This window comes from Haematobia irritans, chromosome 5 (assembly GCF_050003625.1).
Source record: "Haematobia irritans isolate KBUSLIRL chromosome 5, ASM5000362v1, whole genome shotgun sequence".
Lineage (NCBI taxonomy): Eukaryota > Metazoa > Arthropoda > Insecta > Diptera > Muscidae > Haematobia > Haematobia irritans.
Genome location: NC_134401.1, coordinates 92,468,929 through 92,541,017, shown reverse-complemented (window position 1 = coordinate 92,541,017; position 72,089 = coordinate 92,468,929). Strand labels below are relative to the sequence as shown.

At 33.8% G+C, this 72,089-nt stretch overlaps 4 protein-coding genes and 2 long non-coding RNA genes across 6 annotated transcripts in view; 4 read left to right on the top strand and 2 right to left on the bottom strand.

Annotated features, from left to right (window-relative positions):
* The first annotated feature begins 14,024 nt into the window (after nt 1-14,024).
* On the top strand, nt 14,025-25,820 carry LOC142240311 (putative gustatory receptor 59f). The gene is made up of 4 exons (XM_075312017.1): nt 14,025-15,067; nt 15,133-15,195; nt 25,196-25,285; nt 25,357-25,820. Exons 1-4 carry the CDS (start codon nt 14,027-14,029, stop codon nt 25,468-25,470), a joined length of 1,308 nt encoding a protein of 435 aa, XP_075168132.1. The 5' UTR covers nt 14,025-14,026; the 3' UTR covers nt 25,471-25,820.
* A 12,425-nt stretch (nt 25,821-38,245) lies between these two features.
* LOC142241260 (uncharacterized) lies at nt 38,246-39,487 on the bottom strand. Its single transcript, XR_012723548.1, has 3 exons — nt 39,215-39,487; nt 38,723-39,149; nt 38,246-38,658 (listed from the first exon to the last, which is right to left on the bottom strand). It is a non-coding gene; the product is annotated as an uncharacterized LOC142241260 (long non-coding RNA).
* Nucleotides 39,488-39,494: 7 nt separating this feature from the next.
* LOC142241261 (uncharacterized) lies at nt 39,495-40,818 on the top strand. The gene is made up of 3 exons (XR_012723549.1): nt 39,495-39,827; nt 39,893-40,256; nt 40,321-40,818. It is a non-coding gene; the product is annotated as an uncharacterized LOC142241261 (long non-coding RNA).
* Nucleotides 40,819-45,443: 4,625 nt separating this feature from the next.
* On the top strand, nt 45,444-47,371 carry AIMP3 (aaRS-interacting multifunctional protein 3). The gene is made up of 3 exons (XM_075312173.1): nt 45,444-45,604; nt 45,673-45,975; nt 47,101-47,371. The coding sequence occupies exons 1-3, from the start codon at nt 45,524-45,526 to the stop codon at nt 47,251-47,253; spliced, it is 537 nt and encodes a 178-aa protein (XP_075168288.1). The 5' UTR covers nt 45,444-45,523; the 3' UTR covers nt 47,254-47,371.
* A 4,625-nt stretch (nt 47,372-51,996) lies between these two features.
* On the bottom strand, nt 51,997-67,535 carry wmd (serine-threonine kinase receptor-associated protein wmd). The gene is made up of 3 exons (XM_075310705.1): nt 67,059-67,535; nt 52,498-53,163; nt 51,997-52,436 (listed from the first exon to the last, which is right to left on the bottom strand). Exons 1-3 carry the CDS (start codon nt 67,174-67,176, stop codon nt 52,237-52,239), a joined length of 984 nt encoding a protein of 327 aa, XP_075166820.1. The 5' UTR covers nt 67,177-67,535; the 3' UTR covers nt 51,997-52,236.
* Nucleotides 67,536-68,849: 1,314 nt separating this feature from the next.
* Nucleotides 68,850-72,089, top strand: part of Ice1 (Interacts with the C terminus of ELL 1) — an 8,632-nt gene continuing 5,392 nt past the window's right edge. The window contains exons 1-2 of the mRNA XM_075309761.1: nt 68,850-70,489; nt 70,550-70,759. Coding sequence (XP_075165876.1) covers nt 69,010-70,489; nt 70,550-70,759 — 1,690 coding nt within the window. The 5' untranslated portion in view covers nt 68,850-69,009. The remainder of the gene's footprint in view (nt 70,490-70,549; nt 70,760-72,089) is intronic.

Here is a 72,089-nt window from a genome sequence, read left to right as displayed (position 1 = left end):
GAATCATTTTTATAACTTTTAGACTAAGCAGTGGAGATTTTACAAGGAAAATGTTGGTATTTTGACCATTTTTGTCGAAATCAGAAAAACATATATATGGGAGCTATATCTAAATCTGAACCGATTTCAACCAAATTTGGCTAATTCTACTCCCTGTGCAAAATTTCAACTAAATCGGAGTTAAAAATTGGTCTCTGTGGTCATATGAGTGTAAATCGGGCGAAAGCTATATATGGTAGCTATATCTAAATCTGAACCGATTTCAACCAATTTTGGCACGCATAGCTACAGTGCTAATTCTACTCCCTGTGCAAAATTTCAATTAAATCAGAGTAAAAGATTGGCCACTGTGGTCACATGAGTGTAAATCGGGCGAACGATATATATGGGAGCTATATCTAAATCTGAACCGCTTTCAATAAAATTTGGCACGCATAGCTACAGTGCTAATTCTACTCCCTGTGCAAAATTTCAACCAAATTGGGGTAAAACTCTGGCTTCTGGGACCATATTAGTCCATATCGGGCGAAAGATATATATGGGAGCTATATCTAAATCTGAACCGATTTGAATAAAATTTGGCACACTTGACTATAGTACTAATTGTTCTTCTTGTGCAAAATTTAAAGCAAATTAGGGTAAAACTCTGGCTTCTGGGGCCATATAAATATATATCGGGCGAAATATATATGGGAGCTATATCTAATTCTGAACCGTTTTCTTCCAAAATCAATAGGGTTCTATTCTGAGCCAAAACACATACTTGTGCCAAATTTGAAGTCGATTGGACTAAACCCGCGATCTAGACTTTGATTACAAAAATGTGTTCACGGACTGACGGATAGACGGACATAGCTATATCGACTCAGGAGCCCACCCTGAGCATTTTTGCCAAAGACACCATGTGTCTATCTCGTCTCCTTCTGGGTGTTGCAAACATATGCACTAACTTATAATACCCTAAATAAATAAATAAAATAAATAAAAATAAAAAGAAATAAAAAAAAAATACTGTTAATCCCTTACACCCTCAAAAAAAAGCTTCTCTAACATATGTTCCAAACATATTTTGCAGGAACCACATATATTATTGGATATTGCCGAAACATTATAATGTTTGTTTTATTTTTTTTATTTATTTATTCATTATTAAGTTACAATTGAAATTGATAACTTAAATGGCTTAATGGCTATGACAACTAAGGTCTTAAGCTCTGATGTTTGTTTTATGTGAACATATTATATGTTTTGAAGCATTTTGAGCCCAAAAAATTATATGCTTGGGAGAATTTTCTCCCAAAGAAGATTTTGCCAAAAAAAAATATTTCTGTGTAATTGCATATTCCCTCACATCTTTCTCAGTTTCACGAGATTTATTAGTTCTTAGGACCTTTTTCTGTAATACAAACAATGCTGAAGAAATTTTTCAATTTTATAAATTTGTTAAATTTTATCTTTCGCCTGGACGGAGAATCGAACCGAGGACCATATGGTTTGTAAGCCAACACACTATCCACTGGGCTACGTATCTTTTATAGTCACCAATTATCGTTATAAGCTACATTTATATAGCATAGTTTGCAGCACCCACGAGCCGATGCAAACAAAACATTATTCAACAGAAACATACATTTAGTTGGGCACAGTGGAGCAATGGTAGCTACGTCCGCCTTGCATGCCAAGGGTCGTGAGTTCGATTACTGCATCGACCGAACACCAAAAAGTTTTTTTTATACCCTCCACCATAGGATGGGGGGTATATTAACTTTGTCATTCCGTTTCTAACACATCGAAATATTGCTCTAAGACCACATAAAGTATATATATTCCGGGTCGTGGTGAAATTCTGAGTCGATCTAAGCTTGTCCATCCGTCTGTTGAAATCACGCTAACTGACGAACGAAACAAGCTTAAAACTTCGCACAAGTAGTTGTTATTGATGTAGGTCGGATAGTTATGCAAATGGGCAATATCAGACCACTTTTACGTATAGCCCCCATATAAACCGACCCCCAGATTTGGCGTGCGGAGCCTCTTAAAGAAGCAAATTTCATCCGATTCGGTTGAAATTCGGTACAGTGTGTTAGTTTATGACCCCTAACACTCATGCAAAAATTGGTCCATATCGGCCCATAATTATATATAGCCCCCATATAAACCGACCCCCAGATTTGGCGTGCGGAGCCTCTTAAAGAAGCAAATTTCATCCGATGCGGTTTAAATTCGGTACCTGGTGTTAGTTTACGACCTCTAACACCCATGCGAAAATTGGTCCATGTCGGTCCATAATTATATATAGCCCCCATATAAACCGATCCCCAGATTTGACCTCCGGAGTCTATTGGAGGGGTAAAGTTCGTCCGATCCGGTTGAAATTTGGTACGTGATGTAATTATATGGTCTGCAACATTCAAGCACAAGTTGGTCTATATCGGTCCATAATTATATATAGCCCCCATATAAAGCGATTCCCAGATTTGACCTCCGGAGCCTATTGGAGGGACAAAATTCATCCGATCCGGTTGAAATTTGGTACGTAGTGTTAGTTTATGACCTTTAACGCCCATGCAAAAATTGGACCATATCGGTCCATAATTATATATAGCCCCTATATAAACCGATCATCAGATTTGATCTCCGGAGGCTATTGGAGGAGCAAAATGCATCCGATCTGGTTGAAATTTGGTACGTGGTGTTGGTATCTGGTCTGCATCAATCATGCAAAAATTGGTCTATAATTATATAAAGTCCCCATATAAACCGATCGCCAGATTTGTCCTCCGGAGCCCCCTGGAGAAGCAAACTTCATCCGATCCGGTTGAAATTTGGTACGTGGATTTAGTATATGGCCCCTAACAGCCACGCAAAATTATCCATATCGGTCCATAATTATATAGTCCCCATATCAACCGATCCCCAGATTTGAGCTCCGGAGCCTCTTGGAGGAGTGAATTTCATCTGATCCGATTAATTATTTAGTTTTTAAAAACGACTTATTTTTACACTTCCCTATATTCCATATAGCGGGTAAAGAACTGAACATCTGAAGAAAAAACTAGATACCTTACAGATGAAATAATAAATTTATACAATCAACATGTTCCACTAGTAACACAGACTATAACACCCAAATTAAGACCTTGGTTCAAGGAAGACACTAAACTGCTAATTGAGAAAAGAGACAAAGCTTATAGGCGTTGGAAACGATATAAGATCCCATCTCTCTACAAGACTTATCAAATTGCTAGGAACAAAGTTGTGGCATAAGTAAAAAAGACAAAATTTTGTACTATGACAACAAATTCAATGGAGCCATTGGTGGTAAGCAGACATGGAAAGGAATTCAAGAAATATGTGGCATAAAAAAACGAACAATTGTTAGTTCTGATGTCAATGTTGAAGAACTGAATGAGAAATTTGTTAACCTGCCAATTCCGGAAATCGAAGATAATATAACCGTGCAGCAGCCTCTAAATATCGATGCAGAGCAGAGTTTAACCTTTTATAATGTGGAAGAAGAAGATGTACTGTGTGCCTTAATATCGATAAAGTCAAACGCTGCAGGATACGATGACATAAATCCTAAATTTGTTAAACTTGTAGCACCACTAATTCTAAGACCATTAACCCATGTCATCAACTTTATCATAACAACTAACACTTTTCCAAATATTTGGAAATGCTCCAAAGTCATCCCAATAGAAAAGGCCCCTAACGAGTTTAGACCTATATCCATCCTGCCCTTTTTATCCAAAGTCTTCGAAAAACTAAAACATGAACAAATTTATACTAAAGGTGTGCACGTGACACGAAATTGTCGTGACTCACGAAAATTTTCGTGATTCGTGCGTAAGCCGTGAGTAACGCTCATGACAACAGCGTGAGTGTGCGTGAGCGTGATTAACAAACCAAAATGTCGTGCGTGAGCGTGAGTCACGAAAATAATATCTTCGTGAGTGTGCGTGAGTAACGAATTACACTCACGAAAATATTCCTGCTCACCAACATAAAACGCTTAAGAGTTAAATTCAATTACAATTTTAGTGACACCTGGGATGTTAAGAGTTTAATAACACTCTCGATTTTAATAATGCTCATGTTTTCAGACACTTCGGTAAAGTAAATTAATCATAAAATTATTCGTGAGTCACGATATTTTTCGTGAGTCACTGTATTTTTCGTGAGTCACGACGTTTTCGTGCATGAGTGTGAGTGAGTACAATTTTTTTTCGTAAGCGTGCGTGAGTCCTACCAAAAAATATATTGAGGTGTACCTCAAGGCTCTATATTGGGACCACTGTTATACACAATGTACTCTAACGATTTGCCGAATGTGATCCGACACTGTAGCGTCAGAATGTACGCGGATGATGTACAACTATTTATTTCATCCAAAATTTCAATGCTTGAGGATTGCATTTCTATGGTAAACCACGATCTCTCAAATATATTGCAATGGGCAAGTTAAAAACGGACTTTTATTGAACCCTAGAAAGTCAAAAGCAATGATTGTTCGCAGAAAGAATGTTGAGATTAGAGATGTCAATATACACCTAGGGGGCACCTGCATTGAAATTGTACCCAAGGCAAAAAATTTGGGAGTTGTATTTAATGAACATCTCAGCTGGACTGACCATATAAACATGGCGTGCGCAAGTGTGTATGCCAAACTGCGAAACCTGTGGTTACCCACCCGACCAAAGTGCCGAGAAATGGCGAAGGTTCGCTAAAGCGAACATTTTTCGAAATAAATTAACGCGCACATTATTCGAGAAAAGTTCGATAATAGAAAAATTTCGAACGTTCGTTGTTTCGAAGTAATAACGAATATTTTTCGGCTTATTTGTTGGTGTTCCGCCATGTTTGTTTTTGACAAAGACAGAGATTAAAAAGTCATTTCAGTTTAAGAAATTGTTAAGTGCGGGTGAAGTGTCTTAGCGAATATAAAAGAGGTAAGTAATTTATTTATATATCTTTTAAAAAACTACAAATTTTCTTTCTTGTTTAATTTGCAGATGTATCCAGGAAAATGTTACTCATTGGTTAATATCCTTTTCAATGGCATAGCCACGACCGGCTTAATAAGAAATTCCGCGCAAAGAAGTCAATGCAGTGCCTTAAATCACTTTAAATATATATTCCTAAATGTAAATATTTTAAGTATTTTGTTCGCAACACTAATATCTATATTATTTTGTATTATAATTATGTATATTGTGTTGTAATAAAATAAAAACAAACTTGAAAATGTTCTTTTACTACACAACTTATAATGGGAACAAAATGGGAATAAAACAGTACAGAAAACCTTCGAAAGCGGAATGATACCGAATACGAAAACGAATTCGAAATAGATTCGTTAATGATCAATTATAGATATCGCGAAACCTTCTTTAACGAATCGCTAGCAAGCCTTCGAAAACGAAGAATTTGCTGGCAGTAACAGCACGACAGGTGAACGTTTTTCGAAATTTTTTCGAACCATTCTCGATATCGTTTTCGATAGTTTTCTTCGAGAAAAAACCGAGAATATTTCTATATCGAATACGATAACGAACGTTGTGGTCAGGTGGGTAACCCAATATTTTACTCCATTCAAAATCAGAATGCTATTGGCAAAAAACATATTTAACTCCTACACCTCCTACCTACATACTGCTGCGAAATTTTTGCTGGTTGTAATGTTAGAGACGCTGACAAACTCACTAAAACTTTCAACAATATAGCCAGATATGTTTATGGAATCAGAAGATTCGATAGAATTTCCGTGTATGCGAATCAAATATTTAACATGCCGTTCCAATGCTATATAACATATAAAATTCTCTCCTTTTTCCATAAAATAATATACACAAAAGAACCGATCTACCTTTATGAAAGGATAACCTTCTCTAGATCAAGGAGAGGCAGAAATGTCACCCAACAATTTCACAGGAGTCAAATATCGGAAAGACAATTCTATGTTAGAGCTATCCGTCTCTGGAATCAATTACCAAACGATATTCAAACTATCGCCAACACAGCTAAATTTAAAACTTGTTTAAAAGTTTCCTACAAAACTCTTCGTAGATTTAAATACTTATTATTGAAATTATACTATTGTTAAAAACTATAAAATATATATACATATATATATATATTTTTTTCTTTTTGTTTAAATTAAAATTAGTATTGAATAAGTTAAAGGTACTAACTATTAATGTACATAACGCACATTATCCTAGTACTACGTAATAAGATATTAGTCTTGCTGTATTAGGAATGAACAAAATAAATAAATATATGAATTATATTGTGGATGACAGTCTTAAGTAGAAGTTTCTACTCAATCCATGGTGGAGGGTACATTAGATTCGGCCTGGCCGAACTTACGGCCATATATACTTGTTGTTTTTTCTTTTCTTCTTTAATTTATATACATATTTATATATTACTACTCGTATATTAAATTTTTACTATGAAACTTCGAAATGTGTGTTATTATAAAAATTTACAGTCAGAAAAGAACAGTGCTTGATATAAACGAAATGGACTGAGCTTTTGGGTAAAATATTATTTTTTATTGGAAAACTAACAATTTTATAACAAAAAATGTTTTTGATAAAAAAGTTTGAATTTTTCCAAGAAATTCAAAAACTCTAATAAAAGAAGGAAGTCGAGTATAACAGGTTGGCTGATAAGTCCCCGGTCTAACAAAGAAAAACACATTTTTTTGTCAAAATTCGTTTTTATACCCTCCACCATAGGATGGGGGTATATTAACTTTGTCATTCCGTTTGTAACACATCGAAATATTGCTCTAAGACCCCATAAAGTATATATATTCTGGGTCGTGGTGAAATTCTGAGTCGATCTAAGCATGTCCGTCCGTCCGTCTGTCCGTCCGTCCGTCTGTCCGGCTGTCCGTCCGTCTGTGGAAATCACGCTAACTTCCGAACGAAACAAGCTATCGACTTGATACTTGGCACAAGTAGTTGTTATTGATGTAGGTCGGATGGTATTGAAAATGGGCCATATCGGACCACGTTTACGTATAGCCCCCATATAAACCGATCCCCAAATTTGGCTTGGGGAGCCTCCCGGAGCAGCAAAATTCGTCCGATCCGGTTGAAATTTGGTACGTGGTCTTAGTATACGGTTTCTAACAACCATACAAAAATTGGTCCATATCGGTCCATAATTATATATAGCCCCCATATAAACCGATCCCCAGATTTGACCTCCGGAGCCTCTTGGAGGGGCAAAATTCATCCGATCCGATTGAAATTTGGTACCTGATGTTAGTATATGGTCTCTAACAACCATGCAAAAATTGGTCCATATCGGTCCATAATTATATATAGCCCCCATATAAACCGATCCCCAGATTTGACCTCCGGAGACTTTTGGAGGGGCAAAATTCATCCGATCCGGTTGAAATTTGGTACCTGATGTTAGTATACGGCCTCTAACAACCATGCAAAAATTGGTCCATATCGGTCCATAATTATATATAGCTCCCATATAAACCGATCCCCAGATTTGACCACCGGAGCCTCTTGGAGGAGCAAAATTCATCCGATCCGGTTGAAATTTAGTACGTGGTCTTAGTATACGGTTTTTAACACCCATGCAAAAATTGGTCCATATCGGTCCATAATTATATATAGCCCCCATATAAACCGATCCCCAGATTTGACCTCCGGAGCCTCTTGGAGGGGCAAAATTCATCCGATCCGGTTAAAATTTGGTACCTGATGTTAGTTTACGGCCTCTAATAACCATGCAAAAATTGGTCCATATCGGTCCATAATTATATATAGCCCTCATATAAACCGATCCCCAGATTTGACCTCCGGAGCCTCTTGGAAGAGCAAAATTCATCCGATCCAGTTGAAATTTGGTACATGGTGTTAGTATATGGTCTCTAACAACCATGCAAAAATTGGTCCATATCGGTCCATAATTATATATAGTTCCCATATAAACCGTCCCCAGATTTGACGTCCAGATTTGGAGGAGCAAAAGTCATCCGATACGGTTGAAATTTGGTACATTTTCTCAATATATGGCCTCTAACAGCCATGTAAAAATTGGTCCATATCGGTCTTTAGTTATATATAGCCGATGACTTATTACACAAAAATTGGTCCATATCGCCAAAAATAATCTACCAAAACTTTATTTCCATAGAAAATTTTGTCAAATTTTATTACTATAGAAAGTTTTGTCAAAATATCATTTCTATAGAAAGTTTTGTCAAAAGTTTATTTCTATACAAATGTTTGTCAAAATTTTATTTCCATAGAAAATTTTGTCAAAATTTTATTTCTATAGAAAATTTTGTAATCTACCAAAACTTTATTTCCATAGAAAATTTTGTCAAATTTTATTATTATATAGAAAGTTTTGTTAAAATTTCATTTCTATAGAAAGTTTTGTCAAAAGTTTATTTCTATAGAAATGTTTGTCAAAATTTTATTTCTATAGAAAATTTTGTAAAAAATTTATTTCTGTAGAAAATTTTGTCAACATTTTATTTCTATACAAAATTTAGTCAAAATTTCATTTCTATACAAAATTTTGTCAACATTTTATTTCTATAGAAATTTTTGTCAAAATTGTATTGCTATAGAAAATTTTGTCAACATTTTACTTCCATAGAAAATTTTGTCAACATTTTATTTCTATATAAAATTTTGTCAAGTTTTTATTTCTATTGAAAATTTTGTCTAATTTTTATTTCTATTGATAATTTTGTCAAAATTTTTTTTCTATAGAAAATTTTGTCAAGGTTTCATTTCTATAGAAAATTTTGTCAAAATTTTATTTCTATAGAAAATTTTGTCAAACTAGATTATATACGTATTTAATCGGCCTTTTTTTGTTTAATATATACCCCGTATGGGCTAACTTACAATTTAGAAGACAGTGTTAAAAAGTTTTACGATACGATAGTGTTATCGCAACCCAAGTAATTCGATTGTGGATGACAGCCTTTAGTAGAAGTTCCTACGCAATCCATGGTGGAGGGTACATAAGATTCGGCCTGGCCGAACTTACGGCCGTATTTACTTGTTATTATTCAACATAGTTCCCTTCGAGAGCGATACAACGGTTATAACGACTTTCCAATTTTTTGATACCATTTTGGTAGTACTCCTTCGGTTTTGCCTCAAAATAGGCCTCAGTTTCGGCGATCACCTCTTCATTGCAGCCAAATTTTTTCCTGCGAGCATCCTTTTGAGGTCTGAGAACAAGAAAAAGTCGCTGGGGGCCAGATCTGGAGAATACGGTGGGTGGGCAAGCAATTCGAAGCCCAATTCATGAATTTTTGCCATCGTTCTCAATGACTTGTAGCACGGTGCGTTGTCTTGGTGGAACAACACTTTTTTCTTCTTCATATGGGACCGTTTTGCCGCGATTTCGACCTTCAAACGCTCCAATAACGCCATATAATAGTCACTGATGATGGGTTTTCCCTTCTCAAGATAATCGATAAAAATTATTCCATGCGCATCCCAAAAAACAGAGGTCATTACTTTGCCAGCGGACTTTTCAGTCTTTCCACGCTTCGGAGACGGTTCACCGGTCGCTGTCCACTCAGCCGACTGTCGATTGGACTCAGGAGTGTAGTGATGGAGCCATGTTTCATCCATTAGGAATATTACATTTTTGTACTTAAATATATTGTGTTTAAAAAATTGTGCCCGAAACACATTTTGTTTATATCGAAACATATGAAAATATATTTTTCTAACAGTGTACCGTTGTCCACTACAGAGGACATTCGAAAACGGCACCAAACTCTAAATCCTCACTTAGTTTCGCTTTATTTATCGTTGTTATTTTAAAGTAGAGGCTGTAATCTAAATACGCAATAAATATTTTCCTTAGGATGCGCAATTTACAAATTATGTTACTCAGCACAAATTTCTTTAAATAATGAAATTTTAATTAAGATAAAGTTTATAATCTTCGCTTCAAAATTTTTTTATTAAATTTAGGACACACATTTCGGAAATTTGTGTCCCTCGGTTAAAGTCAATTTTCCTTAAAGTAAAGAAACACATTTTTTTTAAAGAAATCGTCCTTAAATTAACTGAAATATTGAATCTTTAAATTTAAGTTAAAGCCCTTCAAATATAGGCTAAGACTTATTTTGAGGATTTAGCATCTTTGGTTTAAAGTTTTTTTTTTTTTTTGAAATTATGAAAACATTTTGTACATTGATATATCCGTTAAAATTTGGATTAAAGTGCCATTTGTTTGTACGTGAATAGCTTTATGAATATACCGCGAAAAGAGAATGAAAATTTGATAAATGAAATCTTTATCTTAAGACACAATTCTCTTTTAAATTTGAGTTTTGTGTACTTGCTTCTAGGAAGCAAATTTTAATTTTTCGCTTTTTCAACTTTTTTTCTTCATATGCTATCAAAGTCCTTTAAAAACGAGTTAACGACAACTTTATTTTCCAAATTAAGACTCGACTTCCAGTAGAAATTATGCTATGTTTCAAGTAAAAAACGTCTTTAAAATAAAGTGTTGAAAAACATGTCCTATATTTGAACGATTTTTTGCTTCGTAGTCAAGATGCAAAAAGACAACAAATTTAAAGACAATTTCATTATATCTAAAGAATTTTTCTGAATTATTAAAGTCAAGTTGACCTTAGCCCAAACATTTGTTCTTTCATGTTATGATACCTATTTTTAAGTGAAATCACTTAATTATAAGGACAATACGACTTCATTGAAAAGTTTATCGACTTTTGGACAAGGAAAAAAACTTTGTATTAGAGAAATGTGTCTTCTATGCTAAGCAAAATTTAAATTCATATTTTAAAGACATGAAATCTTTGACCTCACGACAATATTTTTTTCAGTGTGGACTAACTTACAATTTAGAAGAGTTTTAAGATACGTTGCCATCGGCAAGTAGTACCACAGCCCAAGTAATTCGATTGTGGATGACCGTTTTAGTAGAAGTTTCTACGCAATCCATGGTGGAGGGTACACGCAGAGAAGAAACATGATTGTCACAATCATATTTGAAGAGCAAAATAATATGATAGGAGCTATTTTTGCGGCGACCATGTAACATTTTCACCTGCAACCAGGTTGGCTCAGTGAACACGGTTCTAAGAAAAATATAATTTTCCTCATCTAAAATATTATTATATTGATAAAAAGAATTTTGTTTGAATGAAAAGATAATGGTCACGATTTAAAATGTTATGGTATTCATTCGAAATGTTTTTCTTCTAGTTAAAAGAACATGGTCACAACCTAAAATGTTTGGATCTTTATGAAAAACTTTTTTCATCGTCGAAAAAAGGACGCCACTTGAGAAAAGAAAACACAAAATTAACTTTATTTGTTTTTATTTATTTATAAACTAATTCATTGTTTATTTGTATTTATAATGTCGTTCAAGCAAACATCATATATTTTTACACACACTATTTTATTTCAATTTCAACAATCAGTAATTATTCCATATTTACATCGTGCCCATCAAATGTACAAACGCAGACATCATGTAACTGCAAATAAAAATAAATGATACCATATAGCAAAATGCAGAACAAAAAACAGGTACATTTTTTCAATTACACATTCCATTTTTGTCTTCTCATAAAACCATGTGCCACTTCTGAATAAATAAATTAACACAAAACAGTAAATCCGTATTCTCCGTCCATTCCAAGAAACAATCAACACACGAATGGCGCGCAAAATGAAAATCGTGTGTACCGGCTCAATGTTTTTATAAAATTCTTTTCGCTGCAAAAAGGTAAAAAAATTAAATGGTCACGAAAAAAATGTAAATGGTCTTTATGGCCATGTAATGGTTCTAGACATGTCTATACTTAACCTATAAAAATACTTTTTTCCCTGTATAAAAGTAAAAAAAATGAATGGTCAGGTGCATGATTTTCCCGACCATTTAATGGTCTCAAATTCTATCATTTAAATGATAGAAAATGTTTGCGGTATTTGAGAACCATTCAAATGCTTATTGCCACCATATATTTTTCTCCGCTCGAAAACTATTTTTGCAACGACAAAATACATGGTTTTCGCTGCAACTACATGCTCTAGATAAGCATTAAATGAATGCGGCAACCATGTCCAAACATGTACACGCACAGTACATAAGATTCGGCCTGGCCGAACTTACGGCCGTATATACTTGTTTTTTATACCCTCCACCATAGGATGGGGGGTGTATTAACTCTGTCATTCCGATTGTAACACATCGAAATATTGCTCCAAGACCCCATAAAGTATATATATTCTGGGTCGTGGTGAAATTTTGAGTCGATCTGAGCATGTCCGTCCGTCCGTCTGTTGAAATCACGAACGAAATAAGCTATCGACTTGAAACTTGGCACAAGTAGTTGTTATTGATGTAGGTCGGATGGTATTGCAAATGGGCCATATCGGTCCACTTTTACGTATAGCCCCCATATAAACGGACCCCCAAATTTGGCTTGCGAGTCCTCTAAGAGAAGCAAATTTCATCCGATCCGGCTGAAATTTGGTACATGGTGTTAGTATATGGTCTCTAACAACCATGCAAAAATTGGTCCACATCGGTCCATAATTATATATAGCCCCCATATAAACCGATCCCCCGATTTGGCTTGCGAGGCCTCTAAGAGAAGCAAATGTCATCCGATCCGGCTGAAATTTGGTTCATGGTGTTAGTATATGGTCTCTAAAAATCATGCAAAAATTGGTCCACATCGGTCCATAATTATATATAGCCCCCATATAAACCGATTGCCAGATTTGACCTCTGGACCCTCTTGGAAGACCAAAATTCATCTGATTCAGTTCATATTTGGTACGTGGTGTTAATATATGGCATCAAACACCCATGCCAAAATTGGTCAAAATCGGTCCATAATTATGTATAGCCCCCATATAAACCGATCCCCAGATTTGACCTCCGGAGCCCCTTGGAAGAGCAAACTTCATCTGATTCGGTTGAAATTTGGTACGTGATGTTGTATATGGTATCCAACAACCACGCAGGAATTGGTTCATATCAGTCCATAATTATATATAGCCCCCATATAAACCGATCCCCAGATTTCACCTCCGGTGCCTTGTGGAGAAGCAAAATTCATCCGATCTGGTTGAAATTTGGTTCGTGGTGGTAGTATATATATTTAACAACCATGCCAAAAGTGGTCCATATCAGTCCATAATCATATATAGCCCCCATATAAACCGATCCCGAGATTTGGTTTTGGAGCCTCTTGGACGAGTAAATTTCCTCCGAGTCAGTTGAAATTTGGTACATTGTGCTAGTATATGGCCTAAGAGGTCCATATGCCTAACTAGGTCCATATCGGTCTATAGTTATATATAGCCCTCAGATAAATCGATCCCCAATCACACAAAAATTGGTCCATATCAAGTTCATAATTGTATATAGCCCCCATATAAGCGACCCCCATATTTCAATTCTGTCTCCCTACGTACCGTGCAAAAGTCCATATCGATTCGTAATTATTTGTAGACTTACATACCTTTTTGGTCTAATATATACCACGTGTGGACTGACTCACAATTTAGAAAACGATTTAAGATAACACAACCCAACTAATTCGATTGTGGATGACAGTCGTTCGCAGAGGTTTTTACGCAATCCATGGTGGAGGGTACCTAAGATTCGGCCTGGCCGAACTTACGGCCGTTTATACTTGTTTTTATTTTCAGTAAAAATGAAATTGTGTAATAAACACTTATTATTAAGATTGTTATATTTCGTAGAGATAAAAAGTAACTACGTTGGCCACACCTGTTTTTCAAACGTTTTATTATTTTGCGTGTTTATACTTCGATGTGTTCGATGTGGATATCTCACAAATCCCTGAATTTCCATATAAATCTTTAACGGCATCCCTAGTATAAAACTACACCCCCAAAAACCATGACAATTAATACTTTTTTCATTTAAATCAATTTGAGGAGTAGAAAATATTTCTAAACACCTATTAAACAGTCTAATAAAAACTATCATCACCACCATGAGACAACAGAAACAGCGGATTAAGAAAAAATCCAATTTAATGAGTAACAATAACGGATGGCATTTTAAGATCGACAATAAGGATAATAATACAAAAAGTATCAATGACAAACATGATGAAGTTCAAATGCGACTATACCAAACTACCCAAAAATTACTAAGAATCTCCCAAATCTTTCTTTGTGCTCCCACGGCAGTGCATAAGCCCAAAAAACCACATGATAGTCCAAGGGATAAATTCTTATATTGTTTCCATCTAGTATGGTGCATTAGTCTATACTTTGGTCTGGCAGCTTGTGTTTACGATGAATATACTACATCAAATATGGATTTACCCACTGTGCAAAAGCCTCTATACTTTAGTGAGTATCTGATATATCTTGTCCATATATTGGAGATTATAGTGCGTATATATAAGGGCCGTGAGAAATTTTGGTCCTTTTATGATTCCATCGTGGACTTCGATTGTAAACTTGTTGACTTTAAACTCCCAGTTAACTACAAAAATTTGGGATTTTTTATTCGCTTGCATTTAGCCCTAATTGTTTTGCACTTCACTCTTACCCTAATTGTGGGTTACTTCTATAGCGACGGTGTATGGTTGAGTTTCTTTCGCACCAGCACTGTTTATGTAATACCGAATATGATAATCCAACTATCCCTGATTCATTATTATGCCATGCTTTTTGGAATTGGAGAACGTCTGGACAAGCTCTTCGTGTTACTCGACCAATTATTGTTAGATTCGGCGAATTATGATGTGCCGACATTACGTTCTCGTTTGCATACTGTACGTTACCTCTACACAAAGCTGGAGCAACTAACTCATGATGTAAACACTGGATTTTCCTATTCCATTGTTTTGATCTATGTGGGATCATTCATCAATATAAGTATTAATATATTTCTACTCTATAAGTATTTCAATGAGTGGAACACTGCAGATCTGGCATGGACTGCATATTCTGCTGTTTGGACTTGCATGCATATTGCCAAAATGACTCTGATTCTTTACTACAATGAAAATATACAAAATAAGGTTAGTTGGAGTGAGATATATATTTAGAACAGATTGAAGTACTCTATTTTTCCATATTCTTTCAGAAGACCAAAACTCTACATTTACTAAGTACTTTCCGATACGATGATATGGCCCTGGAACCGCCGGTAAGAATATTTATGAGTACACCAAAAAAAGTGAACCCACCATGAAAGAAAATGTAGGTTGATTTCAGAAAATTTTAACTAAGAGCCCGTCGTAAGAGGAGAAAACACTACTAATGTTGTCGTTACAATTGTTGTTGTGTCCTTGGAACCAGTTTCAGATAATTATCCCAGTATTTGTTGTTGACTATACCCTCAAAAAAACATCGCTTCTGTAACATATACCCCAAACACATTTTGCTTCAAGCATATATATTTTCAGGATCCACATAAAATATTGTTTGTATTGTTCAAACATATTATGTTTCACCTTAGGGCATACACTGGTAGTAAAAAATTTTAATGACATTTTCTTTGTGTGGATATATTTTTAAGGCGCCAGTTGGTTACTTCCATTATTTTACTTGCAGCATACTCTCTAGGTCTCTTTTTCTAAACACATATATGTTTATAGGCTATTTCCAAATTAACATATGTTTGCATCTAAGCATATTATATTTACAAACATTTTATGTCCCAAACATAATATGTTCTAACATATTAACATATATGTCCCAAACATGTTATGCTAGTTTATGAACATTATATGCTTGCACTTAAAAATATTGTGTTAAAAATTTTGAGTTACAAACATATAATTTTTACACCCAAACATATGAAAAACAGTCTTTTTCGTCCGTGTAGAAACAAGACATTATGTCATCGTTCACCACTCAGGTGAATTCAGCATTGTCTCTAAAAATAGATTTCGATTTGTTATTGCATTAATGTAGTAACAAACCGAAATCCAAAACAAGTGAGTAAAGTCAAAAGTCGGGCGGGGCCGACTATATCATATATACACTGTTATAAAAATATGTTTTTCATATGTTCCGATATAAACAAAATGTGTTTCGGGCACAATTTTTAAAACCAATATATTTAAGTGCAGATATGCAATGTTCCTAAACTAACACTAAATGTTTGGGACACATATGTTAATATGTTAGAATATATTATGTTTGGGGCATGAATGTTTTATAAAAATAATATGTGTGAATGTAAACATATATAAATTTACAAATTTCGAGTAAACATATATATGTTGTGATATTTTATTCAGAAAGCGACAGAGGGAGAGTATAGAGAAAGAACTAGAGATGGAAACCGGGAGGGTTGACAAAAGATATCAACATAACACAGCGAGAGAATGAAAAGAGAGCAATTTCTGTGAAACCGCTTGTATGTTGTTTCGGAAAACTGTTTTATGATAAGGCCAAAAATTTGATACGCTTAAGTCTAAATATTATTTAATTTGAATATTAGAATGAGTATTCGGAGTAAAGAGAATAGACATTCGGAACGAAGAGAATAGACATTTGAAAAAAACAGCATGTGTGTCTTGAGAGCAGCATTTTATGTATGTGTATACATGTGTTTTGTTTATCATTTTGGCATTATGGGCACAATTTTTATACCCACCACCATAGAATGGTGACGGGGGTATAATAAGTTTGTCATTCCGTTTGTAACGCATCGAAATATCGATTTCCGACTATATAAAGTATATATATTCTTGATCAGGGAGAAATTCTAAGACGATATAACGATGTCCGTCTGTCCGTCTGTCTGTCTGTCTGTCTGTCTGTCTGTCTGTCTGTTGTAATCACGCTACAGACTTCAATAATGAAGCAATCGTGCTGAAATTTTGCACAAGCTCGTCTTTTGTCTGCAGGCAGGTCAAGTTCGAAGATGGGCTATATCGGTCCAGGTTTTGATATAGTCCCCATATAAACCGACCTCCCGATTTGGGGTCTTGGGCTTATAGAAATCGTAGTTTTTATCCAATTTGCTTGAAATTTGAAATCTGGAGGTATTTTATGACCATAAAGAGATGTGCCAAAAATGGTGAGTATCGGTCCACGTTTTGGTATAGCCCCCATATAGACCGATCTCCCGATTTTACTTCTTGGGCTTATAGAAACCGCAGTTTTTATTCAATTTACCTGAAATTTGAAATCTAGAGGTATTGTAGGACCACAAATACGTGTGCCAAAAATTGTGAGTATCGGTCCATATTTTGGTATAGCCCCCATATAGACCGATCTCCCGATTTTACTTCTTGGGCTTATAGAAAACGAAGTTTTTATTCAATTTACCTGAAATTGGAAATCTAGAGGTATTGTAGGACCACAAATACGTGTGCCAAAAATTGTGAGTATCGGTCCATATTTTGGTATAGCCCCCATATAGACCGATCTCCCGATTTTACTTCTTGGGCTTATAGAAACCGCAGTTTTTATTCAATTTATCTGAAATTGGAAATCTAGAAGTACTGTAGGACCACAAATATGTGTGCCAAAAATTGTGAGTATCGGTCCATATTTTGGTATAGCCCCCATATAGACCGATCTCCCGATTTTACTTCTTGGGCTTATAGAAACCGCAGTTTTTATTCAATTTACCTGAAATTGGAAATCTAGAGGTATTGTGGGACCACAAATACGTGTGCCAAAAACTGTGAGTATCGGTCCATATTTTGGGATAGCCCCCATATAGACCGATCTCCCGATTTGGGGTCTTGGGAAACCGTAGTTTTTATCCAATTTGTCTGAAATTGGAAATCTAGAGGTATTTTAGGACCATAAAGAGGTGTGCCGAAAATGGTGAGTATCGATCCATATTTTGGTATAGCCCCCATATAGACCGATTTCCCAATTTTACTTCTTGGGCTTCTAGAATCCGAAGTTTTTATCCTATTTGCCTGAAATTGGAAATCTAGAGGTATTTTCGGGTCACAAAGAGGTGTGCCGAAAATGGTGCGTATCGGTCCATATTTTAGTATAGCCCCCATAAGAACGATCTCCCGATTTAACTCCTTGGGTTTCTAGAAACCGTAGTTTTTATCTGATATGCCTGAAATTGTAAATATTCTGGTATTTTAGGCTCACAAAAACGTGTATCGGATTAAGTTTTTATCGGTCCATTTGGTAATGCCTCCATATAGACCGACTTCACTTCTTGAGGGTGTAGAAGGGGCACTGATCATGAAAATTGTTTGAAACTCAATGTAAAATTTCCAGATTTTACTTCTACAGATTTAAGATTTCAAATCAAGACGTTAATTTATAATTTTCTTGCACACTTACAAGAGATGTTAATGATTCCTCTAAACCTCAAACAAAAATGGTTCTTATAAATCCAGAATCTGATATAGTCCTCATAGGTGAAATCTTTAAATTTATCTTCGGGTTGTGTCCTAAAGTCCTCAAGCCCTCCTGAAATTTCAAAGGAAACCCTAATATTTGGTTCATGGTGGTGGGTATTTAAGATTCGGCCCGGCCGAACTTACTGCTGTATATACTTGTTTTTTCTTGGTTCGTTAAAAGAATTCGGAACGTATGCTAACCACTGCTCCACGTGGCCAACAAATGTATGTTTCTGTTAAATAATGTTATGTTTGCATGGGCTCGTGAGCGCTGCAAACTATGCTATATAAATGTAACTTATAACGATAATTGTCTATTGGTGACTATAACAGCTACGTAGCCCAGTGGTAGTGTGTTGGCTTACAAATTGCATGGTACCCGGTTCGATTCTCCGTCCAGGCGAAAGGTAAAATTTAAAAAAATATATAAAATTGAATAATTTCTTCAACATTATTTGTATTACAGAAAAAGGTGCCAATAGCTAAACAAAAATTTCGTGGAAGTGAAAATTATGAGAGGGAATGAGCACAATCTTCTTTGGGGAAATTTCTTCCAAGCATATAATATTTTTGGGCTCAAAATGCTTCCAAACATATAATATGTTCACATAAAACAAACATAATAATGTTTCGGCAATATCCAATAATATATGTGCTTCCTGCAAAATATGTTTGGAACATATGTTAGAGAAGCGATTTTTTGAGGGTGTAACCATCCCTATCGAAGCATAAGCATTTGTGTGGTAACATTGAAATAGATTTGGGAAATAAACCGTATTTACTTATTTAAGAAAACTAAGGGGTACATGTTTATGGAAGCTTTATCTCAATCTACACAGAAATGCTTGATATTAGGAGCTATACCAACCACCAATATTGAGTCCATTATTTAATTATTATACTCTGAGTCCAATCGACAGTCGGCTGAGTGGACAGCGACCGGTGAACCGTCTCCGAAGCGTGGAAAGACTCAAAAGTCCGCTGGCAAAGTAATGGCCTCTGTTTTTTGGTATGCGCATGGAATAATTTTTATCGATTATCTTGAGAAGGGAAAAACCATCAACAGTGACTATTATATGGCGTTATTGGAGCGTTTGAAGGTCGAAATCGCAGCAAAACGGCCCCATATGAAGAAGAAAAAAAGTGTCGTTCCACCAAGACAACGCACTGTGCCACAAGTCATTGAGAACGATGGCAAAAATTCATGAATTGGGCTTCGAATTGCTTCCCCACCCACCGTATTCTAAAAATCTGGACCCCAGCGACTTTTTCTTGTTCTCAGACCTCAAAAGGATGCTCGCAGGGAAAAAATTTGGCTGCAATGAAGAGGTGATCGCCGAAACTGAGGCCTATTATTTTGAGGCAAAACCGAAGGAGTACTACCAAAATGGTATCAAAAAATTGGAAGGTCGTTATAATCGTTGTATCGCTCTTGAAGGGAACTATGTTGAATAATAAAAACGAATTTTGACAAAAATAATGAGTTGTTCTTTGTTAGACCGGGGACTTATCAGTCAACCTGTTATATGGGGGCTATATACAATTATGAACTTGATATGGACCAATGTTTTGTGATTGGGGATCGATTTATCTGAGAGCTATCTATAACTATAGACCGATATGGACCTAGTTAGGCATGGTTGTTAACGGCCATATACTAGCACAATGTACCAAATTTCAACTGACTCGGATGAAATTTGCTCCTCCAAGTGGCTACAAAACCAAATCTCGGGATCGGTTTATATGGGGGCTACATATGATTATGAACTGATATGGACCACTTTTGGCATGATTGTTAAATATCATATACTACCACCACGTAACAAATTTCAACCGAATCGGATGAATTTTGCATCTCCATAAGGCACCGGAGGTCAAATCTGGGGATCGGTTTATAAGGGAGCTATATATAATTATGGACTGATATGAACCAATTCCTGCATGGTTGTTGGATACAATATATTAACACCACGTACCAAATTTCAACTGAATCAGATGAATTTTGCTCTTCCAAGGGGCTCCGGAGATCAAATCTGGGGATCGGTTTATATGGGGGCTATATAAAATTATTAACCGATGTGGACCAATTTTTGCATAGTTGTTAGAGACCATATACTTACACCATATACCAAATTTCTATAATATTTCTAATATTTCGATGTGTTACAAACGGAATAACAAAGTTAATATACCCCCAACCTATTGTGGAGGGTATAATAAAATGAATTCTATTGCTTTGTTTTCAAAAATGAATGCTACTTCAATTTCATTCAATCTACTCCACTTTTTTCCAAAATCTACTTCACTCAATTTTTCACTAGCGGCAGCACTGGGCCGAAGCTTATGTACCCTCCACCATGGATTGCGTAGAAACTTCTACTGAAGACTGTCATCCACAATCGAATTACTTGGGTTGCGGTAACACTTGCCGATGGCAAGGTATCTTAAAACTTCCTAACACCGTAATATATACCACATAGTCCATACGTGGTATATATTAAACTAATTTTGACAAAATTTTCTATAGAAATAAAATTTTGACAAAATTTTCTATAGAAATAAAATTTTGACAAAATTTTCTATAGAAATAACATTTTGACAATGTTTTCTATAAAAATAAAATTTTGGTAGATTATTTTTGGCTCGAGTGGCAACCATGAATATGAACCGATATGGACCAATTTTTGTGTGACTGGGGATCGGCTATATATAACTATAGACCGATATGAATCAATTTTGGCATGTATATTAGCGGCCTTATACTAACACCACGTTGCAAATTTCAACCGGATCGGATGAATTTTGCTCCTCCAAGAGGCTCCGGAGATCAAATCTGGGGAACGGTTTATATGGGGGCTATATATAATTATGGTCCTATATGGACTAATTTTTGCATGGTCATTAAAGAACATATACCAACACCATGTACCAAATTTCAGCCGGATCGGATGAAATTTTCGTTTCTTAGAGGCTCCGCAAGCCAAATCGGGGGATCGGTTTATATGGGGGCTATATATAATTATGGACCGATATGGACCAATTTTTGCATGGTCATTAGAGAACATATACCAATACCATGTACCAAATTTCAGCCGAGTCGGTTGAAATTTGGTTCTCTTAGAGGTTCCGCAACCCAAATCAGGGGATCGGTTTATATGGGGGCTATATGTAATTATGGACCGATATGGACCAATTTTTGCATGGTTGTTAGAGTCCATATACTAACACCATGTACCAAATTTCAGCCGGATCGGATGAAATTTGCTTCTCTTAGAGCAATCGCAAGCCAAATTTGGGGGTCCGTTTATATGGGGCCTATACGTAAAAGTGGACCGATATGGCCCATTTGCAATACCATCCGACCTACATCAATAACAACTACTTGTGCCAAGTTTCAAGTCGATAGCTGGTTTCGTTCGGAAGTTAGCGTGATTTCAACAGACGGACGGACGGACATGCTCAGATCGACTCAGAATTTCACCACGACCCAGAATACATATACACAGTCTCACATAAGTTTACATACCCTTGAGGTTTTTACCTTATAACTAAACATGTTTCTTGTTGTTGTTTATAATCCAGACTAAAAACATCTTCTTGAAAATGGACAAATACTTTGTTTTTTCAAATTAATTTACAAAATCTAAAGCATATATATGCATATTTTATTATATTTTAATAATTAAAGAAAATACAATTTCTTAAACCGTATGTAAACTTGTGTAAGACTGTGTATATACTTTATGGGGTCTTAGAGCTATATTTCGATGTGTTACAAACGGAATGACAAAGATATATTGTGGTGAGGTCAAAGATTTCATGTCTTTAAAATACGAATGCAAATTTTGATTAGCATAGAAGACGCATTTCTCTAATATAAAGTTTTTTCCATGTCCAAAAGTCGATAAACTTTTCAATGAATTCGTATTGTCCATATTATTAAGTGATTTGACTTAAAAATGGGTATCGTAACATGAACATGAAACATTTTTGGGCTAAGGTCAACTTGACTTTAATAATTCAGAAAAATTCTTTAAAATTAATGAAATTGTCTTTAAATTTGTTGTCTTTTTGCATCTTGACTACAAAGAAAAAATCGTTCAAATGTAGGACACGTTTTTAAAGACGTGTTTACTTGAAACATAGCATAATTTCTACTGAAAGTCGAGTCTTAATTAGGAAAATAAAGTTGTCGTTAACTCGTTTTTAAAGGACTTTGATAGCATATGAAGAAAACAAGCTGAAAAAGCGAAAAATTTAAATTTGCTTCCTAGAAGCAAGTACACAAAACCCAAGTTTAAAAGAGAACTGTATCTTAAAAGTATCCTTATGTTACTTGTATTCTCCGCTTCTTTGGCTCGGAATCAATACCAAAATTGTTAAAGTAAAGACAAAATCTTTGGAACCGAGAATGCTTTTTTTTCAGTGTGTAAGTTAGTCTAAAAAGGATATGGGAGCTATCAAAATTTGAAATTTGAGTAATATTGGTTAATAAATATGAGTATTGTGGCCAAATTTGGGAAAATCGAGCGATGCATATATATGAGAGTTACACGCAAAAAAATAATTCTTTCCTCCCAAACGCAATTTTGAACAAACAAAGTTCGTTTCTCATTTGCTTTTCACTGTAAGGAAGTTTATTTGGAAGAAAAGTATATTATTTTTGTGATAAACGTTTATTCTTTTCCAGGATTTAAAAAACAATTTCATAAAGACTAACTCAAAAAAAAAAAAACTTTTCTGACTAATTGCATTTTCGCTCACATCTTTTTCATTTTCACGAGGTTTTTTAGTCCTTAGCACCTTTTTCTGTAGTACAAACCATGTAGAAGAAATTATTCGATATTATAATTTTTTTTTAAGTTTACCTTCCGCCTGGACGGAGAATCGAACCGCTGACCATGCAATTTGGAAGCCAACACACTATCCACTGAGCTATGTTGCTGTTATTGTCAGCAATAGACAATTATCCATATAAGTTATATTTATATAGCATAGCTTGCGGCGCCCACGAGCCGATTAAACAAACTTTATTTAACAGAAACATACATTTAGTTGGGCACCGTCTGAGCATGTCCGTCCGTCCGTCTGTTGAAATCACGCTAACTTCCGAACGAAACAAGCTATCGACTTGAAACTTGGCACAAGTAGTTGTAATTGATGTAGGTCGGATGGTATTGCAAATGGGCCATATCGGTCCACTTTTAAGTGTATCCCCATATAAACGAACCCCCAAGTTTGACCTCTGGAGCCTCTAAGAGAAGAAAATTTCATCCGATCCGGCTGAAATATGGTACGTGGTGTTAGTATATGGTCTCTAATGACCATGCAAAAATTGGTCCATATCGGTCCATAATTATATATAGCCCCCATATAAACCGATCACCAGATTTGACCTCCGGAGCCTCTTGGAAGACCAAAATTCATCTGATTCAGTTGAAATTTGGTACGTGGTGTTAATATATGCCTCAAAAACCCATGCAAAAATTGGTCGAAATCGGTCCATAATTATATATAAGCCCCATATAAACCGATCCCCAGATTTGACCTCCGGAGCCCCTTGGAAGACCAAAATTCATCCGATTCTGTTGAAATTTGGTACATGATGTTAGTATATGGTATCCAACAACCATGCAGGAATTGGTTCATATCAGTCCATAATTATATATAGCCCCCATATAAACCGATCCCCAGATTTGACCTCCGGCGCCTTTTGGAGAAGCAAAATTCATCCTATCTGGTTGAAATTTGGTACGTGATGGTAGTATATGATATGTAACAACCATGCCAAAAGTGGTCCATATCAGTCCATAATCATATATAACCCCCATATAAACCGATCCCGAGATTTGATTATGGAGCCTCTTGGAGGAGCAAATTTCATCCATATCGGTCTATAGTTATATATAGCCCTCAAATAAATCGATCCCCAATCACACAAAAATTGGTCCATATCAAGTTCGTAATTGTATATAGTCCCCATATAAGCGACCCCCATATTTCATTTCTGGCTCTCTACGTATCGTGCAAAAAGTCCATATCGATTCGTAATTATTTGAAGACTTACCTATACATAACTTTTTTGTCTAATATATACCACGTATGGACTAACTCACAATTTAGAAAACGATGTTAAGAAGTTTTAAGATACCAAGTAATTCGATTGTGGAGGACAGTCTTTCGTAGAAGCTTCTACACAATCCATGGTGGAGAAGTTTTCGTAGAAGTTTCTACACAATCCATGGTGGAGGGTACATAAGATTCGGCCTGGCCGAACTTACGGACGTATTTACTTGTTTCATTGTAAAAAAATTGCGGATGCGTCTTTTTTGAACACCTGTTTCTATATGAAGGAGTTGCCAGATCGAAACAAAATTTAACATGTGTTCATAACAGAGATGGAAGTTTCCAAAACACTTAACTTTTCTCTGTTTATACCGCGCTTTTTGCGCTAGGCTGAGAAGTTTCCGAGCTGCCCTCGTAGAGAGTAATATATATAAAAAATTTAATCCCTATATAGGATGAGACTGTCCTAACCAATGTAAAACTTTCTTTAATGAAAAAAAAATGATTTGGTCTCTGGGTGATGTAAGATTGTGAAATACATTGAAATCTGTGATTGGATTTCAATCAAATTTAGACCTTCTAATGCGGGTCTAAAATTGGTACCATATAGAACGAAGTTTTTCTCAGAGCGGCAGTCGGGAAATTTTGAAAGAAAAAATTCCCGCTTTCCCGGGAATTGAAAATGGCCGAGAAAAAACCCAAATAATATCTATAAATTTATCTTTTTGTAAGAAATCATTATAATTTCAGATCCGACACTTTATGCTGCAATTGATGTCTGACACACGAAGCAATGTCATATGTGGAATGGCTGCATTAAATCTTAATTTCATCACTTCGGTACGTATTGAAAATAAATTTTTACTATAAAAATTTTTCCCAAAACTATTTTGTTTTTCGTTTCTCAACAGCTTTTGGTGGCCATTTCGACTTTGTTTATATTTTTGGTTCAATATGACATCACATTTGAAGCTCTAACAAAAACGCACAATCCTCCTAAGCCTCACAGCATACTATTAGAATAAATCATGGCAAATATTTAGTTTGTTATGGGCGGTGGCATTCTAAAACAAGTATATACAGTAGTAAGTTCGGCCGGGCCGAATCTTAAATACCCACCACCGTGAATCAAATGTTATAGTTTCCTTTGAAATTTTAGGGGGGTTTGATGACAGATATTCTCCCAAGCAGAGCAGTTCAACCAGTACACCTCCCGAAGATTAATGTAGAGATTTTACCTATGAAGACTACATCAGATTCTGGATTTATAAGAACCATTTTTATTTGAGTTTTAGAGGAATCATAAACATCTCTTGTAAGTGTGTATGAAAATGATGAAATAACGCCTTGATCTAAAATTTGTAGATTTTTACCCAAATTATTAAAATGATTAGGAGAAGTTAGATCTGGAAATTTTACATTCAGTTTCAAGCACTTTTCATGATCAGTACGCCTTATATAACCTCAAGAAGTGAAATCGGCCTATATGGAGGCTTTACCAAATGGACCGATAAAATCTAAATCCTATATCCTATACTAAAATATGGACCGATACTCACCGTTTTCGGCACTCCTCTTTATGGTCTTAAAATACTCCGAGATTTAAAATTTCAAGCAAATTGGATAAAAACTACGGTTTCTAGAATCCCAAAACAATAAAATCATTTCTTACATACCTAGTTATAGTCCTAAAACCCTCCAGATTTTTAATTTCAGGCAAATTGAACAACAACTACGATTTCTGCAAGCTCAAAAAGTAAAATCGGGAGATCGGTCGATATGGGGGCTATACTAAAACATTGACCGATGCTCACCATTTTCGGCACACCTCTTTATGGCCCTAAAATAATTCTAGATTTCAAATTTCATGCAAATTGGATAAAAACTACGGTTTCTATAAGCCCACAAAGTAAAATCGGGAGATCGGTCTATATGGGGGCTATATCAAAACATGGACCTATACTCATCATTTTCAGCATACCTTTTTATGGTCCTAAAATACATCTAGATTTCCAATGTCAGCTAAATTGGATAAAAACTACGGACTCTATAAGTCCAAGAAGTAAAATCAGGAGATCGGTCTATGTGACACACCTCTTTATGGTCCTAAAATACCTTCAGATTTCCAATTTCAGGCAAATTGGATAAAAACTATGCATCTAGAAGCCCAAGAAGTGAAATCGGGAGATCGGTCTATATGGGGGCTATACCAAAACATTGACCGATACTTACCTTTTTTGCCATACCTCTTTGTGGCCCTAAAATACCTCTAGATTTCCAATTTCAGACAAATTGGATAGAAACTACGGTTTCTATAGGCCCAGGCCCTCAAATCGGGAGGTCGGCTTATATGGGGACTATATCAAAACCTGGACCGATATAGCCCATCTTCGAACTTGACCTGCCTGCAGACAAAAGGTGACTTTGTACAAAATTTCAGCACGATTGCTTCATTATTGAATACTGTGGCGTGATTACAACAGACATACAGACGGACATGGCTAAGGTTGGCTGATAAGTCCCCGGTCTGACACATAGATTGCGTCGCTAGTATTTAAAAAAACGTAAATTTGACGTCTGTAAGTCAATTAGTTTGTGAGATAGAGCGTCTTTTGTGAAGCAACTTTTGTTATTGTAAAAAAAGGGAAAAAACGGAATTTCGAGTTTTGATAAAATACTGTTTTCTGAAGGGTAAAAATACGGTGGAAGCAAAAACTTGGCTTGATAATAAGTTTCCGGACTCTGCCCCAGAGAAATCAACAATAATTGATTGGTATGCAAAATTCAAGCGTGGTGAAATGAGCACGGAGGACGGTGAACGCAGTGGACGCCCGAAAGAGGTGGTTACCGACGAAAACATCAAAAAAATCCACAAAATGATTTTGAATGACCGTAAAATGAAGTTGATCGAGATAGCAGAGGCCTTAAAGATATCAAAGGAACGTGTTGGTCATATCATTCATCCATATTTGGATATGCGGAAGCTCTGTGCAAAATGGGAGCCGCGCGAGCTCACATTTGACCAAAAACAACAACGTGTTGATGATTCTGAGCGGTGTTTGCAGCTGTTAACTCGTAATACACCCGAGTTTTTCCGTGGATATGTGACAATTGATGAAACATGGCTCCATCACTACACTCCTGAGTCCAATCGACAGTCGGCTGAGTGGACAGCGACCGGTGAACCGTCTCCGAAGCAGAGAATGAAGCCGCCGAGTCGCGCCGCCGATTTCAGTCGCCGCCGACCATTTTTTGCCAGTCGACGCCGCCGCCGAATATGTCGACTCATCTCGACTCAAATTTAGCCACCAAGTAATCAAAAATATCGATTTAAATCAGAAAAATGTTTATTAAATTGTCGTATTTTTTCCAAAATTTTGAACACAACCAATCATATTTAATCTGCTATAATAATTTAGCAAAAATTTAGCTCAGAAAATTTGAACGAAAAGTAAATTTGTTTGTAAGATAGGTTGAACAACTAATCTCATTACCATTCGATTAACTTCAAATTGATTTTATAATGGATAATTGTCCGCCGCCGAGTGAACAAATTTATATCGGCTCAGCCGTCAAGCCGCCGGAGGCAAAAATTTAGTGTCCACCGCCGCCGACAAAAATGGGTCGGCTTCATTCTCTGCTCCGAAGCGTGGAAAGACTCAAAAGTCCGCTGGCAAAGTAATGGCCTCTGTTTTTTGGGATGCGCATGGAATAATTTTTATCGATTATCTTGAGAAGGGAAAACCATCAACAGTGACTATTATATGGCGTTATTGGAGCGTTTGAAGGTCGAAATCGCGGCAAAACGGCCCCATATGAAGAAGAGAAAAGTGTTGTTCCACCAAGACAACGCACCGTGCCACAAGTCATGGAGAACGATGTTAGGTTAATTGCTTCCCCACCCACCGTATTCTCCAGATCTGGTCCCCAGCAACTTTTTCTTGTTCTCAGACCTCAAAAGGATGCTCGCAGGGAAAACATTTGGCTGCAATGAAGAGGTGATCGCCGAAACTGAGGCCTATTTTGAGGCAAAACCGAAGAAGTTCTACCAAAATGTATCGCTCTTGAAGGGAACTATGTTGAATAATAAAAACGAATTTTGACAAAAATATGTGTTTTTCTTTATTAGACCGGGGACTTATCAGCCAACCTGGTGCACTAAAAAAAAGTGAACTCTCTATTTCACTAAAGCCAAATCAACTTTATTTTAGTTCATGGAATTATTATGTTTGGAGAATGTTTCCTTTACGCTAATAATTTTTCGCACGCTAGTTAAATTAACTAAAAAACTGAAAAAAATTATACACAAATTAAGCATAAAGATTTACTAAATTCGTATTTCTCACAAAATAGATCATTATTTCTTTAAATTTTTCTACAAAAGCGACCATCATTAACTTCGTATGCCACTAAAGACATTCTTGCAATTTTGAACTCCACTTTTTTCCTTCAAACTACAAAATTTTCTCTAACAATTGAAAAAAGTAATTATGTCTAATAAATGTTCTTGAATTTGTCGAAAAATATTTACTTTTTTTGTGATATCGGCGTGATGTCAGCGTTTGTGATACTATTTAGTTAAAATTTTCTAAAAATATACAAAATTTTCTAAAATTAACCAAAAGATTTCTTCCTGGTTGGTTCACTGTTTTTTCAGTGTATATCGTCTTATAATTTCTCCTTGATCAAGAATATATATACTTTATATAGTCGGAAATCGATATTTCGATGTCTTACAAACGGAATGACAAACTTATTATACCCCCGTCACCATTCTATGGTGGTGGGTATAAAATGGAGTTCAAAATTGCAAGAATGCCTTTGGTGTCATATGAAGTTCAAGATGGGCGCATTTGTGGTAAAATTTACAAATTTAAAGAAATAAAGAACTATTTTGTGAGAAGTACGAAATTAGTAAATCTTTATTCTTTATTTGTGTATAATTTTTAAGGTTGTTTAGTTCATTTAAATAAAGTACGCAAAAAATTATTAGAGTAGAGGAAACTTTTTCCAAACAATAATTTCATGAAATAAAATTAAATTAAATTAGCTATAGTGAAATATAGGGTTCACTTTTTTTTTGGTGTAAAGAGAGCAAATGTCACTTTATCAAAATTCAACCTGGCAACACTGACTAGGGGAAAAATAGGCTTGTTTTCTTTTAGTACTGGATACCCAAGCAGTGTTGGACTAAAAGAAAACAGGTTAGGTTAGGTTAGGTTAAAGTGGCAGCCCGATTAAGATTCAGGCTCACTTAGACTATTCAGTCCATTGTGATACCACATTAACTAAAAGTACCTATTACATATGGGCACTTCTAGTTTTAACCGCTGAACCTTCTTGATTATTTTTCTTTGTTGAACCAACCAGATTGTTCCAAAAACATTAGCAGACTGCTTAAGTTAACGTTTTCCAGATCCGCCAGTAATCTGAAGCTATATGCTCCTAAAAGTTGCTTGCGCTTTACACAAAATGCAGGACACTCACACAAGAGGTGTTTAATTGATTCTTTTTCCTCCGCATCATGACAGCTCATACAATAGTCATTATACTTCGCGCCAATAGTTTTTGCAAAATCTCCTATCAGGCAGCGACCCGTTATAGCAGATATCAGGAGTGATATCTGACGTCTCGAGAACATTAGCATATCTAGTGTGCGGTTTAAGTTGAAATGGGGCCATATTTGCTTGGTGTCGTTACAACCCTTGCAATTCTCCCATCGAACATTTGCCATCATAACAGCCTTCTCACGCAGCATGAGCTTGCAGGTAGCTAGGGGCATACCAACAAATTCTAGTTCCCCTGGAATATGTAAGGTAGTCCCTAGCCTTGCCAACTCATCGGCTTCGCAGTTCCCCGGTATGTTCCTATGGCCAGGCACCCATATTAGGTGAATATTGTACTGCTCAGCCATCTCATTGAGAGATTTGCGGCAATCGATGGCCGTTTTCGAGTTGAGGAACACAGAGTCCAAGGATTTTATTGCAGGTTGACTGTCTGAGTATATATTAATGCCCACATTTTTTGGAACATTACTTCTCAGCCAATTCGCCACCTCTCTTATTGCTAATATTTCAGCCTGAAAAACACTACTGTGATTAGTTAATCTTTTCGCTATTTGAAGTTCCAAATCATTAGAATATACTCCGAAACCCACTTGTCCATCCAATTTGGAGCCATCAGTGTAGAAATCTATATATTCTTTATTCCCCGGGGTCTGTGTGCACCACGCCTCACTGTTGGGGATTAGAGTCTCAAACTTTTTGTCGAAAAGTGGACTCGCCAAAGTGTAATCCACTACGTTAGGCACATCTGACATTGTTTTGAGGACAGAACTGTGACCGTAACCTTTTTCCGACCAAAGCGATAGTTCGCGCAACCGCACAGCCGTTGTTGCAGCTGACTGTTTGGCCAAAATGTCTAAAGGCAATAGATGCAGCATGACATTAAGGGAATTTGTTCCTGTCTTGCTGAATGCGCCTGAAATACACAAACACGCCATACGCTGAACTTTATCTAAACCAGTCGGTTTCTGAAGTGCCGGCCACCAGACTACAACACCATATAGCATTATAGGTCTAACCACTGCCGTGTATAGCCAATGCACAATTTTTGGTTTTAGTCCCCACTTTTTTCCTATTGCCTTTTTGCACGAGTACAAAGAAAACAGAGTACTCGTTTATCCAGGACATGTCCAGAAATCTGCAAAGCTGGCATCGGCGTCACAGGCAACAAGTGAAGTCTTACATTTTTAATGCATGAAATGCTAAAATAGTAATAGATATTTACTGCTGTAATTATTTATGACACTTTAACACTATTAATTTCATGTTCTTCGACAAATTAATCGCAATAAATTGCTATAGTGAATCGAGGAATCACTAAATGAAATCATTCCACATATGAATTCAAGTCAGTTTTTTTTTATACCCTCCACCATAGGATGGGGGGTATATTAACTTTGTCATTCCGTTTGTAACACATCGAAATATTGCTCTAAGACCCCATAAAGTATATATATTCTGGGTCGTGGTGAAATTCTGAGTCGATCTGAGCATGTCCGTCCGTCTGTTGAAATCAGGCTAACTTCCGAACTAAACAAGCTATCGACTTGAAACTTGGCACAAATAGTTGTTATTGATGTAGGTCGGATGGTATTGCAAATGGGCCATATCGGTCCACTTTTACGTATAGCCCCCATATAAACGGACCCCCAAATTTGGCTTGCGAGGCCTCTAAGAGAAGAAATTTGGTACATGGTGTTAGTATATGGTCTCTAACAACCATGCAAAAATTGGTCCACATCGGTCCATAATTATATATAGCCCCCATATAAACCGATCCCCCGATTTGGCTTGCGAGGCCTCTAAGAGAAGCAAATTTCATCCGATCCGGCTGAAATTTGGTACATAGTGTTAGTATATGGTCTCTAACAACCATGCAAAAATTGGTCCACATCGGTCCATACTTATATATAGCCCCCATATAAACCGATCACCAGATTTGACCTCCGGAGCCTCTTGGAAGACCAAAATTCATCTAATTTTGTACGTGGTGTTAATATATGGCCTCAAACTCCCATGCAAAAATTGGTCGAAATCGGTCCATAATTATATATAGGCCCCATATAAACCGATCCCCAGGATTGACCTCCAGAGCCCCTTGGAAGAGCAAAATTCTTCCCATTCGGTTGAAATTTGGTACGTGATATTAGTATATGGTATCCAACAATCATGCAGGAATTTGTTCCTATCAGCCCATAATTATATATAGCTTCCATATAAACCGATCCCCAGATTTGACCTCCGTTGCCTTTTAGAGAAGCAAAATTCATCTGATCTGCTTGAAATTTGGTACTTGGTGATCGTATATGATATTTAACAACCATGCCTAAAGTGGTCCAATCACACAAAAATTGGTCCATATCAAGTTCATAATTGTATATAGCCCCCATATAAGCGACCCCATATTTCAATTCTGGCTCTCTACGTACCGTGCAAAAAGTCCATATCGATTCGTAATTGTTTGTAGACTTATTTTCAATTTAGAAAACGATGTTATGAAGTTTTAAGATACCACAACCCAAGTAAGTCAGATATTTTTCCAGACACGCTGCCTCCATCGAGAATAAAGGCACAGGCTGACATGTAACTTGCTGCTTGTAACTCAACATCATTCTTTTATTAATGCAAAAAATTATGTTAAATGTGATGTGATAGTCGTAGAAATGTTATATTTATAAGCATTTATAAATGTTTAATCAAAGTAATAAACATCTAAACAATCGTGTTTTACTTGACCACAATGATTCTTTTACAACTACCTTAAAATTCACTTTTTCTTATAGTTTGAAGGGGCTCTTATTGGCGTCGTCCCAAATTTATCTAAAAAGGCACCTAATAATTGCACTCATGCGATACTTTTTGGTAGTAACTTGGCGTGGTACAACTTCTCAATAGTGACGGCACTTTTGCAAGGAGTTTTGGATATCGTATACGACTGTTTTCGACGTGGTGGGGATTCTCAGAAGCGCCGCCAAATTCTAAAAATATTGGCAGGGATATACGATATGTTTTTTGTCTTTCTCATTCTTTTCACTGTAGGGATACTCTTTAGTAAGATTTGTCAAAATTGAACGGAAATAGGGTTTTGGTATCATAAGGGCTGTTTTCTTTTAGCACTGGATGCAACATTTGTATGGGCTATCCAGAACATCTTTGCAGTCGAGTCGGTGTTGCCAGATTGCATTTTGATAAAGTGACGCTTTTAAGAATCACAATAGCAATTTATTGTGACTAATTTATCGAATAACATTAAATTCAAAGTCGTACAGTGACATAAATAATCGCAGCAGTAAATATTTATTACAATTTGGGCATTTCATACATTAAAAATGTAAGATTTCACTTGATTTCTGTGATTGTTTTTAAACAGCTGATGGCGATGTTGCATTTTTTGGAGATGTCCTGGATAAACGAGTACTCTGTCCGTGACTGGGTATCCAGTGCTAAAAGAAAACAGCCCTATAAATATACATAAAACGTTTGTAACATTCAAACAAGTGAGTAAAGTAGAAAGTCGGGCGGGGCCGACTATATCAGACCTATATGTTTTTGGGGTAACATATAGGGCTGGGAGATAAACCGCAGATGCATATTTAAGAAAATTAAGGGGTACATGTCTATGGGTGCTTTGTGTCAATCTGACTATAGCTCATAGTCAATGTTGCCAGGGAAAATGTTCGGTTTACCCTACTTTCCTATACATTCCCAAACAATTTTCCGTACTATATTTTTCGTTAAATTTAAAAAATTTTACAAAACAAAAATGGTTCTAAGTACTTTATTATCTTAAAACATGAATATGCAACATATATAACTTAGAATATAAAATTGTATTACGACCACGGTTGCCACAGTTGGTAGAATTCTACCCAAATTAGTAATCTTTTTTGTTAAATCTTTATAAAAATAAAATTTTGGAAAAGTTTCTATAAACAAATTTTTGTGAGAAATTTTTCTATAGAAATAAAATTTTGACAATAAATTCTATAGAAATACAATTTTGACAAAATGTTCTATAGAAATAAAATGTTGACAAAATTTTCTAAAGGAATAAAGTTTACCGCACATTGTTAAAGATCAAGCCCTGCCTTACAAATTGTGTTGAGTGAAAAACGCTAAATATTGGGAAAACCCTACATATAAAGAATTTCCCCTACTTCTAGCAACACTGGCTGTGTTGATATTGCACCTACGGAGTTAATATGCCACTAGGTTAGGTTAGGTTAGGTTAGGTGGCAGCCCGATGTATCAAACTCACTTAGACTATTCAGTCCATTGTGATACTTGGTATGCCACTAATATTGAGCCCATTATTAAAAAAGAGAAAATCGTAAAATTAGTGTGGATAATAAATACAAATTTGTAAAAATCGAGCAATATTCTTATGCAAGAGCTACAAGTACGTATAAGTATGATCGGCTAGTACATCAAACTTTGAAATTTGAGTAACATTGGTTAATAAATAAGAGTACGATGGCCAAATTTGGGAAAATCGAGCTATGCATATATATGGAAGCTATATCGAAATCTGAACCAATTTGCATAATATTTTGCTGGTTTGATTAATACCACAAAAAGTTACCTTGTGCAAGATTTGAGTAAGATCAGTTAAGAAATGAGGCCTGTAAGGCCAAACATAAGGTTATTAGGGGCGAATTTTTCAAAATCGGGTGATACATATATGGGAGCTATATCTACATCTGAGCCGATTTCGATGAAATTTTGCACATATAGTTAGTACTATAGAGGACTGGATCTAGCCAACTTTTAGTAAGATCGGTTAATAAATAAGGGTTCTATGGCCAAATTTGGGAAAATCGGGCTATACATATATATGGGAGCTATATCTAAATCTGAACCGATTTCGATGATTTTTTGCACATATAGTTAGTGCTATAGAAGACAACCTTAAGCCAAATTTGAGTAAGATCGGTTGATAAATAAGGGTTTTATGGCTAAATTTAGAAAAATCGGGCGGTACATATATATGGGAGCTATAGCTAAATCTGAACCGATTTCGATAATTTTTTGCACATATAGTTAGTGCTATAGAAGACTACATTTAGACAAATTTGAGTAAGATCGGTTGATAAATAAGGGTTTTATGGCCAAATTTAGAAAAATCGGGCGATACATATATATGAGAGCTATATCTAAATCTCAACCGATTTGGATGAAATTTTGCAGACTTGAAGGGCGATGGAAAAGATTACCTTTTGCCAAATTTGGTGACGATCCGTTTGAAAAAACGCGCAATGTGACCCCATTTGTCGAAATCGGGCGATACATATATATGGGAGCTATATCTAAATTTGATCCGATTTCTTCCAAATTCAATAGCGTTCGTCCTTGTGCTCAAGAAACTCCCTGCACCAAATTTCATCAAAATCGGTTAATAATTGCGACCGGAATCCTGTGAACAACAAATACATGGACAGACGGACGGACGGACACCAAGCGCTAGATCGACTCAGGAGGTGATTCTGAGTCGATCGGTATTTATTTTATGTGGTCTAAAATCAATATTTCTGGTAGGCACATTTTATGGCCGATCAAACTTATTATACCCTGACCACTATGTGGTTTAGGGTATAAAAAAAATGATTGTCGATGCAAAAATTAAATCATGCAACGAATGGGGTCACTTTTTTCTGGGTGTCTAATAGTGTTCATACTAGGACTCACTTTACATGAACTGATAGATACATGAACTAGGCTATCCATTACATCTCTTTTAAAGAGAACATGTTCTCTTTTTGTGTTCGTATCTTTTTGTTCACTCTCTTTTTTTGGTGCCGTATTTTTATGTCCGACAGTACTCTTTATGTACTCTATTTCAAAAAAAAATCCTAGATTGATGGAAATTTATTTATTTAGTAGGAATTCGCCACTAATTGTTTACTACCCAATAAACACAAACGTTTGAAAAATACTAAAATGCAATAATTTTTCAAACATTTTTTCAAAGGATTAGGGTAATATTCAAGTTGAGAAATTGTTGAGAAAATCGCGTTCTCAACAAAAAACAGACATTACCCTCAACAGTAAAATTCAACACAATAGCAATAATCTCTCAATTGTAATCCTCAAATTGAAATGCATTGCTACTCAATAATTTCTCAAACAGTGTTCAATGTGAGACAAATTAAAAACTAATATTGCTGCGAATATTTTCTAACCACAATTTGCATGAAAGTCAATCCCAGTTCTTACTGAAAGTCAACACTAAATTTCTAGTGATTTTGTACATTTTATTATTTTTTTTTTCGTTAAAAATATAATAATATTAAAAATAACATTAACAATATATAAAAACAAGTATATACAGCAGTAAGTTCGGCCGGGCCGAATCTTAAATACCCACCACCATGAACCAAATATTAGGGTTTCCTTTGAAATTTCAGGAGGGCTTGAGGACTTTAGGACACAACCCGAAGATAAATTTAAAGATTTCACCTATGAGGACTATATCAGATTCTGGATTTATAAGAACCATTTTTGTTTGAGGTTTAGAGGAATCATTAACATCTCTTGTAAGTGTGCAAGAAAATTATAAATTAACGTCTTGATTTGAAATCTTAAATCTGTAGAAGTAAAATCTGGAAATTTTACATTGAGTTTCAAACAATTTTCATGATCAGTGCCCCTTCTACACCCTCAAGAAGTGAAGTCGGTCTATATGGAGGCATTACCAAATGGACCGATAAAAACTTAATCCGATACACGTTTTTGTGAGCCTAAAATACCAGAATATTTACAATTTCAGGCATATCAGATAAAAACTACGGTTTCTAGAAACCCAAGGAGTTAAATCGGGAGATCGTTCTTATGGGGGCTATACTAAAATATGGACCGATACGCACCATTTTCGGCACACCTCTTTGTGACCCGAAAATACCTCTAGATTTCCAATTTCAGGCAAATAGGATAAAAACTTCGGATTCTAGAAGCCCAAGAAGTAAAATTGGGAAATCGGTCTATATGGGGGCTATACCAAAATATGGATCGATACTCACCATTTTCGGCACACCTCTTTATGGTCCTAAAATACCTCTAGATTTCCAATTTCAGACAAATTGGATAAAAACTACGGTTTCCCAAGACCCCAAATCGGGAGATCGGTCTATATGGGGGCTATCCCAAAATATGGACCGATACTCACAGTTTTTGGCACACGTATTTGTGGTCCCACAATACCTCTAGATTTCCAATTTCAGGTAAATTGAATAAAAACTGCGGTTTCTATAAGCCCAAGAAGTAAAATCGGGAGATCGGTCTATATGGGGGCTATACCAAAATATGGACCGATACTCACAATTTTTGGCACACATATTTGTGGTCCTACAGTACTTCTAGATTTCCAATTTCAGATAAATTGAATAAAAACTGCTGTTTCTATAAGCCCAAGAAGTAAAATCGGGAGATCGGTCTATATGGGGGCTATACCAAAATATGGACCGATACTCACAATTTTTGGCACACGTATTTGTGGTCCTACAATACCTCTAGATTTCCAATTTCAGGTAAATTGAATAAAAACTTCGTTTTCTATAAGCCCAAGAAGTAAAATCGGGAGATCGGTCTATATGGGGGCTATACCAAAATATGGACCGATACTCACAATTTTTGGCACACGTATTTGTGGTCCTACAATACCTCTAGATTTCAAATTTCAGGTAAATTGAATAAAAACTGCGGTTTCTATAAGCCCAAGAAGTAAAATCGGGAGATCGGTCTATATGGGGGCTATACCAAAACGTGGACCGATACTCACCATTTTTGGCACATCTCTTTATGGTCATAAAATACCTCCAGATTTCAAATTTCAAGCAAATTGGATAAAAACTACGATTTCTATAAGCCCAAGACCCCAAATCGGGAGGTCGGTTTATATGGGGACTATATCAAAACCTGGACCGATATAGCCCATCTTCGAACTTGACCTGCCTGCAGACAAAAGACGAGCTTGTGCAAAATTTCAGCACGATTGCTTCATTATTGAAGTCTGTAGCGTGATTACAACAGACAGACAGACAGACAGACAGACAGACAGACAGACGGACAGACGGACATCGTTATATCGTCTTAGAATTTCTCCCTGATCAAGAATATATATACTTTATATAGTCGGAAATCGATATTTCGATGCGTTACAAACGGAATGACAAACTTATTATACCCCCGTCACCATTCTATGGTGGTGGGTATAATAATATGTTATAATACCAATCAAAACATAATTATCTTATTAAAGGTATTAATAACTAAAACTATCAATACAACTTTAAATAACTTAAACATTTTTCATGTATAATTTCCCCCATAATGTTGGTGTCACATAACTATTAATTAATTAATTATTAATTAATATGCTGACAATTTCAAATAATTACTATCGAGGAACTTGCTGGCCTGCGTGTTAGAATAGATTCCATAAAGAGGAATTCACAAAATATCAAACTGATGACGGAATGTAAATTGATGTAATGCACATTTTCATCCAGAAGTTCTTGATTTAGGAACTGTTGCACTTTGTTTTAATTGGTTGCACTTTGCAAGTTTTCTGGAATCTTTTCTTTGTTGTTTCCTTCATCATTTTTTCACCGGTCAACATCTTCCAAGAATATAATATCCAATGATTTTAGTTTTCTGCAAAACAATCGAGTTTTGTGATTTCCATTACGTTTTCATTTCACTTTTTATTTTGACTTACCAATTATAATTACCGTTTTGGATTAATTTCAGTTTTATGTCAATAAAAATAACTGACCACGTACTTCGTGGCACAAAATGTATTGAAACCCACAAAATTCCTCAAGAACGTTGGTGTCACAAAATTCTTGTAAAACTCATTAAAATTCGGGAAATTAGCAAGGAACTTGATGACTAGGGAGTTAGAATAAATTTCCAGCAATTTCAATTCACAAAATATCAAATTAAACCGATGATGCGATGTAAATTAAACTATAGGCGTAATGCGAATTATCACCCAGTAGTTGATATGGAAAAGCATAAATACCAAGTTTAATTCGTTGTACTTTGATTTATGGAAACTTTCTCTTTTCGATAAGCCACCATCATTTTTCATTGGTCAACCTCTTAATGTTTCCAAGAATGCATCATCCAAATATTTTAGTTTTCTGCAATGAGATTTAAATTTAGTGACTTCTCTAAAGTGTTGATTTAATTTTTCATATTGACTTACCAATTATTATAAACTATTTGAAGCAGTTCCAGTTACTTGTCCAACATTTTTTCATCGGTCAGCTTTTTAATGTTTTAAAGAACGTAGAATCCATAATTTTAGTTTTCGGCAAAGAGATATAATTTAGTGTCTTCCTTAAAGTTTCATATCATTTTTTTATTTTCACTTACGTATTATTAGAAACTATTTGGAGTAAATTCAGTTTTTTGTCTAAAATGTTTTTTATTTCTTTCAATTGACCACGAACTTCGTTGCACAAACAAGTATTGAAAACCACATCCCAATAAACACAGGATGAGCGTTTTTCAAATGCAACACCTCTTCAGTTTGAGGGTAAATATCATTTTCAACATAAATTCAACTTGACTTGAAAAAGCTCATCTTCAATTCATCTTCAAATTGTTTGCGAATTACAACCAATTTGGCAAAATGTTGACGAAAACTTTGAAAATGTGTTGAAGATAATTGGAGAAAACTTTGACAAAACACTACCCTGAAATGCAACGAAAAAACCACATGGTTTTCAATACTACTTTGGACAACAAAGTTCGTGGAAGAAATACAAAAATGTGGAAATTTTTTAATAATCAATTGAAATTGCTTATAATAATTGGTAAGTAAAACTAAAACACGAAATGAAAACTTGAAGGAAGTCACTAAACTCAAATCTCTTTGCAGACAACTAAAATATTTGGATGCTGATTCTTGGACACATTAAGAGGCTGGCCGATGAAAAATGGTAGTGGCTTATCGAGAAGAGAAAGTTTCCATAAATCAAAGTGCAACCAAAAAAACTTGGTATTTATGCTTTTCCATATCAACAACTACTGGATGATAATTCGCATCACATCGATAGTTTAATTTATATCGCATCATCGGTTTAATTTGTTATTTTGTGAATTGAAATTGCTGGAAATTTATTCCAATTATCTGGCCATCAAGTTCCTGAAAATTGCCAGTATTTTAATAACAACAATTTTGTAATACCAACGTTCTTGAGGAAATCACGAAGTACCTGGTCAGTTGGAAGAAATACAAATTGGTAAGTCAAAATAAAAAGTGAAATGAAAACATAATGGAAATCACAAAACTCGATTGTTTTGCAGAAAACTAAAATCATTGAATGGTATATTCTTGGAAGATGTTGGCCGATGAAAAACCGATGAAGGAAACAACAAAGAAAAGTTTTCAGAAAACTTACAAAGTGCAACCAATCAAAACAAAGTGCAACAATTCCTATATCAAGAACTTCTGGATGAAAATGTGCATTACATCAATTTACATCCCGTCATCAGTTTGATATTTTGTGATTTCCTCTTGCTGGAATCTATTCTAACACACAAGCCAGCAAGTTCCTCGATAGTAAATATTTCAAATTGCCAGCATATTAATGACACCAACATTATGGAGGAAATGGAATTATACATGTAAAAATGTTTAAGATATTTAAAGTTGTATTCATAGTTTTATTTATTAATACGTTTAATAAGATATTTACATTTTGATTGGTATAATATTATTATTTTCATATATTATTAATGTTATTTTTAAGATTATTATATTTGTTAACGAAAAAATAATAAAATTTACAAAATCCCTAGAAATTTAGTATTGACTTTCAGTTGGAACTAGGATTGACTTTCATACAAATTGTGGTTTGAAAGTATTCGCAACAATGCTAGTTTTTTATTTTTCTCACATTGAAAACTGTTTGAGAAATTATTGAGTAGCGATGAATTTCAATTTGAGGATTACAATTGAGAAATTATTGCTATTGTGTTGAATTTTACTGTTGAGGGTAATGTCTGTTTTTTGTTGAGAACGCGATTTTCTCAACAATTTCTCAACTTGAATATTACCCTAATCCTTTGAAAAAATGTTTGAAAAATTATTGAATTTTAGTATTTTTCAAACGTTTGTGTTTATTGGGATGGTTTTTTCGTTGCATTTTAGGGTAGTGTTTTGTCAAAGTTTTCTCATATTATCTTCAACCCCTTTTCAAAGATTTCGTCAACATTTTGGCAAATTGGAAGTAATTCGCAAACAATTTGAAGATGTATTGAATATGAGCTGTTTCAAGTCAAGTTGAATTTATGTTGATAATTATAGTTACCCTCAAACTGAAAAGTTGTTGCATTTGAAAAACGCTCATCCTGTGTTTATTGGGTAGGTTAAATCTGTTGACAAATTAAAGGCCGGCACACAATTGCGACGTTTCGACGTACTACGTAAAAATTAGAAATAGATGTAATTGAACGTACAACATAAATACGCCAATACGTTGTCGTCGTCAATTGTGGGCGAGATCATAGGAACATGTGTGTTTTATTTTTGACAGCGTATTTTTGAATTTATTTTGTTTATTTTTTAAGAAAATGTGATTCTTTTTATTATACATTTATTTCGTTGTTTCTATCATTAGAAACTTTTATTATTTTAATTTTAACATCAATAAAATTATTAATTATATAATAAAGAATTTTTTTATTGTAAACTCTTTTTTAGTTAAAATGTTCTCTTTTTTTAAAGCGAAAGTTCTCTTTTGAAAATTATCCATATGGAAACCCTAACATGAACACCTCCTCATTCGACTTAGTCCCAGCATTCCGTCCGTACGTTTGTCTTTTTGTCTTTCGCTCGACAAACATTTTTCCAATCTTGATGGATTCGTTTTCTCACAAATATGTATTATATGAATATATAGGAAATATACACTCAAAAAAAGTGAACCCTATATTTCACTAAAGCCAATTTAATTCAATTTTAGTTCATGCGTACGTTAGTTAACTAAAACAGAGGGAAACATTATATACAAATAAAGCATTAAATTCGGACCTCCCACAAAATAGTTCAGAATTTCTTAAAATTTGTAAATTTTACCAATACTGAGCACATCACGATATTTCATAAATTATCTGTAGGTAAATAAAAATATATTTTTGACAAAATTTTCTAAAGAACTAAAATGTTGACAAAATTTTCTAAAGAACTAAAATGTTGACAAAATTTTCTATAGAAATAAAATTTTGACAAAATTTTCTATAGAGATAAAACTTTGACAAAAATTTACAAAAAAAAACATTTTGGCGAAAAAAAGTTTGTTAAAGACATTCACAAAATACTGAAATATTTTGTAAAAACTATTGTACCATAAATCTGATATCTGCTCAAAAAAGTCTACACAAAAGGTACTAAATCATTCGTGGGGGTACTACGGTACTGATCAGGGCAAAATAGTATTGAAAAAAGAACTATAGTACTGCATTTTCCCATCCTTGATAGATATGACTGGATAGACACATTCTGAATTTTATTTACATGTTATTTTATATCGGCAAACATTTACGGTATTCAGTTTAAACATGTCAAGCGCCATCTGTATGTGTAAACAATTATAATTTATTTAGCCCTTTTCTCAGTTCTTGGCAATGAAAACTGTTTTGAAATATAGATGTCAGCCAACATTGTGCAGATGGCGACATAGGTTCCTTCGATAACGGAGTTATCGGGAAAATATAGGGTGACCAGAGACATTAAAAAGGAACAAATGCTTGGAACATTTAAATGAGGTTTAATAATAGGTGTGTTTTCTTTTAGCACTGGATACCACAAGCAGTCACGGACTAAAAGAACCCTGCCAGCATTTCAAAGTTCCACTTCATCCTCATCTCTACCACAGACTCGTAAGTGACACTGCAACAATCGCCAACTGTGATAGATTTTGCCATCACTATTCGCATGAAAGTATTTTGCCATCACTTTTGTTACAAGAGCCATTTTATATTCTGTGAAACACCAAGCACAACTAGCTTCTTATAATTTATTTAAATAAAAACGATAATGAAGTGCTGAAAACATAGTTATTTCGCTTAAAATTGTGAAAGGTATAGTGATAGTTTTTCAAATATTTTTCCAGACACGCTGCCTCCATTGGGAATAAAAGCACTGGCTGATAGACGCTACAATACGTAACTTGCAACTTTAACTCAAATCAATCTTTTATTAATGCATAAAAATATGTTAAATGTGATGTGATAGTCGTATAAATGTTATATTTATGAGAATTTATAAATGTTTAATAAAATTAATAAACATCTAAACAATCTTGTTTACTTAACCACAATGATTCTTTTACAACTATTTTAAAATGCACTTTCTCTGATTGTTTGAAGGGGCTCTTATTGACGTCCTTCTAAATGCATCCAGAAGGACACATAATAATTGCACTCATGCGATACTTTTTTGTAGTAACTTGGCGTGGCCAACATTTTTTGAATTTGGGGGCGCTTCTGAGAATCCCCACTACGTCGAAAACAATCATATACGACATCAAAAAGTTTCTCATCAGTGCAATTATTAGGTGCCTATTTAGATCAATTTCGAAGGACGCCAATAAGAACCCCTGCAAACTATCAGAAAAAGTGAATTTTAAGGTAATTGTAGAAGAATCATCGTGGTCAAGTAAAACACGATTGTGTAGATGTTTATTGATTTGATTAAACATTTATAATTTCTTATAAATATAACATTTTTCGGTTTATCTCATCACATTTAACATAATTTTTTGCATTAATAAAAGAATGATGTTGAGTTTTAAGTAGCAAGTCACATATTGCAGCGTCTATCAGCCAGTTTGTTTATTTTCGATGGAGACAGCGTGCCTGGAAAAATATTTGAAAAACGATCACTTTATTCTATTTGGAAAAGGCCGGTATGCACCTCTAGCGAAAAATTTCATTCCCATAAGAAATGCATTGCTATTTATGCTAACGAAATTTTCGGTAGCGTTCAATTTCGTAAGCTGGTACGCACCTCTAATGAAAATAACAGGGTTGTCAAAAGCATATTTTGGCAGCAAACATTTAATTTATTACAATCATTATGTGCGTAAAAGTTTTAAAAGGTCTGTAAATAATAAACAATTTATTTGAGGAATATTTGGAACATATATTAACAATTTTTAAAAGCGATTAGCTGGTTTAAAATTTGTGTACACAGCACTGTTTTTTTGGTGTAGACTTAAATAAATTTTTGCTACCGAAAATTTCGCTAGGGGTGCATACCGGCCTAAAGTCGAAAATTGTTCACCATATACCTTTCACAATTTTAAGCGCAATATCTCTGTTTTCAGAACTTTATTTTCGTTTTTATTTAAATAAAATATAACAAGCTGGTTGCGCTTGGCGTTTCACAAAAAATAAAATGGCTCTTCTAACAGTAGTGATGGCAAAATACTTTCATGTACATTTTGTACTTTTTGATATGCTTCCCCCATCACAGTTCGCGATGGTTGTGGTGACATTTACGAGTCTGTGGTAGCGATGAGGATGAAATGGAACTTTGAAATGCTGGCAGGGTATAACATAAAAAAAATGTTAAAACTAAAAAAATTAAAAATGTACATAAAATAATTCATTTGTAAAAAAAATCCTTTTACGGATGTAAACTTTCTTCTCCAAACTCTTTTATTGACTTCATAGCGTATCTTCGCAGGATGGAAAATCGTGAAGATAGACCTAAGCTGCTACCCAACCCCTGGAAGTTAAATTTTTGACAAATTTTTCTTCAATTTCGCGGTACAACTGTTTGGAGGGTCCGGATATACCATGCCTTAGTGTGTAAATATAACCATAGCGATAGGCGGTAGGCGAACACTTATTTACGTGTATTTCTTATGGGAAGCCCAAAATCCGCGACGGAATACCGTGACGGCTAGTGGCGTGTCGCTAAATTAAAACTTATTCTAACTCCTTGGCGAAAACTAGTATAGTGTTGCCATCGCTTATCAATTTTTTTAACTCACCACTAGGAATTGCTGTTGCCTGGACACGTGTAGATTATTTTTTCTTGAAATAACTCAACAAATAACAAGCCATTGTATGTTTTTATTCAACTTCATTATTTAATATTGTCAAAGCATGCTGTATTGACAACAAAAACGCTAGGAAACGTGAAAAAGGGAATTATTCGCCGTCAAGCTTATTGTATTTGCCGTTGCGGCAAAAATGTTTCGCCTACCGCCTATCGCTATGGTTATATTTACACACTTATATTGGTTTTATCAATAAGTATTGTGTAGGGGCAAAACCTTACCCAACACACAACAAATAGGCGAACCTCTGTCGTAGTGTTTAACCAATCGTGTAATGCCCACTTAAGGTACCCTTATGTTTCATCCCTGTCCACAATTGTCATTGCTCTGTAATCGATTTTTCGATTATTTTGAGTTAAATAATCGATTTCCACAACATTCTTTGCATCGTGTATCGTGTTTAATTCGTATATATTTCTAGTTTCTGGAATTCAAAGATGTGTGAAGTTGAGGCAGTTAGTAAAATAGCCAAGTGCCTTCAAGTCCCAGTTGGTAAAATACACCTAAATGAGGAACAGGTAGATTCGCACTCCATAGGACCATCATCACCGCCTTGACCTTGTACAAATTCTTCTATTCTTTGTAGGTCGTGACACGCACACTCAACAACAAATCAGTTGCGGGATTTGCTACAATTCTCAATAACTTGGCAAAAGAGTCAAAATCGGACATTGCCAAAAATAGCATCGAGTCACGGGAAATTGAAGCTCAGGTCTATCAATGGATAGAATATGCTATTCTTTATGTGGCTCCCGGTTCCAAGGATAGATATTGTTCCCTGCAACTTCTAAGAGATTTTAACAAATTGTTTTTGTCCAAATCATATCTGGTTGGTTATTCAATAACATTGGCAGATTTAGCCGTTTTCTATGCCATCTACGATTTAGTGGTAAGTCAATAATGGAATGAAAAGAAATGTGTCACATTTAAGAAAACACAATAATGAATACCCATATGCCAATAGGCAATATATTGAGAATCTCAAACACATTTTTCGATATTCAATATTCGTTGTTACAATCGGATAAAAGATTTACCTTTCACATACGGATCCAGATGCATATCTATTTCCATTTGGCCCAAGTATGCACATTTCTCACGAGGAGAATTGTATCCACTTTTTTGTATATTGAAAATCCCAAGTACATTATTCATCGGATAGAAGACAGAGGTATCTTTCTTCTTTTTGTTCCTTTTATTTAACTCATTTTACAACCAAGCCGAAATGGCCATATACGGTTACAGGGATACTCAAAATAAAGAATTACATTAAATTTACTTACTACTCTGACTTCCACAGATCCCCATCTTTTTTCCATTTGACCATAGTGGGCACATTTCTCTTTGTTCCAATATTCAGAAAAAATTGGCAAACAGTTTGTATGCCAACCGAAAGTTATCTTTGATTAACATTTGGCTTCTACTTATGGCAATCTCTACTACGTCGCTGGAATGTTCATTAAGGATTTTTTCATTTTTGGAAATCTTGTGATATTTTCATATGAAAAGTGACCCAATGCAATTTTCCACAAAAAAAAAAAAATACCCTCATTTTTATTGGACAACAAAATGTGAAGAGAACTGCCTATAGACATAGAAAAACCAAAATCAATTTTCTTTCGTTTGAAATAGGAAAGAAAGCTGTAGTTTGATGTACAGAAATAGGGATTTAATTTCACTTCCATTTGAATCTTTTATTTTCGATTTAAGGTGGGTATTAAGTTCGAGTTTAGCCGCTAAAATCATCAATTTTTCACTAAAGTGAAAACTAAATCAGTAAAAAAGGCATTAAATTATACATATTTGTGACAGATTTCATTATAACTTGATGGGGAATAGCCCAAAGCAAATTTTCACAATGTTTGTATTCCGTAAAATGGATTATTAAAGAAAAGTAATCGTGAAAAAAATGACGATTTTAGCGGCTAAACTCGAGCTTAATACCCACCTTTATGTAGATTTAATACCAAAAATATTAAAATAAATATTTATAATATGTTTACATATTTTTCAGAAATCGTTATCTCCGATTGAAAAGGAGAACTATTTGAATCTGTCCCGTTGGTTTGATCATCTGCAGCAGATTCCAGAAATACGCCAAGGATCTGACTTACTAAATTTCACCACGATCTATCTACATGGCTGGGCGACGGGTACACATGTCTAAAGAAAAATTCACTTTGTGCAAACCAACAAAGATGCTGCTGTAATTTAAAAATCTTATTTATGTTTAACATTAAAGAAATGTCTTATTATGATTATTTTATAAATTTAACTTGACTTTATTTTTAATGTGTATTATTCACGAAGAAGTCTTTCATCTTTAGACTAAGAAATACTATGTGGAAGAACAATTATTAGACTAATCAACTTTTATAGTCGAATTTCCAATATTAATCAATGTTTAAAACTCGATTACTGGTTTCTGTCTATATGTCCCAATCTCGGAAAGTTCATTTATATGCTCCACCATAGTATAGAGAGTATGCTAACTTTATGGGAAATCATAGAATTCTTTATGGTGTGGAATGAAGTTAGTATTTACTATTCAAGCGCTAGACAAAATTGGAGCGCTTATGATAAGATATATCTAAACCGATCCATACATGTTCGTATAGAGGATCCTGAGACATCATTTTTATCCGATCCTCTGTAAGTTAAATTACTTTTACATTTTTTTTGCAATTTGAGTCATTGAAAATACTTCAGCTACCCGGTTGTCACTCTAGATAAAAATATTGTACCAAAATTTTCAAAAAACTTCCAAAAGTCTACCAATTTAAAAAAATCTTATTTTCTAATTGTTGATCAAATTTTTGGAGATTGGTATGGGAAAAAATGAATTGCATTCATAGTTGCATAGTTACTTTGATTCAATATCAAAATATAATCGGCAAAAAAATGTTCAATCCAAATATACTTATTTTTTGGGTGTCAACTTGTAATATATAAAAATATTACAAGTCGATAACTTTTAGTTCGATCCAAGCAGAGCAACTTGGGAGCCACCGTGGTGCAATGGTTAACATGCCCGCCTTGCATACACAAGGTCGTGGGTTCGATTCCTGCTTCGACCGAGCACCAAAAAGTTTTTCAGCGGCGGATTACCCACCTCAGTAATGCTGGCTACATTTCTGAGGGTTTCAAAGCTTCTCTAAGTGGTTTCACTGCAATGTGGAATGCCGTTCGGACTCGCCTATAAAAAGGAGGTCCCTTGTCACTGAGCTTAACATGGAATCGGGCAGCACTCAGTGACAAGAGAGAAGTTCACCAATGTGGTATCACAATGGACTAAATAGTCTAAGTGAGCCTGATACATCGGGCTGCCAGCTAACCTAACCTAAGCAAAGCAACTTTACACTTCCTCAAAAATGGAGATGTGTCAAAATTACCTAGTAACAATTATTAAGATTTTTGAATTTAATCAATGAATATTACGATAATTAGGAAGCGACATAATGAAACATTGCGTAAATACTGGGCAAACTTGGTAGTCCCTAAATTAGTTATTCTTCCATATGAATATTAAGGAAATTACACTATAAATACAAACGGATATCTATACCATCCTAATTTCTGTATACTAAAATTCATCAAAATTACTTAATCCAGTTTACCCCCATTTTCTTGAAGCTCTGAAGTAAAGGTGTGCACGTGACACGAAATTGACGTAACTCACGACCCACGCGTGAGTCACGCTCATGGCAACGGCGTGAACGTGATTAACAAACCAAAATGTCGCGTGTGAGTCACGAAAATAATATATTCGTGAGTGTGCGTGAGTAAGGAATTACGCTTCCGAAAATATTCCCGCTCACCAACATAAAACGCTTCATTTACAATTTTAGTGACACCTGGGATGTAAAGAATTTGATAACGCTGTCGATTTTAATAATGCTCATGTTTTCAGACACGTCGCTAAGGTAAATTACCCATAAAATTATTCGTGAGTCACGATATTTTTCGTGAGTCACGGCATTTTTAGTAAGTTGCGACCTTTTCGTGCGTGTGTACAAATTTTCCTTTCGTGAGTGTGCGTGAGCGTGAGGCCTACCACACAATATCGTGTGTGAGTAAGTTTTTTTCGTCGTGAGTGTGCGTGAGCGTGAGTAAACTATTACTCACGTGCACACCTATACTCTGAAGATGGACATGTCTGCCACCTTGCCTATGTCAGTTGGGAACTTAACTTCTGAAATTTTTTCAGTTAAACTTAAACGAAGAAGCGATAACTGCAATTTACTTTCTGTTAGCTGGCAAAACCATGACCGTTAATAATTGTTTAAAATCAGTAGCATGATATGCTAATAAATAAACAAAAAGAAATATATTAGTACAGGGGTGACCAATGATTTAATTCCATGGTGTGTGGGTACCCTAGATTTGGCCCGGCTCTAACCTATTAAATGGTCTTTTAGTTAAAACGCCATACACGCTTTTTTGACGTTTGAAATCTCCCTTTTGTATGGCGAAGCAATTTATAAATATTCAAGCCTAGTGTGAGCCTAGTATAACTAAAATAAAAATAATGTCAACGTAATGATTTAATATTGTTTTTGTAATATTTAGACAAATATATTTTTTGCGAATTATTTTTTTTTTTGTCTTTCAAATATAAATCTTAAATTGTACGAGATAGCTGAGTTTCTTCTTTCAAGAGAAGTGAAAGAAACATTTTTCCAATGTGTGATCATGATTTATGAATATTTTTTAATGGAGTTTTCTTTTCGTTTAAAATCTCCCATTTGAAATCTCCCTTTTGTATGGCGAAGCAATTTATAAATATTCAAGCCTAGTGTGAGCCTAGTATAACTAAAATAAAAATAATGTCAACGTAATGATTTAATATTGTTTTTGTAATATTTAGACAAATATATTTTTTGCGAATTATTTTTTTTTGTCTTTCAAATATAAATCTTAAATTGTACGAGATAGCTGAGTTTCTTCTTTCAAGAGAAGTGAAAGAAACATTTTTCCAATGTGTGATCATGATTTATGAATATTTTTTAATGGAGTTTTCTTTTCGTTTAAAATCTCCCATTTGAAATCTCCCTTTTGTATGGCGAAGCAATTTATAAATATTCAAGCCTAGTGTGAGCCTAGTATAACTAAAATAAAAATAATGTCAACGTAATGATTTAATATTGTTTTTGTAATAAATATTTAGACAAATATATTTTTTGCGAATTATTTTTTTTTTTTGTCTTTCAAATATAAATCTTAAATTGTACGAGATAGCTGAGTTTCTTCTTTCAAGAGAAGTGAAAGAAACATTTTTCCAATGTGTGATCATGATTTATGAATATATTTTAATGGAGTTTTCTTTTCGTTTAAAATCTCCCATTTGAAATCTCCCTTTTGTATGGCGAATCAATTTATAAATATTCAAGCCTAGTGTGAGCCTAGTATAACTAAAATAAAAATGTCAACCAAGGCAGTATTCAGGGGGGATGAGGGGGATCAACCATCCCCACCCCCCCCCCCCCCCGAAATGAATGAATATTTTTATATAAATAAATATATATTTTTAGCTGCATAGAAAAATCTTATCGAAGCTATTGAAGAAAAGCTGGAGGTTTTATTTTGAAAAACGCCTACCTATAAAACTTGCACAAATCATAGAATACTAGTTGAAAAGCCCGTCAAACGACGGTCGAAAAAAATAAATTGTTTTTGTTCTCGCACTACAAATTTCATTTTTGGAAAATGTCTTTCTGCTTTTTATTTGTGTTTGTTGTTCTTTTTGTGAACATGACTCGCTTTGTTTGGCCATATCAACAACGACGAAACAGCCAAACACACATGTGTAAATGAAATGGCGCAAAACCTGCGAAAAGAACCTGCCTAATTCAGCGATGGAAGCACTTGGAGAGTGCAATAAAGAGATATTTCCAAACGTGCATATTCTTTTAAAAATTTTGGTCAGGTTTTTTTTTGAGCGGAAAGGTACTTTTTACTAAATTTCGACAAAAATTTCACTGGAAAATTATTGTCAAGAGACTAAATTTTAAAGAAAATAAAATTTTGACAAAATTGCCTATATAAATAAAATTTTGCAAAAATTTTCTATAGAAATAAAAATTTGCAAAAAAAATCTGTAGAAAAAAAATGTTGCAAAATTTTTTCTATAGAAATAAAATTTTGCAAAAATTTCCTATAGAAATAAAATTTGTACAAAATTTTCAATTGAAATAAAATTTTGCAAAAATTCTATATAGAAATAAAATTTTGACAACATTTTCTACCGAAATAAAAAATCGATAATATAGAATCGCATTCTTTTTTCGACTAAAACATTCTTGAAGTTCAATAAAATCCTGTTTTTGACTATGTCTTTTACAAAATCGAGATTTTCTTCCCACATGAACATGTCTGTTTTGCCATATTTGTAAAAGACTATTAGCAAATAAGATTGATAAAGACTTTCTTAAATTATTAAAATATTTTGTCAAAGCTATTGTGCCATAAATCTGATATCGACTCAAAAATGTCTACACAAAAGGTACCAAATCATTCGCGGGGGTACTACGGTACTGACCGAGGTGAAAAAGTATTGAAAAAAGTACTATAGTACTGCATTTTCCATCCCTGCAGTTACTACGTACTCATCCGAACTTTCATTTTCAACAATGAAGAGATTAAAGACGTATCTTAGAAATTCGACTAGCGAGAGTAGACTCAATGGATTGGCATTAATGTGCCGACTGAAGAAGTAATTGATTTATTTGCTGCCCAAAAAGCCCGTCGGCTCAATTTAATATTATAAAAATATTGTATACATACCTATGCATAAATAAAATTTTCTACACATGAGATTATATGAATATTTTTTTTTTTTAAGTTGAAACCCCCCCCCCCCCCCCCCCCCAAAATTAAAATCCTGGCTACAGCCTTGATGTCAACGTAATGATTTCATATTGTTTTTGTAATATTTAGACAAATATATTTTTTGCGAATTATTTTTTTTTTGTCTTTCAAATATAAATCTTAAATTGTACGAGATAGCTGAGTTTCTTCTTTCAAGAGAAGTGAAAGAAACATTTTTCCAATGTGTGATCATGATTTATGAATATTTTTTAATGGAGTTTTCTTTTCGTTTAAGAAAAAGATAAAGGGTGTTGAAATAAAAATAAAAACAATGATAATACAATTAATTTGCTTGTACTTCGCGAGGAGAATTTAGTGAATTGTTCAATTCATTGGGTTCAGTACATTTCCAGAGACCATAGGTTTTGCCGACCGTTGTCTGCCATAGACGTAAAGTACCATCTTCCGAGCCACTGGCATACAACTCGCCGTCGGGGCTAAATTTGACAGAGTGAACAGGACCAAAATGACCTTTGAAAGATTCTGTGAAAGAAAAATATTAATCCAACGGAATTATTATCTATGTATATGAGTTTTTCCATACCTATCTCATTGCCTGTAATGTAATCAAATTTGTACATTTTGAAATCTTCTCCACCACAAACAAAGACATGTTTATCAGGATGCAAACTGGCTGATGAAACGTTCGTTGGTACTTTAACTTCTTTAAGTTTTTTTAAAGTATCGACATCCCAGAAACTAATGCTGTTACCATGGGTCACAGTAAGTATATGATTATCGGCAGATATCTCTAAACTATTGGGATTGTTGGGGAATGTCAAGTGTTGTACCTCGTTACCGGTCAATCGATCCCAAAGGCGTACTGTTTTATCTTCGGCAGCTGAAATTATACATTTGTCATCGCGACAAAATAGCGCCTGCTTAATAGCACCTCCATGTCCACTATACAATTCTGGCTCAGCCTGTGGCTGTTCCAGATTGAAAACACGCACCAACTTCTCATTGCTGCCGGTGACGATATTCTCCGAGTTGGCATCAAAACCTACCGATTTAACAATGTGGTTGTGTTGGAAACTATGAATTTCTGTGCCGGTAATGGCATTCCATACTTTTCCGGTAAAATCAGCAGCACCAGTTGCCGCCAAAGTAGCAGTTTTATTAAGAGCTACACCCCAGACAGCTCCCTTGTGACCCTCAAAGGTGCCAACCCAATCGCCAGTGTCACCCTGTCGTAACATAGGACTGCCATCTGAAAGAAAAGAAATAATGCAAATTTTGTAAATGATTTAGAGTATATTTGCACACAATATACTCTACAGGAAAAAAAGACAAAACTACATGAAAACAATAAAGGGGGGACCAGGGAAAGAATAAAACTCATTGAATGCGTACATTCGCTTTTTCAATCGTTTTCATATTAAATCGTTGTTAGTGTATTTCACGGAAATAACCTTGACTCGATCACTTGCATCAATGCCAACGACCTGATTACCTACCCTCCATATATCCCTCATCCACATCTATGCTGCACAATGCAATGCAAACTTACATCTAGTCCGACAAGTGTTGTCGACGCCAACAGCCACAACGACTGCATTCAACAAACATTCCGTAAGCAAACAAAGCAGCATCCAAAGGCCCCAATGAAAATAAAACGTTGCTGCAGTCTGTCTGTCGCTACTCACGCAAAATCAAAGGAAAAGTAAATTGCATTCAATTTTTTATTAAATGATCTACAGTTGTTTCGTATGTTTATTAAGCTATTCACAAAGTTAAATCACAAAAAAATTATAGTAGTGTGCGCTACTATGGTACCCACTATGTTTTTAAGAATATCATGTCTAAAACAATAGTTTGTGAGCTATTTTTTATATTTTGCACTTGGATTTTTTATTGTTAAATATTTTTGTTAGTACGTTCAATTATTGTGGATCAATAATTGAATCAATAATTGCGTCGAATTGCTTCTTGGAGAAGATCTGGATCTGTAGTTTTTTATTCACAAATGCAAACATTGCTTGAACATCTTTGAGAACGTTAAAAACTTTGCTGGGTGTGAAAATATACCAACCAGAAACATTGGATTTAGACATTATAAAATTGATTAAATCACAACTAATTTTTAATTTTTTTATTTATTTATACTTTTAATTAACCTACCAACGACCTTCAGGGCATGTTAATAGAATTTAGTACAATTCAGGACAAGTAGCTTTAAATTAACTTTTAAGCTATACTAGCACAAAATGTTTTCATAAAAATTTGGTTTATTTTACATAAAATGGGTGCAAGCAAACATATTCATGCCTATTCTGAATCTCACCGCACTGAACACCACACAGCCCACATTCTTCACCCCTCTCAACAAGTAAGTTGTTCTGACTCACACGTGAGAAAACTTTTAGAAATTTCTGATCGAAAAATGTAAACAGCTGATTTTTTCTGCAATACATTTTATTTGCAGACAGGAATCATAAAATTAACCTATTTTGCAGGAAACTTGCAACTGAATGTGGAAAAAACAACCCCTAAAAATATACACCAGTCAGAAGAAATTTTCTTTCAAATTTTAGATAGTTTTATAAAATATTATTTCGTGGTATACTCAGCTGATTTTACTCGCTTGAGTACAGAAAATTGGCAACATTTAATATCGCAGAACTTTGTTTATAAATGAAATTAGGCAACGTTTCTTTTTGTTTTTTGTATTTTTTAAATATATAAGTGAATTTAAATTTGATTTTTTTTTTATTTTACATGGTATTGGCGTGTAATGGGTTAAGTGTGACACCTCACGAAATGGATACATGTGTGTACCAGAACAGGCACGATTGTCAGTATGAAAGCCTTGCATAGATAATTGAATGTTTGATAAATATAAAAAAATTTCTATAGAAATAAAATTTTGACAAAATTTTCTACAGAAATAAAATTTTGACAAAAATTTTTATAGATATACAATTTTGACAAAATTTTCTATAGAAATAAAATATTGACAAAATTTTCTATAGAAATAAAATTTTGACAAAATTTTCTATAGAAATAAAATTTTGAAAAAATGTTCTATAGAAATAAAATTTGGCAACATTTTCTATAGAAATAAAATGTTGACAAAATTTTCCATAGAAATAAAATTTTGACAAAATTTTCCATAGAAATAAAATTTTGACAAAATTTTCCATAGAAATAAAATTTTGACAAAATTTTCCATAGAAATTAAATTTTGACAAAATTTTCCATAGAAATAAAATTTTGACAAAATTTTCCATAGCAATAAAATTTTGACAAAATTTCCCATAGAAATAAAATTTTGACAAAAATTTTTATAGAAATACAATTTTGACAAAATTTTCTATAGAAATAAAATTTGGCAAAATTTTCTATAGAAATAAAATCTTGACAAAATTTTCCATAGAAATAAAATTTTAACAAAATTGTCCATAGAAATAATATTTTGACAAAATTTTCTATAGAAATAAAATTTGACAAAATTTTATATAGAAATAAAATCTTGACAAAATTTTCTATAGAAATAAAATTTTGACAAAATTTTCTATAGAAATAAAATTTTGACATTTTCTATAGAAATAAAATGTTGACAAAATTTTCCATAGAAATGAAATTTTGACAAAATTTTCCATGGAAATAAAATTTTGACAAAAGTTTCCATAGAAATAAAATTTTGACAAAATTTTCCATAGAAATAAAATTTTGACAAAATTTTCCATAGAAATAAAATTTTGGCAACATTTTCTATAGAAATAAAATCTTGACAAAATTTTCTATAGAAATAAAATCTTGACAAAATTTTCTATAGAAATAAAAATTTGACAAAATTTTCTATAGAAATAAAATTTTGGAAAAATCCCCAATACTGAAAACACTGAGCATCGTTTCTTCCTATCCTTTTTCAGTTTATTATTCATTTAGGATAAACATAACAATACGTTATTTATTAATTAATTTATTATAATTACATATTATAATATACTTATTTATACGGGCGCTAGGCTATCGGCCTAATTAATTTTTTCGGGAACGGGATCCGAGAATTCCCAAGATTTTACCATGTTATCGCTTCCGCTTTTTTGGTGATTGATTATTTATTTACGTAATGTACAAAAAGAATATGAGATTGTTATAATTACAGTACAGGCGAATGTTATCCATTGTGAAAACTAATTAAAGCTTTTATCAATCTAATATAAAATATTAACATCATTATACCTAAAAGTAATATTTGTCGTCAATTTTACATTTGTGAAACCAAAGCAGAATAAAATAAAAAATGGAATTAATTACATGGGATTTCAAAAGAAAAATTTTAGCTTATGTAGAAATGCAAAAATTATAAAAACGGTAAGCAAATATTTAAAATAAATAAAATAGTAATGAAATTAAAACAAATAACAAATATAAGATTGAAATTAAATGGATATAAAAATTACAATATTAAAAAATAAAATTAAATGGTGTATAAGATAGGTTAAACAAAATATAACCAAGTTAGAAATGTAAATAAACAAAATATAATAACTAAATAAGTAAAAACATTAAAAATGTGGTATTCAATAGACATGTATACTCAGCTATAGGCGAAAATGATCAAATAACATTAGTTTACACTGAAAATGTACACTTGATGGGAGTCGACTTTTCTTATGTATTTTGATCTGCTGAATTCGAAAAAAATAATGTTTAAAAAGTTTTTTGAGATATCCCGTTATTTCAAATTTTTCGCTAAACAAATTATATCTGGATTTACAAATGTCCGATTATTTCTCTGTGGCCGAGAGACATTTTTGTATGGGTGCGTTGCTCATATTTGCATGATTTGACATCGGATTTGTTCAATCAATTGCTTACAACTTTGTCATTTTTCGGTAGTTTGTCTTCTAGTTGGTCTTATTACTTACGTTAGATTATCATCTATACGACCATGGAGAGAAAAACAATTTTTTAATAGTTTAGAATTTTCTGGCGGAAAAGGTCCATTGTAATATGCGATTTTTTTTTTTTTGAAAATTTTGCCTTTTCGCATCGATATGTGAACCAAAGAATTTATTACAGATCCAATTATAAACGATTATTCGTCATCTGAATACCTTTCATTTATGTACGAACAACGATATCATCGGATATTTCTAACTCGAGATATAATTTGTTTAATGAAAAAAGAGCGAAAAACTAAAAATAACGGGATATCTCAAAAACTGTTCCATAAAAAATGTTTAAAATTTTTTCGAATTCAGCAGATGAATATACACAAGTGTACATGAAAAAAATGTAAACTAGTGTAATTTATGTTTGAATTGCAAAATGTCACTTGTGGTTTGAATATTATGTGGGAAGTCTTCCAAAGTCGTATGGATGCTATGAAAAATTGCCAATAAGAGACCAATGTACGATGTATCAGTGGTATAAGTCGTTCCCCCTGTTAGAACGAGCAAATCTAAGTCTATCGAATAAGTATGCTGGAACTTCAGAGTGTACCATCCTGTGTAGAAATAAAAGGCTCCTAATTGACATTAATTCCCTGAACGAAATGCCATACATTGTGCTGCAGAATTGTGTGACAAGAGTCGCGACGCTTCAAACTGTAAACGTAACGCGTAACATTACTAACCGAATCGTAGCTTGCAAATAGTTCAACGCCATATAAAACACCCGGTATTATGTAACATTTAGCCAAAAGATACCTTACCCTAAGAGGAGTGTAATAGTGAGTTGACCAAAGAGTCCGCAGTTTGGAATAACTCTGTCCGATTGCTTATGTGATTGGACCAGGTGAGGGTGTTGTTAAACATTACACCAAGATTCCTAGCATTCGTAACGTTTGAAATGTGTTTATTATTTATTCTAACACTAAGCAAGATATTGCAATCCTCTTGCCAATCGTGATGCATTTTGATTTTGACGGATTGAGGCAAAGTCCATTTGCCGTCGCCCAGATGTAAATTTTAGACAAGTCAAGGTTTAGTTTATAAATACAATCATTAAGTTCTGCAACTTGGCTCAAAATATTCAACTGTACGTCATCTGCATACAAGTGTACCCTACTGAACGAAAAATGGCAAGCAAATCGGAAAATTTTGATCCAATTTTTAAAAAGTCCGGCAAGAGGGAGGCCCTACCCTCCCTACCAGATATCAAAAAAATGAAGTACCCTTTATTAATTTCATAGCGTTCCCTAAGTCCTTTGCAAATTTGTAGCAAATCGAAGACGTTTATTTATCTCACAGTTCACCGATCAAATTTCGAACAAACATGTAACGGATCTTTGTATAGAGGCCACACCCATCCTCCCATGAAAATTTCAAGCAAATCGAAGAACTTTGATTCAATTTTCAAAAAGTCTGACAGGGGCTGTCCCCGTGCCCGACCAGATATCAAAATATGAAGTCCCCTATTTTCACCACATGATCACAAACAAACTTATATAGAGATAGATATCGTAAAATAGGAGACTTTAACAAATTAGAATAGACTATTTGGAATTCTCGTTTCTTTGAAATAAAATATATTATAATACTACACATGTAATACTACACAACATGTAACTATAATTATTTAACACTACAAAATTATTCCCAACTATCCCGCATTATAATGCATATGACCATGTTTGCATGTTTTTTAACAAAAAATTTAATAAAAATATTCAATTTAAGACTGCTTTATACAATCAATAATGTAAACATATAACAACTAATCAAGGTGATCGAGAATATTCCCCACAAATGCACACACAAAAGCTACATAGCAGAGAGAATATTAAAAAAAAAAACAAACTTCCAATGCGATAAAACTATTTGTAATATCAAAAATTAACAAAGCACAAAGAAAATATGATGGCATGTACCGCAATGCGTACAGTTCCATGTAAAAGCAAATCGATTACATATGCTGTACGGGTAAAACTGTGTGCCTTATTCTTATACCCGGATAGATCTATACAATAAATAGGAAATTGTCCAAAGTGCCATGTTAGAGAATTCATAGAAATTGGCTACACTTGGAAAGTTGTTTCCATATGGTTAAAATTGCTCCATTAGAAAATTTGTTGAAAACGAAAATCAAAAAATTTGATATTTTCAAGAAACACGTACGAGCGAGATAGAAATTGTAATGAGAATAAATCAGAAAACTTTTTCAAAATATTGAAAGGTCTAATGTTCGATTTATTCTAAATTTGAAAAAGTCGACTTTCTACTATTCGACTTTTGTAAAAGTTGGTCTTTTGCCGCCAAAAATCATGGTAATACCGGCTTTAACTACACAATTATTGGCATAAAAAAATAAACATAAACGTTTATAGAAATTAATTCACAAACAACAGCTTTAAAAAAGGCACAACAAATTTCTTCGACTGTAAATGATTTGCAAATAATGTATTAAAAACATTATTTTCGAAATGCCCGCACCGATTGCAGGTACTACAAGAATCTCTCACAAAACAAAACAATCACAATAATGAGCGACAACGAGAACTTTCAAGGTACTTCCCGTATGTGCAGTGAGTTTATCATCATCGAATCAATAACAAGACGTCATATGCTATTGTTCGTATGCCTTTACATCCAAAATGTGGAACTCTTATTGGCTTAAAGGAAATTAATTACAGCTGCCTGTTTGATTTGCAAAGAGTAACTGCAATGTGACAATTACTTATGCATTTTGAATATTGTAATCATTTACAACTCTTATTAGTAGTTGTTCCCACTTTGTTTTCTAAATCACTAAAATAGTTTTTTTTTATTTTATTTTTTTTTTTCTAATTAAAAAAAAATCATGTATCTTTACACATTCTTTGTTCTTCTCTTATATAATTTATTATTGCTAGTTTTTATTCTAATTTTTATACCCTAAACCACATAGTCGTCAGGGTATAATAAGTTTGATCTGCCAAAAAATGTGCCTACCAGAAATATTGATTTTAGACCCCATAAAATATATACCGATCGACTCGGAATCACCTCCTGAGTCGATCTAGCGCTTGGTGTCCGTCCGTCTGTCCATGTATTTGTTGTTCACAGGATTCCGTTCGCAATTATTAAGCGATTTTGATGCAATTTGGTACAGGGAGTTTTTTGGGCACAAGGACGAACGCTATTGAATTTGGAAGAAATCGGATCAAATTTAGATATAGCTCCCATATATGTATCGCCCGATTTGGGCAAATGGCGTTACGTTGCGCTTTTTTACAAACGGATCGTCACCAAATTTGGCAAAAAATAGTCTTTTTATCGCCCACCAAGTCTGCAAAATTTCATCCAAATCGGTTCAGATTTAGATATAGCTCTCATATATATGCATCGCCCGATTTTCCCAAATTTGGCCATAGAACCCTTATTTATTAACCGATCTTACTCAAAGTTAGCTAAATCCAGTCCTCTATAGTACTAGCGGTATGTCAAAATTTCATCGAAATCGGTTCAGATGTAGATATAGCTCCCATATATGTATCGCCCGATTTTGAAAAATTTGCCCCTAATAACCTTATGTTTGATGCCTCATATCTTAACTGATCTTATTCAAATTGTGCACAAGGTAACCTTTTGTGGTATTAATCAAACCTGCAAAATATTATGCAAATTGGTTCAGATTTACATATAGCTTCCATATATACATCGCTCGATGCATATATTAGAAGTCGGTAACAACGGTTACCACACGCGCCAAAAAAAATCTACAAAAATTTGAAGCAAATCTTACCACAAATCTACCAAACAAATGTTTCTATAGAAAATTTTGTCAAAATTTTATTTCTGCAAAAAATTATGTCAAAACTTTATTTCTATACAAGATTTTGTCAAAATTTTATTTCTATAGAAAATATTGTCAAATTTTATTTCTATACAAAATTTTGTCAAAATTTTATTTCTATAGAAAATTTTGTCAAGATTTTATTTCTATCGAAAATTTTGTCAAAATTTTATATCTATAGAAAATTTTGTCAAATTTTACTTCTATACAAAATTTTGTCAAAATTTTATTTCTATAGAAAATTTTGTCAAGATTTTATTTCTATAGAAAATTTTGTCAAAATTTTATATCAATAGAAAATTTTGTCAAAATTTTATTTTGTCAAAATTTTATTTCTATAGATTTTTTTTATATTTATCAAACATTCAATTATCTATGTAAGGCTTTCATACTGACAATCGTGCCTGTTCTGGTACACACATGTATCCATTTCGTGAGGTGTCACACTTAACCCATTACACGCCAATACCATGTAAATTTTGACAAAATTGTCTAAAGATATACAATTTTGTCAAATTTTTTCTATAAAAAATTCTGGCAAAACTTTATGTCTATAGAAATTTTTTTCAAAATTGTATTTCAATAGAACATTTTTTTCAAAATATTATTTTTATAGAAAATTGTCCCAAAATTTTATTTAAATGGATTTTTCTCAAAATTTTATTTCTATAGAAAAATTTCTCAAAAAAAATTTTAATAGAAACTGTTTCAAAATTTTATTTTTATATAAACTTTTGGCTTTTTATTTCTATAGAGATTTAATTTACCAAAACATCAAGAATTTTACTAATCTACCAAACAGAAAAAATTTACTATTTTTGGTAGAATTCTACCAACTGTGACATGTGGTTTAAGATAATAAAGCACATAGAACCATTTTTGTTTAAGTTTAACGAAAAACATTGTAGGAAACATTTTTTTGGGAATGTAGCGGAAAGTAGGGGACTTTTTTTATCCGAAAATTTTCAATGGCACCAGTGACTATAGCTCCTAATATGAAACATTTCCGTTCAGATTGAGATTTTTCTCAAAATTTTATTTCTATAGAAAACTTTCTTAAAAAAAAATTAATAGAAACTTGTTCAAAATTTTATTTTTATATAAAATTTAGGCTTTTTATTTCTATAGAGATTTAATTTACCAAAACATCAAGAATTCTACTAATCTACCAAACAGAAAAAAATGTACTATTTTTGGTAGAATTCTACCAACTGTGGCAACCGTTTTTCATGTGGTTTAAGATAATAAAGCACATAGAACCATTTTTGTTTTGTAAATTTTGTTTAAGTTTAACGAAAAACATTGTAGGGAACATTTTTTGGGAATGTAGCGGAAAGTAGGGGACTTTTTTGTCCGAAAATTTTCAATGGCACCAGTGACTGCAGTTCCTAATATGAAACATTTCCGTTCAGATTGAGACAAAGCACCCATAAACATGTACCCCTTAGTTTTTTATAAATACGGAACTGCGGTTTTTCTCCCAAACCTATATCAATGTTACCCCACAAATGATTATGTTTACTAATTCAGTAGGGGTGGTTTAGGGAATGATATAGTCGGCCCCGCCCGACTTTCTACTTTACTCACTTGTTATTTTGTTATTTTTGGTCAAATTTATATATATTTTTATATATGACTTTTGTAGGTTTTTTTTATAACCATTTTATTTATATTGGCCTAAAGGCTTGATTTTTATACAATAAATATAAATAAATAAATAAAACCGCGTTAGTTTGATAAAATTATTTATATTTTAAGCAACAACACAAAATTTTTTGAGACAAGCAAGACAATTGAAAAATGTTTGTAGTTTGTTCCTATTTCATTAAATATCAATTATTTTTTACTTTTTTAATTAAATTTTTTTAATTAAGAAATTTTTGTTATTGTAATAAAAATCAATGAAGGGAAAAATCTAAAGTTGAAGTAAAACAAGTATTGATGACAAGTTATTTAAAACTCCATATGAAAATTCTAAACTATGTGAAATGAGCAACAAATAGGTTGAACGGCCAAAATTGGTTGCTTTCGTCGAAAACATTGGAAAAATCAACAAATTGGCTTCAAATAACCGAAAACTGATACCGTATTTTCGTATGGGAAAATGTTGTGCGAAACATCTCATCAACGAGCAGTTATTTAGTATAAGCGTGCACAATTCGGGAAAATTAATGTTCAATTCATAAAACAATGAACATGATGTAAAAGAAAACGTGTTTTAAAATCTGATCTTACAGGTCAAGGTTATTATGCTTCGATAACCGGATTTTTATTCTATCCTACGAAATAACAACAAGAAAGGGTTATGTTTTTTTTTTTTTTTGAAACGTTATCCAGTAGAGTTATCGACATTCACACATATATATTTGCTCAAACCAAATCGACTATATTTGCCATACAAAATTTACAAAATCCCAGAATGTTTTAGAATGTGTTAATTCACGTAGGTTCAAATTATTTCAAAATGATATTAAAAATTATACTCACAATTAATGATTTTTGTGAAGAAGTTTTTCCGAATTTATGAATATGTTGTGAAATATTCTAGATTAAAATTTCATTTCATTTATTTACGATAAGGAGTCAAATAAATAGACCTAAAATCCTGCATCACACAAAATTGTAATAAAATTCATATAAACTTCAAAAATTATATATAAAAAACTAGATAACAATCATAAAGACAATGGAGTAGAAAACAGAAGTAATAATAAAATGTATTTATAAATAGTAAGTATACTTACTATAATGTTACATATTAAGATATAGTAGGAGAAAATTTCTCCATAAAAAGTACGTTAATGTTTCTTTAAAATTACGAAGAAGTTTAGTTGTTACATATTTTCCATTTGGGACATAAAAGTGTTTTTAATAATGTGATTGAGTGTATACCTTTATTCAATTTGGTGATAGGATGTTATGAATAAAATTTAGGCAATCCAACTGAAAATTACGCTAGTTTACAAAATTAATTTTTTTTCATGTACTTTTGACGAGAGGTGCCTTTTCCTATCTGCTAAATTCGAAAATGAAGGTTACACATTTTTTTGACAGTTTTTGAGATATCCCGTTATTTTTAGTTTGTCGGCATTTTTTACTAAACAAATTATATCTTGAGCTAGAAATGTCCGACATTTCAAGCAAATACCTATAATGACTTGTATTATCTATCAACATATAGTCCGCATGGGCTCGGTTTGATTAAATAAATATAAATACACAAGAAAAGACATCTCTCATCAAATGTAAATTTTCAGTGAAAACTAGTGTTATTCAAAAACTAAAGTTTAATGCAGTATTGGCATTTTTCATAGTCGTTACAATAACCAATTGAATTTTGGACAACATTTTTTTGTTTTGTTATATAGAAAACACAAGAATGGATTTTCTCAACGGTCGCCGCCTAAAAATCTATGCTCGAAATCTACTAAAAGTGGATTTGAAATCCTTTTCTTATAAGGCAAATGACAGTTGAAATTCATATACGCAGCGCTGTTAATGATCTACGTAGCACTCTTAACTCCCTTATGATGCCCTGTTAACTCATTAACAGAGCTCTGTTTTTCGCTAAAATCGGAATTTATCTTCACGGAAATGGCAAATGACACATACTGAAAATTAAACCTATAAAATGAAGATATAATATGAATATAGTTACAATATTGTCTAACGCGTATATCCCAAACTATCCCGTATTTCTTATTTGGGCGCTCAATATGCTATCATATTTTAAAAAGAATTTTTTGACGAAAATGATTAAGAACTTGTGATCAATTAAATCAATAAAAAGAAAATACCTGATACAAATATATACACGCCTAAATATATATACCAGTTTCAGTGCGGAGTCTAACAGAAAAACCATACCCAAATTATGCCATCGCAATTCAAAATTCGTAAAAGTGTAGAAGTCGAAATTTTATATTTCCAAACATTCAATATGTCGAAGTCGATTTTTGGATTTTTGATGCTGTACCCGTCATATTTTATTTATTTATTTTATTTATTTTATTTCATTTATTTCATATAGTACCCAAAGCCTACAAGGCCAATACATTAATATTTTATATTTACTTAATATTTTAGACAAATATATATTATGAAATTAAATTTTAATGTATTCAAATGACAAAAATGTACAAAAGTAATCTAAATTGAATAATTAATTCGTGGCTATTGCTGCGAGTCGGCAAGAAAACATTTTCGATATGCAGGAAAATAATTAAGACTATTTCTTTCCTATGGCCTCCTCTATCGAATCTATATACGGATATTTTTGGATCCAACTTAAGATCCAGACTAAATCGTGATATACCTGGTATACCGCTATGAAATGAGCGTTTTTTCATGTGGTACCCATTTTCCACTCTTTTGGATCTTTCCCATAGCTTTTATTCGGTCAGAAATTTTTTGCTGTGCAACATTTAATATTGCTGCCATTTGTTTTTGACTCAAAGTGTCATCCCCATCCAATTCGGCGTCTTCACTTTTTTGGTGGTCTTCCACGTTCTTCATTTCTCACATCAAAATCATTAATTCTGAACCGTTGAAACCATCTTTTGCATTTTTCTCGACAAGCATTCGATGCGACTCTGCAGCACTTTTCTTCAAATTAAAACAAAAAATTAATGATTTTCGAAAATCATCAATTTCTGGTACAAAATTCGACATTTTTAACACGATGAACAAATATGATGTTGTCTGTTCAATGACTTGATGTATACTAAATATCTTTTTCACAGATGTCATAGCAAATAAACAAAAAAAATAAGGGCACGTTCACAAAAATGTTCTCTATCGACATTTGTATCTTGACGCTCACTTCATACCGGTATACCTGGTACACGTGCCTTGTGTGACAGTGCTAAGTATTGGTACGTTCATGGACCAAAATGCCAGTGGCAGACTTCATGAATACGATTGAAGAGCGGCCATAGCCAGTCAAATTTAGCCATACAATCGCTTGAGATGTAATATTACTATGGTTGACTGTCCCTAGGATCAAATTCCATCACGTGCGCTCAATTAACCACAAAATATTGGCACTTTAAGAATTGTTCTATTGGGAAATTTCTCGACAGTGTATGTTTGGATGATGATTAAATGAGATTTCTAGATTGGCAGATCCAATCTGAACATGGTAAAACTTACTTTCATCTATTGCAAAAATATGCACTACTTACTTTTTAATGAAATGAACAAAATTCCCTTTTTTGCGTATTTGGTAAAAATAGTACATTTTAAGCAGAAAATATTAAGTAAAAATTTTGTCGGAAGAGCGTAGTTTTCGAGATACCGATCCTTAAAAATTGTGTATAGGTGGGCGGCCTTCGGCCGGGGTTTGAGACTTTCTCCTATGGACAGGGTCCAAAGTGGGCGAACGCGAACCCAAAAAGGATAGGTAGCCTGCCTTCGGCCGGGGTTTGAGGCTTTCTCCTATGTACAGAGTCCAAAGTGGGCTAACGCGAACCCAGGACATCTCCGGGTCAATGTTATTCTAAATATATTACTTTTAGAATGATTACGTGCGATGGATACTAAATCCAATATACGTGATAATGAAAACTTTAGGGGCCCGTAACTCCGAAAATAGATCTTTCCGACACAAAGTGGTATATATGACATTTTGTGTTTAGAATCGAAAAGTCTACACGCTGGCCAAAATTTGGACCATTCGGACCACTTGTACTAAAGTAGATTTAAGCCAATAATAGAATATGATGGGAAGAATAAAATAGATTCCACAACCCAAATACTGCCTTGGTATATGTCTGCCGACATGAGAGAGGGGTAACCTGGACCTTCTTTTCAAAGATTTGTTAAAGCACTTTCGTTCTTAATTAAGGACTTGTGTCATTGTTCTTAAAGTATATAAAAACGTCGGATTATATGTATAAATGATTTGTAATAACAGCAAGTACCCTACGGGAAATGGACCTATACAGGACTAGTCCCTGGTGTGCATGGACCAGTCCTAATTCTGGTCAAGACTATATGGAAGGGACCGGTCACTTTAACATGGGTTTGTCATTGACGGGGTAAATTTGCATTTTAGGACACGCCTTGGACTCGTTCCTAAGGACACGTCCTGGGGCATTTTAGTAGTAGCACTCCATAGACAGGTCCTCATGAACCAGTCTCGGCCAAACTCTTAGAAATCTGTTTCAGTTTGCCAGTATGGAAATCATTAAATTATCACTATTTAAAAACTGCGACAAACTGGATCACCGATACCACTCCTATGATATGTCCGTCAGTGGCAATTTGCACCAATTTCCCGTAGGCTATATACTAGTGGAATCTTCCATGTCAATCATATATACGAAGTGTGCGATCTAATAGACATAACAAAAAAAGTAGTATCAGCTACAAACTTACCTTTGCAGGCTGATATTAGAAAGTATCCACTATCGCAAATATCACTAAAATCCAAATGGACCACTGGACGTGTATGGCCACTGCAAGTTAATGGGATTTGACGAAGATTGGTGGTCATCTTTACGAAATTATTTAGTATTTTTTCCACTACAAAAATTTCGATTTCCTTCTTTAAGATACAATTTTATTTTTTATATATGTTACTTCTTCACAATTTTATTACACTTTTATCTTTCACTTTTGCTGTTGTTGTTTTTTCCCTTTAAAAATTGTGTCACAATTAGGCTTTTGTTTTTACCCTCGGTCAACGGGTGTGCCGCACAAAAGCAAAAAATTTGCCTTGAAATTGTATTACTTTTAACTTTTAATCAATTAAACTTAAAATTTCAACCACTAGATGATGTTTGTTTTTATTCTACGGAAGTTGGATATGTTATGACTTAAAGCAAGTGACTTAAAAATTTTTAGTGCGTGAAGTTTGCGACGTCGCATCGATAACAATATATCGGGAAAAGTACGATTCTTTACAACTGTTCTGTAAATTTTAACACATATTTGAATTCAAGGGATACTCAATCAAACAGTTTGAATTCAAATTCTCTTCAAGGCTTATGCTTTTCTATGTGTGTTGGAAAAAAAAAGCAAAAAAAAAAGCTAAAGCCTTTTGTTTTTTCATTGTGTTTCGACCTTTAAGGTGGGTACTATGTTCGGTTTTCGAGTTGAAAATCCCTTGATTTTCGCGATTACTTTTCCTGAAATAATCAAAATTATTTATAATAAATGAAAACAGAACAGAACAGTCTTGCCGAAATCTAGAGGAACAAGAAACTGCACATCAATTGAGTTAATCTATCTGCTTCATATTGGACTGTTTTAAGTAAGAAAAATAAAAAAAAGAACCCATAGTAGTATCAGCTATAGTTTTTGTATGAATGTCCATTTACTAGAAACATGTAGTAGAAAAATTGTGTCACAAATTTTCGTATTTTTCGTTCATTGTTGAAGAAGTTTATAAAATTGTATTTTAGTGCTCACCAGTATGGAAAATATTTGTAGCTTATTTAGATTAAAGCCTCTTATTTAAAATAACATCGAGAAATAAATCGAAACTAAGTGGGAAATAGAATTTGTTGTCTTTTTCGAATGTACTTCTAAGTGGTGATGAAAGGGTGAATAAAGTAACCGCGAAAATTTCAAAACAGTTGTATACGATATCCAAAACTCCTCGCGATGACTAAATAATCGGTAAATGTGTTATCGATCCCATAAACATGCAGCAGTATCGATTATGCCTTCGGACTTAACTTATAATGTGCACAATATATGGGATATGTTCGACACGAGCACTGTCGTCCGGAATAACTGATAGTCTGTAAAGCGCATAACAGCCTAAAAACAGCTGATTTTTGGTTATAAATTCAGCTGTTTGTTTCCATTTCAGTCGATCGATAGAGCTCGATCGACATACTGAAACGGGCTGTAAATAATTGGTAAATGTATTGTCGATCCCATAAACATGCAGCAGTTTCTATTATGCCTTCGGATTTAACTTATAATGTGGTCAATATATGGGATATATTCGACACGATCACCGTCATCCGAATAAACTTATTGTCTGAAACGCGCATAAGATTCTTTACAAACACAGCCATTCCGTCCGGAAAAACTTATAGTCTGGACGACGCAGTACGGACGGCGCATATGCTATGTAAAACTTATTAGTATGTACGGCCCATTAAGTTGACATTTTGGAATATAGACGGCGCTTTTCACCCGGCTTTTCTTCGACACCGTACTCTGTTTCACATGTTTAAAACGTTTCTTCGTGCGTCTTTATTTCAATTTGCGTCATTTACATCAAATAATATTTAATTAAAGATGTTTTTCGGTGCATAAGTTTAACACGTTTGCTCTTGTGTGTGTTTTTTCGAAGGTTTCTCTAATTGCCAATATGTGCGATTTTGATTTCGGTGATTTAAATTTGGACTTCCTCCAATCCACCCCTCCGAAGGCAACTAGTGTAAAGAAGGAAACACCAGTGGTATCTAAGTCGAGGAAACGTTTGGATTTGGCTAAGAGGGTTGCAAAAGCGGACGAACTGTTAAAAGAAATACAGAAGTTAAAATGTGATAACCAGCAGCTTCATTCCCAGCTGAAGGATTTCCAGAAAACTGCACTGGATATTCAAGTTCTATACACTACCGAGAAGCGAAATCTTGAAGAGAAAACGAAAGCCTTGCAGGAATTGGAAAATAAATACGAAAAAGCGGACGCTGACTTAACCAGCAAATTATTGGAATGTGAGCAGCTTGAATCCAGTTTGGCAGACCTAAAAGAATGCCCCGTAAAGTACAATGACTTGGTAGTAAAGTATTTGAGACTGTTCCAAAGAACTGAAGGAGAAGATGTTGTAAAAAATGTTCAGGACCGCAGTATGGTCGAAGAGTTGAAACAGTACTGTGCAAAGCTAAACATAAAGTATAATGTACCCGGCTGCAATAGCCCTAAAAACCCAACACTATCGAGAACAAAATCGCAAAAAATTCGTAGGGAAGAAGTAGCCATTCAGTGTGAACTCTTGAAAGAACAAACCGTAACTAGAGATAATGTATCAAAGATTAGCCAAGGGACGCAATGTCAAGTAGAATTACGAACCCAGGGTACACAACATATAAGTACAATGACAACACGTGGGACAACAACAACATGTTTCATCAAGTTCCGTAGCATAGGCACTAATTTTCCCGAAGCTCAAACTCAAACCGCTGTGAATGATATTTTAAAGGAATTTGTTCCATGGCAAAATATTATGCCAATATCTCCTCTTATAGATCTACCACAGCCTGCAGAGAATATAAGGACTAATGTAAAAACAATTGGGACATGCACTTGGCTATGTAATATAAGGCGTCCCATTGATTTTGTTCCACGCAAAGCCAAACGTTATGCAAATACTCCAATATCTTCGAACACTATTACGAACCAAGGTATTAAACAGGAAATACCCACACCTTCGCCTTCACCAATACCTAATAATGAAACCGAATCCAACAATTCACCAGCTTCGACGAATGTTCCCATAACCAATACAGTTCCTATGCCAAATATGCCAAGAAATAATCCTTTACTCACCTCCCTAAATGCATCATCACAATTAAATCAAATAGAAATGCCAACGTTTCACGAGTTGTGGCATATATTTGGAAGGATGATATTGGGTTTACTACATACATCTAGCAGCAGTAATGCGGGCATTTCTGCTAGTTCTAGTATAACACAAGATATCGTTAATCAGAGACAATTCCACAGCTGGTTAAGAGAACTTTACGATAGTTCAGTAGCAGCAACAAATGCGAACGTGCAATCTTCTCATGCTACTTCGCATGAAACTTTAGACAACCAAAGCAGCCTTCAAATGAATCAAGGAAATTGTATGTACTTGTTTTACATTATGAAATCACTTTTTAAGTATTTTTTTTTCTTTTTTGTAGCATGTGATACAAGAAATATTGCCACCAGTCCATCGAGGTTTCAGGAATCCTCATTACTAACATCAACACATATAGCTCGTCCGCAGGCAAGAAGAACATGTATTGGAGATATATCGGACAGCTATGGGTCGAATTCTGAATCGATTCAGGAGCCAGACTTGGAGGAGTTAGAAACAAGATATGAGCTGAGCGACACTATACGTGAAGAAGGTGAGTTGTTGACTATACTAAGTCAATATGGGAGTATACAAATGTTATTTATATGTATCCTTGTTTCTATTGCGAAGTCCGTGAGAAATATGTATGTAGGATCTTGCGATAGACAGGCTTTCTTTTTATATGCAAAATATTGCCATTTTGAAATTAATTTCTAATATTTGAAATATTTAAAATTTTTGAATTTTAATATTTTTTGGTTATTGATCAATTGTTGAATGTCAGTCCATCTTGGCCAACATCAAAACATATATAAAGGAAACCCGGTTTAATTTGGTTTTTAAGATCATTGAAACATTATTGTAGAAATAATCTATTTCAGTACTATTTGACCAATATCGATTTGTGACGATTTTGAAACATAATTCTTTCTATAAGGGTGTGAAGATAAATTTGAGAATTAAATTCGTTTGCGTCTAAGCAAAGTTAAAATTTGTGGAATGAATTTAAGTTTGTTGGACGAAATTCACTTGTGGAACGCGTTCCAAAAAATTTTATTTTTATTTATTTAACTCATTTTACAACCAAGCCGAAATGGCCATATACGGTTACAGGGATACTCAAAATAAGGAATTACATTAAATTTACTTAAAAAAGAAATTATAAAAATAATTAGGACTACAATCAAGGACTGCAAAAACTTGACATTATTACACCTTATTACTAAGTATATATCTTACTACTATATGTAGACTACGTTACAAAAACCATTTGATATATAAATATAAAAATTTAGGAATTGATTACTACTCTCAAATGCCTACTAACGCAGGTTATTAACCAAAAAGTTTAATTATTTGCATCTAAAAATTTAATATTTAAATAATATATATTTTTATGTTAACAATTTTTAATCCTCGAACTTATATATTTGAGTTATTTTATATTTGATTTCTAATTTTTGTTTTTTATTTAATAAAAACTAACTAGGACTGCATAAACTTGACATATAGTTGCACCTTAATACTAAGTATATATCATAGGTTAAACAGCGTTGGGAACTACAATATGTAGACTACGTTACAAAAACAATTTGACATATGTATATAAAAAAGCAACAAAAAAATTAACTGATAATTAGGAATTGATTACTACTCGCAAATGCCTACTTACAAAGGTTGTACTATAAATATTGTTATATTATTTTCTAGACTTGTTTTTTATTTTATTTATTTTTTTTTATTTTGTTTTAATATATTGTTTGTTTTTTATTTTTATTATTATTATTTTTTATTTTTATTATTATTATTTTTTTTTTGTTCTTGTTTTTTTTTTTACTCTTTTATAGAGTAGAGTTACTAGCGATTATCTCTAACGGCTCAAT

What these genes read in the sequence shown, in the direction of transcription:
- LOC142240311 (XM_075312017.1), top strand. Translation starts at nt 14,027, where the DNA reads ATGAGACAACAGAAACAGCGGATTAAGAAAAAATCCAATTTAATGAGT. An exon ending in ATGAAAATATACAAAATAAG is followed by an intron (nt 15,068 to 15,132) that starts GTTAGTTGGAGT and finishes ATATTCTTTCAG; the next exon opens with AAGACCAAAACTCTACATTT. An exon ending in ATATGGCCCTGGAACCGCCG is followed by an intron (nt 15,196 to 25,195) that starts GTAAGAATATTT and finishes TTATAATTTCAG; the next exon opens with ATCCGACACTTTATGCTGCA.
- AIMP3 (XM_075312173.1), top strand. Translation starts at nt 45,524, where the DNA reads ATGTGTGAAGTTGAGGCAGTTAGTAAAATAGCCAAGTGCCTTCAAGTC. An exon ending in TACACCTAAATGAGGAACAG is followed by an intron (nt 45,605 to 45,672) that starts GTAGATTCGCAC and finishes TATTCTTTGTAG; the next exon opens with GTCGTGACACGCACACTCAA. An exon ending in ATGCCATCTACGATTTAGTG is followed by an intron (nt 45,976 to 47,100) that starts GTAAGTCAATAA and finishes CATATTTTTCAG; the next exon opens with AAATCGTTATCTCCGATTGA.
- wmd (XM_075310705.1), bottom strand. Translation starts at nt 67,176, where the DNA reads ATGACCACCAATCTTCGTCAAATCCCATTAACTTGCAGTGGCCATACA. An exon ending in TCTAATATCAGCCTGCAAAG is followed by an intron (nt 53,164 to 67,058) that starts GTAAGTTTGTAG and finishes CTTTTCTTTCAG; the next exon opens with ATGGCAGTCCTATGTTACGA. An exon ending in CATTACAGGCAATGAGATAG is followed by an intron (nt 52,437 to 52,497) that starts GTATGGAAAAAC and finishes TTTCTTTCACAG; the next exon opens with AATCTTTCAAAGGTCATTTT.